We start from the raw sequence: 69,821 nt of genomic DNA on the forward strand, positions 1-69,821 counted from the left end.
TGAGAAATTTCATTTTTGGGTGAACTAAACCTTAAGACTAATGAAACTTGATCAATAGTGAACATTTGCAGACCATTATATAAACCAATACAATACATATAATAGTTTCATGTTTGAAGATGTAATAGAATATATGAAACTGAAAAAAATGTATTTCTATATTAAAAATATGATCAAAGTGCAAATGATTAATATATATAGTAAATATTTAGTAAATGTCTAATGTTCTGTGACTTATTTGTGTCCACAGATACGGTAAATCAAAGTTTACTCTTTATGACCCGTGTCATCATCAAACCAAAGTCCATACTGGCGCAAACACAGAAGTCCATAGGTTACATTAATTTCAGAAAGTGAATGATTTAAATTTAAAGTTAACTTCAAAGCGATTATGCTGTGATCTGTTGCATGAATTCTTAATTTTTTTAAGCTGACCTTGTAGGAGTTTTCTAAAACAATTTGGTGTATGAATGAAGCTCGATCTCTCAGTCCCTCAGGTAAGAAAACAGTGACCTGTTTGATTTTATAACTTGAAAGCCAGTGATATTGGTGATATGAGAGAGAGGGACAAGAGAGATTATCAAAGCATAATTCACAGCAATTCTGTCATTATTTTCTAACCGTCATGCATTCCAAACCTTCATTTCTTCTGTGGAATACCAAAGGAAAAGTTATATAGCAAAATGTGCTCTTCTCATTTAGTGGAAATAAATGCAGACCAAGGGATGTCAAGTTCCAAAAAGAAACAAGCACCATAAAAGCAATATAAAACAAGTCAATTTGACTTATATGCTATATTCCGAGAATTATATGATAGTGTTACATGAGAAGCAAACAGAATTTTAATTTTTGGGTGACCTATTCCTTAAAAACTGTATAAGATCCACATGACATGCTTGTCCCTAATTTATCATAAAGCAATTTTCATAATCATGTTGTTGGCTAATCTGCTTTTATATACTAAAAAAAAAAAAGCTTTTTGATTTCACTCATTTTTTAAGTGGTTTACGTTTTAAGTGGTTACAACTGATCATAATTTTAAACATGCATTTTAGTTGCACTTAATCAATATGTTTTAGTTATATCAGCTAGGTTATATTGAGTAGATCTGATATATTCAGGTCTGTGCTTAAAATAAATGGAAATGACATTCATGATGTACATTTAAAAGACTTTCCACAGACATTCACTTATAGTAAGTTACTGGCCATAGACCTTAGTCGGGTTAGACTCCATGTTTAATTTAATGCTGATGAAAACGAGGCAATGAGGGATAGACTTTTTGTCTCTACAATGGCATGCACTGTCTAAAGGTCCTAGATCACACCATTTTCACAACTTAAAACTGTTTTATGGAGATTTTGTTTACTGAAAGTTTTTTATATATCAGATTGTTAAACAACAAACGCCCAATCCATAAGTACAATCCAATCAGTTTTCATTCCTGTTGAAAATTAAGTATGGAGCTACATTACTAAGGTCTATTGCACTGACATTAGCACGGTTATTGCACATTAATAAAAGCACTTATTATAATATTCATGTAGCCACCTTCAGCTTCAGTATTCAGACACAAAAAAACAAAATATAAATATAAAATAACTACTCTTCTGATCCAGCCATATACTAAGCATCCTGGGAACTATCAATCCTCCAGGGTTGCCAGGTTTTCACAACAAAACCTGCCAAATTAATACTCAAAACTAGCCTAATTGCATTTCAAGTAAAAATCGCCTACCACAGGGTTAAATCTGCTTTTTGGCAAGGTTCCCCCTGGTAAAATTCGCATTCCAGGTGCTAAATGTCATGTTATTTGATGTCGCTTCAACACGCGGACATGAAAATCAACCTGCAGCAACAGTGTTAAAGTAGACCAATTAAGCAGAAAAACCACACTCTTGGCAACAGTGCAAACCGCCCAGTTTTAGTTAATTCAGTTCATGTAGTCCCATCAAAAATGGATTAAGTAAACTTCAGTTTTATATATTTAAGTGTATTGAACAATGAAATTAAGTTAAACAAGCAGCAAAAATAATATTTTTCAGTGTAAAAGCTTTTCTTTACCAAGTTGAAAATAACTGACTTTTTTTCCCCCAAGTTCCTGTGCACAGCTAGAATGACCTCATGGCTAAGAAGCTCCTGATTACATATGCCTTGTGGGCCATGGGTGGCCCACTTGGCCTTCATCACATTTACCTGGGCAGAGACAGCCATGCCCTTCTTTGGATACTGACCTTTGGTGGTTTTGGCATCGGCTGGGCAAGAGAGTTCTTCCGTATCCCATCATATGTGAGCGAGGCCAACCATGAAGCAGAGAGAGCCCAAGTTAGACATCCACGTGCCACTCCACCACCACCAGTAGGCCTGATTCGGTTTGCTGGTCAGATTTGTGTTGGTATTTACTTTGGCTCGGTGGCTTTAATAAGCCTCAGTTCTCTTAGCTTCTTCTACTTCCTAGTGCTGCCACTGAGCGTAGGTGCTGGTGTGCATCTGGTGTCCTCTGTGGGCCAGCAGACTTCTGACCTTCAAAAGACCCTCATAACGTGTATCATCACGTCATCCATCTTCTACGGCAGCAATCTCTCTCCTCTGCCCATCAGCATAGCTGCTAGTGTTACTGCTGCGCAGCACAACACGTTCAAACCTCTGAGGCCAGAGCCACTAGGTGAGATACACTATTATGCACATTTTGGTAACAAAGTCTCATTTGTTAGCATTAGTTAATGCATTAACTAACATTTACCTCTCAATTCTTGTTTATCGAATATTCCAATATGTATTATAAATGATTTGCAATGACATCTCTTCTCTGATGATGTTTACTGGAAAGAGGGCAGGACAACCTGTCATTCACGTGAGATCACAGCAATAGCAAACCACAATGATCCAACCATCAATTCCCGATGGCAAAATAAAGTCCCACCCTGCATTTTTCTTGTTCGAGAAGCCATTTCAGCCCTTTGATTTACACTTATTAGCTGATAATTCCGATTATGTTTAAAATGGACACATTTCTATAGTAGTTCTTGTCTCTGAGAAAACCTCAGAAAGAAATCTACATTGATCTACTGGAAAAACAAGCGATCGGGTGTTTTCAATCTCATCTGAAATGAGCAGTGTTGGGGGTAATGCATTACAAGTAGCATGCATAACGTAATTAGATTACTTTTCGATGTAACAAATAAAGTAGCGCTTTACAGGTAACGTGCATTACATAATCAGGTTACTTTTTTGATGTAACGAGTAAAGCATTAGAAGTAACATGCATTACATAATCAGATTACTTTTTGATCTATCAAGTAAAGTAGCACATTACATATAATGTGCATTACATAATCAGATTACTTTTTGATGTAACGAGTAAAGCATTAGAAGTAACATGCATTACATAATCAGATTACTTTTTGATCTATCAAGTAAAGTAGCACATTACATATAATGTGTATTACATAATCAGATTACTTTTTGATCTATCAAGTAAAGTAGCACATTACATATAATGTGCATTACATAATCAGATTACTTTTTGATCTATCAAGTAAAGTAGCACATTACATATAATGTGTATTACATAATCAGATTACTTTTTGACATAACGATTAAAGCATTAGAAGTAACATGCATTACATGATCAGATTACTTTTTGATGTAGAGAATAAAGTAGCGCATTACAGATAACGTGTATTACATAATCAGATTACTTTTTTGATGTAACGAGTAATGCATTACAAGTATCATGCAGTACGTAATCAGATTACTTTTTTGATGTAACGAGTAATGCATTACAGGTAACGTGCAGTACGTAATCAGATTACTTTTTTGATGTAACGAGTAATGCATTACAGGTAACGTGCAGTACGTAATCAGATTACTTTTTTGATGTAACGAGTAATGCATTACAGGTAACGTGCAGTACGTAATCAGATTACTTTTTTGATGTAACGAGTAATGCATTACAGGTAACGTGCAGTACGTAATCAGATTACTTTTTTGATGTAACGAGTAATGCATTACAGGTAACGTGCATTACATAATCAGATTACTTTTGATGTAACGGGTAATACATTACAAGTAACATGCAGTACGTAATCAGATTACTTTTTTGATGTAACGAGTAATGCATTACAGGTAACGTGCATTACATAATCAGATTACTTTTTTGATGTAACGAGTAATGCATTACAAGTATCATGCAGTACATAACCAGATTACTTTTTGATGTAACGAGTAATGCATTACAGGTAACGTGCATTACATAATCAGATTACTTTTTTGATGTAACGGGTAATGCATTACAAGTAACATGCAGTACGTAATCAGATTACTTTTTTGATGTAACGAGTAACGCATTACAAGTAACATGCATCACGTAATCAGATTACTTTTTGATGTAACTGCAAATTGCATTCAAGTAACACAAATACATTTATTTACAACCAAAAACGTTACCACAGATGAAATATTTAAAAAAAATAGTATGAATTGTAGCTGAAATATAGCTAGTGATGCATGATGTCCAATTTAGTGGACAGGTGATTGATCAAAATTTCCTCCCAATCTAAAATTAATACTTGGAAAATTTAATAATGAGATGACTCCTTACATGTTACTTGATGCTACAAGATTTTTTTTACCTGCAAGAGTCTCCTATGATAGAAGGAATGGATTGATATTCTGGAGCAACTTTGCATTTTATGCATCTTGGTTTGGAGGGGCGAAAATTCCACATACAACGGCTTCCTATTTGGTGGCAATGTATAGGATGATGCACTAGTGTCCACTGTAGAGGGTGATGTGTAACTATGCCATCAAAACCCATGTATACGCAAGAAAAAGATGTCCACTGTAGTGACCTCTATGTGTGAAAGGGTTAATAAAAATGTTCATATTCATGTTAATGAATAATGTTAATTTTAGCTAATTAACATTACCTAAAATCAATAAATGCTTTAGAAGTATTGTTCATTGTTAGTCCATGTTAACTAATGTATATAACTGATGTAAACAAATGAAACCTTATTATAAAGTGTTACCCACATTTTATATGTGTCAATCTTACCTTTGAGTTGCATCATGTGCAATTAATGTACTTAATGAACCCGGTTCGTGTCAATCTTCCCAAGGGCCTCGTCTGTATCGTCTAAGTTTAGGTGTGCTGGCTTTCTCCGCTCCGCTGGGATACTGTGTTTTCCACAACACCACTGCCACATTGTACTACATATCGGACTGTATAGCGGCCCTGCTTGATTTCTTCTGGTTCCTTCCATGGCTCAAAGGACTCCTGGAATATTTTCTGCTGTTGCCATATCGTCTGTTATGTGTCCTGACAGGAGGGGGTTTCTACGAGGAAAGCTGGAGGAAGATGCTGGAAATAATTCTTAATGAGTATAGTAAAAAAGAAATGGAGGCGCTGAAGGTGAGTTCAGTACAGTTTTAATTGGTAAAAACAGCATTTATAGTTTTCACTTTGCAGTGTTTTACATATAAACAGATGATAATGATATTTGTGCCGTTATAATATTTTCTTACAATCAGATACTATCATTGCCAGAAGAGGCTTCTCTGGAGGAGGTCACTCGCAGCTACAGGGAACTGGCTAAAGTGTGGCATCCAGATCACAACCCCAAGCGGCAAGCAGAGGCACAGCAGATGTTTATTCAGATCCAGGAGGCATATGAGATACTTCTCGACAGGCATAAGACAAGACGGAAAAAATGATCTTCTGAGGAAGAGGTCATATACATTTTAGAAGGCTCCGATTTTTTCATAAAGTCAATCTGGTGTAATAAACGTGAAACTTTCTAAACTAAAGAGTTTTACATTTTTGTTCAATGAAATTCTCCTCCGAGGATGACAATTTAGGATTCTCTGCCATCTTGTGGTAACATTAGGTGATTAACAGAGTTATTTTTTTAGGGGTCTTCAATAGTGAGTTGGCGACCTCTAAAGGGTCTGTGGTGGTACTGCAGGGGGTCGGACAATGATTGTTTTTGCAGAATTTAAAAAATATATATATTAAACAAAAAATATACATTATTTAATCATCCCTCCTAGATTAAAATAAATAAAATTATAATAATAAATTAAATGTAAAGCATTACAAGTAATGTATTATGTAATCAGATTAATTTTTGATCTATCAAGTAAAGTAACACATTACAGGTAACGTGCATTATGTAATCAGATTACTTTATGATGTAACGAGTAAAGTAGCGCATTACATGTAATGTGCATTACATAATCAGTTTACTTTTTCATGTAACGAGTAAAGCATTACAAGTAACGTATTATGTAATCAGATTACTTTTTTGATGTAAGATGTAAAGCATTACAAGTATCATGCGTTACGTAATCAGATTACTTTTTGATGTAACAAGTAAAGCATTACAAGTATCATGCATTACATAATCAGATTATTTTTTGATGTAACAAGTAAAGTAGCGCATTACAGGTTATGTGCATTATGTAATCAGATTACTTTTTGATGTAACGAGTAAAGCATTAGAAGTAACATGCATTACATAATCAGATTACTTTTTGATGTAACGAGTAATGCATTACAAGTGTAATGCATTACGTAATCAGATTACTTTTTGATGTAACTGCAAATTACATTCTAGTAACACAAATACATTTATTTACAACCAAAAAACGTTACCACAGATGAAATATTTTCAAAAACAAAACAAAAGTCACAGTAATAGTATGAATTGTAGCTGAAATATAGCTAGTGACGCATGATGTCCAATTTAGTGGACAAATAATTAATCAAAATGTCCTCCCAATCTAAAATTAATACTTGGAAAATTTAATAATAAGATGACTCCTTACATGTTACTTGATGCTACATGTAATCTGATTATTTAATGCACATTACATGTAATGCGCTACTTTACTCGTTACATCAAAAAATAATCTGATTACGTCATGCACGTTACCTGTAATGTGATACAATATTAAATTTAATCATCCCTCCTAGATTAAAATAATTAAAATTATAATAATAAAATTATTGTATAGGACAAAATATATACGTATACGAGTAAATAGAAATTATAAGTAAGAGTCTCAGTAAGTATATGAAAACAGAGTATTTTGCAATGAACATTAACATGGTATTATATGCATGTTACTACAGGCCAGGCTTAAAATGCAACACTCTTATGTAAAACTCAGCCAGCCACTTTGGAGTGGATCTAAAAATATAATATGAATAATGTAGGCCAACTATATAACTATAATAAAAATAATTACACTAATTATATTATTAATGGTTTTAAAAAGTAGAATATCATTTATGTAGTTTTTCTTAATTCATGGAAAATTAAGTCAATAAAATTCCCACAAATATTTCTTGTTTGAAAAAGAGAAATAATTAAATTGCTTAAAATATTAATTTGGAAGTTTTATGATAAATCTTAGTAAAAACACCAGTCACTTTTACTGATACTATCATCGAAATAATAATAATAAATAATAATAATATGTGGCGCTGTACGTTAGCTTTTGCGTTTCTTTTTATTTCCTAACCTGTAGCACGAGGATCGATGCATTCGATACTCCCTCCCAATCATGGATTTGAGAGGCAGTTTTTCGGTTATAGGTTATTCGGGCCTGTATCCCGGCATGGGCCCGGAAGTTGTTTGGGGTTTCAGGTAAAAGATCCCGGAGATGCTGCCTTCGCTAGAGAAAACAAACGGCGCTTCTGCTGTATAAATATTGCAATCACAGTCGATCGTCAGGTAAGAAAAAATACTCACCGTGCAAAATCAAGAGCAGTTATTAAAGGAAAGTGACATTAGGTCAGGTAACTATGCTCGGATTGGGAGGGTTTACACGGCTAGACGCATCTGTCGATTGCTGGGTGCCATAGCAACGCCAGCGGGCTCTCAGGAAACATAATTCCGCTTTAGTTTGTCACGTCTAAAGATCGACTGTATTTCACGACCGGAGGCTGCCGATCGGATTGCGTTGTCAGCAACGCTTGTTCTTTCGTTTGTGAGTTAGTTTAGCGATGTCTTTGCCTTATTGTGAGCTGTCACGTCTCGTTAGCTGGTTAGCAGCGGTGGCTAGCTAGTGTTGCTCCAGACACACAGGATTGACATGATTCTGCGTGCTGTCAGTCCTCCTCTGCAGCACGACGGTGTATGTAAAGTTACTAAACATACGAGGGATTGGGCGCGATAATCTTATTCTCGTCGTCGGGCATTGTTTTCTGGTGTGACTGCAGACAGACAGGGCTGTTTCTATTATTGCGTTAATTAGACTCATTGACAGCTCTGTGAATTCATGAGATTTGCCTGTTGCAGCTGTGAATGTTTCTGTCTCCTACGACACAATGAGCTCTTACATTTCTGAAGGCCTGTTTGTTATTAGGTCATATATTATTATGTATACCATAAAGCGGATATAAAATGATAACAAGACTCTGTAAGAGTCTATATTATTTATTAAATGAGTCCATATTTATTCAGGGTTTGAAAGAATGTAAAAGAAAGCAGTATGTTGTTTGTCACCTCACAGTATAATATCATAAGCACCTGCTATTTATGATATCTGAATGTGTTTAAACTGCAGACATTTGTGATCCTTCGGTCAATTTCGGGCCATTTTAACCATGAAAAATTCATAAATAATTAAATTAGGATACCAGAAGTCCTTCAGAAGGAGTTTTTGTCTGGTCTCAAAGTGTATTATAATGCAAAAACAAAATATTATTAATTTAAATAGTTTTGAATTAACACAATCTGTGTAAAAAGAAATATTGAAGACTTGGCGTTGGCATTTTTTTAATATCTTGCCTGTTTTAAAACAATGTATGATGTATATTTCTCTAATTTTAGTTTAGGTGTATTTCATAATTATCTGTTGTGAATGGAGCAGGTAATATTTGTCAACTTTTCAAATCCATTAAAAAAATTAATTTATTCCCATTTATGTTATGCACTGCATATGTTTAAGAAAGTGCCATGGTGGGTATTGTTGTCATTTAATGTTTTATGAAAAAATTCCATCTAAAGGACATTGTACCACAACCATACCACATCATATAGAACAGTATGTATGAGGGGGTAAATCTTAAACAATATCAAAGATTTTGGGGGTAAATTTGATTTATAGTTAAAAAAAAAAAATGTAAAGCTGCACAACATGATGAAAGGATCAATTTAAAAAGTTTTGAAACTGGTTCATCAAACGCATGTCAGATTTGGCCGCAATATGTGTTGTGCTGCATTTAAAGCCTATTTCCAATTCCGACGCAATAATATGTGGAAATTTCTGAGTAATAGCAAATCATAACAACCCCTACATTTGGCTTTGTATCATCATTGCTTTAGATGACAGCCTGTGTTCTGATAGGTCACAGGATAAAGGGAGGGAAGTTTCTTGCAGACGACGCTCTTCATTTAAGACAAGAATTCTATAGAATGGACACTCAATTCAGCTGTTGAGTTAGAAATGAGATCTTGACCAGTGTGCATATCAATTATTCAGCTAGTCAAACCGTGCAACCACACAGGAAAGGGAGAAATAACAACTGCAGTGAACCAGCAAGTTCATTTTTTATTTTTTCAGTTGAAATCAGATGAGCCAAATATATATGTTTTAGCATTCTTTGAGTGCTTTGAGCATTCTTTATTATTGTAAAAATAACAATATGTTTCTTAAAAAAACTTGCTTTTCTATTTGTTGAAATTGTAAGTTAGTTTTATGCTTCGTAATCAAATGATTTCTCTGTACAGGCAGCTGGTGTGATGATGAATGCTGACGATTGCAATGGCCGTTCGTATATGTCAGGTACCTTTTTAAGTTGTTATTTTCATAGTCAAGCATGTAGCTAAATATAGTTAAATGTACATGACCACACTGAAAATCTGGGACTTTTATTTGATGTATCCACTGCCAGAGCTGGGTAGTAACGGATTACATGTAATCTGGATTACGTAATCAGATTCCAAAAATCAAGTACTTGTAATTAGAGTAAACTACTTTTTAAAGTAATTAGACTACAATTTTTTATGGATTACATGTTATTTACACAAAGGCAGTAAATTGTTCACAATTCATTGATTCTCCTAATTTTTCATTTATTTTTTTTAACGTTTATATTTTTTCATAATCAACCTGTCGCTTATATACGTTAATGATTCTTCGAGTTTTTCCGGTTGTGAGGGGGAAATATAGATGAATATATATGAAATAATAATAATATATGAAATAAAGATTAAATATTTGATGTAGCAGTGATATTGTTGTGAATTTCATGTTTTTCAATATTTGTTTTTAGTAATGTTGTTTTCTAAATTTACTTAATTTTAAGTAAATAAGTTTTAAAATCATAAGATGTAATTTTGTTTTATTCAGTGTTACTCTCAGAAAACACTAACAGGTGCTTTAGTGTTTGTATTTTGAAGTATTAACTGTCCATACATTGCACTTTAAAAAGAATCTGTTGAGGCTCTTGTTGGTGAATAGAATATATTTTTTCTTTGTATATGTCAAAATAGTACAGGATTATCCTACAATATATGTGACATCAAATAAGGGTTGGCACTAATGTAATCTAAATGTAATCCAAAAGTAGTCAGTGATGGGAGAAAAATTATAGATTGTATTACTGATTACAAATTTTGTCATGTAATTTGTATTCAGTAACTTATTATAATTCATAAGTAATCTAACCAGCTCTGTCCATTGCTTTATTCCTCATGCCAGAGTCCAGTATCTCAAACATATTTTATTGAATTGTGCTGGTGTAAGTTCTCTTAGGAAATTATATTACACAGCAAACTCCTTTTGAATAAATTTTTGAGTCCATTTTAGAGGTTTTTTTTCAAAGCAAAGTTTAAAAACCTTATATAGGTTTTTAAATTGCTCTTTTGTAGTATTTAAATGTGTTACTCACCATGAAAATAGCCAAGGAAGTTGGCATTTATTTTATTTTATTTTCCACACATTGATTAAAAATACTTAAATTTCCAGTGAAACTTTTCACTGAAATTGTTATGCAGATAATATAATTTCTAGTGGAAACTTTGCATGAAATAAGAAAAATACCAAAAAACACTCTGATTGTACGTGTTCATGTTTTCAGGTAGTGGAGATTCTTCAACAGAGCGGGAGTTTTTTGCAGGGCTGAGAGGACCCTCCGTGAGCACACCAAACAGTCAACAGTCCTCACCCAGCCGCTCACTCAGTGGTCAGTGTCTGTCCATTAAACACACTTTAACATCTTAGTTTTAACATCTTGTCACATTTTGTTGAATGTGTTAGAAAATTAATTTTCTATGAATTAGGAAAAACTACATAAAACATCTTAGTTTTTTTTTTTTTTTTTGGGGACAAGTTCTGCATCTGCCAAGTGAATAAATGTACAACTTTCTCTCCATGCCCAGCTAACTCCATCAAGGTGGAGCTCTACAGTGACGAGGAGGCAGGTGGTGCTCCACTGGCGGAAAGGAGAGTCGGGGAGAAGAATGAAGGATGGAAAGATGAAAAGGGCGAGTTGGCAGAAGATGGTGGAGTGGAGATGGTCGGAGGTACACAAGGGCAGGCTGGGAGCGGCTGTGGAGAGATGGCCAGCTCTGAGCCCGCATCTCCCGGTCCCATTCGGCTGCCCAATGGGAAACTTAAATGTGATATATGTGGGATGATTTGCATTGGACCCAATGTTCTAATGGTGCACAAACGCAGCCATACAGGTAAGTGTTTCTTGACTGACACTTGACAAAAACGATCAAGCATATTTAAAAAATGTCAGTTTGAAGATATGTGCTGCTGTTTTTTTGGGCCGGTGGGAAAACTGGTAGTCTTGGTCTCGGTAGGTGAGCGGCCATTCCAATGTAACCAGTGTGGGGCCTCCTTCACTCAGAAGGGCAACTTGCTGCGTCATATCAAGCTCCACTCTGGAGAAAAGCCCTTCAAATGTCCCTTTTGTAACTACGCTTGTCGCCGCCGTGACGCCCTGACAGGACACCTCCGCACCCACTCCGGTGAGCCTTTGTGGTTTGAGAGAGGCCATTTGCGAGAAATAAAGAGAAGGAAGGAGAGAGAACTTTGTGGCTGGAAAATAAATGGATGGAAAAGTGTGTGGGATGGAAAAAGCCATTTTGATTTGCCACAGAGCATAAATGAATGTAGTCAAGGTCATGTAAGCTATTTCTCTTTTAATGCAAGTGCTGATTATTTTTGCTGCCTAGAACTTCTTTTTAAACCTGTTGCTCTACTAGAGCTTGTGTAAGCAGACTAATAAGTTCGAATAAGACATCATTGATCGGTTATATAATCTTTTTTTTTTTTAGTCAAACGAAATGCAGTGGTCTAGTATGACATTTAGAGTATTATGAAAACAGGATATCCTGCTTGTGTTTTTGAATGATGAAGAACATTCACCTGTAGTTGCTAAGGTCCTTTGAATTAGAATGTAGATATTCAGAGAAATGACTTGAATTTCTCTGAAATGACGCACATCTCTAAAGCTAAATGGACAGATGCGGTCTGTAGTTTTTTCCTCTTCTATTAACGTCATAGATGAGCAGCTTGTCATTTCGTTTTTGGGAAATTGTGACAAGGGAAATTCTGTGGTCTGCTAAATCCTATACCAGTAATTTGAGTATTCTTATGAAATTATATTGGAAATACTGTAATTATATTGATTTATTATATATTTATATATTATCTGTTATATATAATATATTATATAATAACTTTACCTGGTAACCCCTTATATTAACCACATCATCAATACTGTATTAGTAATGTTTATGTTTACATAACACACAAGCTGTGTGAAATGCATTCATATTCTCCCTTCGCGTTATTTCAGTGTCCTCCCCTACAGTAGGGAAGCCCTACAAGTGCAGTTACTGTGGCCGCAGCTACAAGCAGCAGAGCACCCTGGAGGAGCACCGTGAGCGCTGCCACAGCTACCTACAGAGTCTGGACCACCAGCCTGCTCATAACACCCAGCCTGCACATGGTAATGCCATATTTACTAACACAAATGCTAGGGAGATCAAAACTAGCTGTATTGTGGTACCTAGCTGACACTAAAATAGATGGTATTGGTCTTTCTGCAGTATCAGTAGTACCAATTTAATTCATTACCCAAGTGCTGCCTGACAGGCGTCTGCTTTTGAAAGCGTACCGGTGTTATTGCGTTCATGCCCTGTGAAGATCACAGCTGGTGGTGTAGCTACACACTTGAACGGTCCAAAGCACTTCTTGATTAAAATACATGCCTTGGAGAGGTGTTATTGTAAACACAGAGAATCTAAACAGGTGGTTATGTGTAAAAATATTACTGTGCTGTAGGCTTTGCAGTATGAGCTAAAATGTAGCCTAACATAACTGCTGCAGTCTCTTATGGTGTTAATATGCTGAATTTTATTCTTATTTTAAATACAGACATGCTGTTCAGTCAAACTCTGACAGCATTGGATCAATGTTAATGTATATAACTAATAATCATACATTTAAAACTCTGCAAAACTCTGACTTTTTTTTCTTTACTTTTTTTCGTTCATTTTTTTTATTTTTATTTTTTACCGAAAATAATTTTTACTGAGCAAAAACACATTCAACTGATCAAAAGAGACAGTAAAGACCTTTTATATTGTTTCAAAAAATTCAAATAAATGCTGTTTTTTTTTTTTCAACTTTTTATTTGTCAAAGAATCCTGAAAATAATAATAAAAAAAGAAATGTTACTTGAGCAACAAATCAGCATATTGGAATGATTTTTGAAGGATCATGTGACACTGAAGACAGCTTTATCATCACAGGAATAAATTGCATATTAAAATATATAAAAATTGATCAGTTACTTTAAATTGTAAAGGTATTTCACAATACTGATTTTTACTATATTTTTGATCAAGTAAATGCAGCCTTGGTGAGAGATTTCTTTCAAAAACCGACCACAAAACATTTGAAAGGTAATTAATATAGTTTCAATACCATATGCATTATTGCTGTGGTATCAAAATTCATTGCTATTTTAATACTATGACAGCTCAAACAGACAATATTCTATATTAATCATGCTTTTGTATGTGGATTGTCTTCAGGTGAAGAGTCCCATAATGTGGAGATGATGTCTGAACCCCTGATCCAGTCCTCCTCAGAGAAGATGTCCTTCATTGATCGACTGGCCAATAGCATCACCAAGAGGAAGAGATCTACACCCCAGAAGTTTCTGGGTAGGCCTATTTCTTGAAATACCTATGCAGAACAGTGCTTCCTGAGTTGTGAGCTTGTGAACTGTATGCAGCGAGAAAGACTGGACATTTTTTTAAAGTGATAAACATGAAAATTGTAAGGTTTGTGAAACTTAAATCAGTCTGTTTACTGATTAGTTGTCATTATCACAATGTATAGTAAAATATATATATACACTACCGTTCAAAAGTTTGGGGTCTGTAATTTTTTTCATGCTTTTGAAATAAGTCTCTTATGCTCACCAAGGCTGCATTTATTTGAAATATTATTACAATTTATAATAAATGTTTTCTATTTTAAAATAGTTTAAAATGCAATTCATTCCTGTGATGGCAAAGCTGAATTTTCAGCATCATTTCTCCAGTCTTCAGAGTCACATGATCCTTCAGAAATCATTCTAATAAGCTGATTTGCTGCTCAAGAAACCTTTATTATTATTTTATCAATGTTGAAAACAATTGTGTTGCTTTTTTTGTGGAATCTGTGAAGTCAGGATTCTTTTATGAATAGAAAACTCAAAACAACAGCATTTATTTGAAATAGAAATGTAAATAAAAGTCTTTATTGTCACTTTTGATCAATATAATGTATAAAAGTATTAATTTCTTTTAATATAATCTTACTGACCCCCTGAACCTTTGAATAGTAGTGTATATATTTTTATTACTTATGACTAAAATTATTTATATATTTTTTCCTCAATTTTCAATTTGTTTTGTTGCATTAAATTAGATGTAGAAAAGAATGTTTAAAAATAGTACTGGTTATTGCGTAGCCGTAAAAACAAAATAATTTCAGTGCAACCTAGTGATTACTAAATATCAATGATACTGATGATCCCTGGCTTTCTAGGTGAAAAGCACATGCGACTGAATATATCCGAAGCACCTTATGAACTCGACCCCAATCCTGATAAAGAAGGGGACATGTTGCTCTCGCACCCCGATGGTGACCCCGCTGCTTTAGCGGGCATGGGAGGGCGTTTCCTACGGGGGCCGAGAGGAGCCAGCAACGATGTGGATCCTTCCCGCTCCCTGCGGATGCCCCCCCACTCCGCCTGCATCTCAGAATTCACTCCCGTCATCAGCTCCGTTTACCCTCATATAACCCCTCTAGGGCAGCGTCTAAACTGTGCAGGGGGCATCTCCATGGGCCTGGCCGGGAGGGAGGCCGGCGAGGGTCACGAAGATGCGCCCTCCACCCGCAGCCGCGCCGCCTCGCCCAGCAACGGTTACCAAGATTCAACAGACACTGAGAGCATGGCGGAGGAGCAGTGCGTCATCACCTCGGTGCCACCGGGAAACTTGAACCACCGCGGGCGCGAGCGGCACAGTCCTAGTCACGCCAAAGAAATGGACATGGAGGGGGACAGGGAGAAAGGGATCCCTGGGGGTTTACCGACAAAGGCGAGCCCGCGCTCGCCGCTGACGAGGGAAACCATGCAGGTGGTGGACGGGGAAGGTCGGCCAGTGCGCTCCTTCCGCTGCGAGCACTGTCGCATTTTCTTCCTGGACCATGTCATGTTTACCATCCACATGGGCTGCCACGGCTTCCGCCAGCCCTTTGAGTGCAACATCTGCGGCCACCGCAGCCAGGACCGCTACGAGTTCTCCTCGCACATTGTCCGCGGGGAGCACCAGGTGGGCTGAGGTGGGCTTGTGGATGGCGGAGGTCGAGACTGGGGGAAGATGTACAGAGAGTTTGTATGCTGCTTTGAGATGGCGTCATGGCATCTAGTTCGGTCTGCACCAGATTGGGGCACATTAGCACTTGCTTTTAAATTTAGCAGACATCAGATTTTCCGTCGAAGGCTAATCGCTTAGGTACGAGCATAAAACGTGCAATTACATTCCATGTTAGAGGATGTCAGGAGCATTCACACAGGGGACAAGTCATATCCTCCGATTGCACTCCCACACCAAGTCATTCATCGCAAGACGCAGCTGTTTTGCTTTAGAAGTGCCTTCCTTCGGTGGGGTTTATTTTTATCAGTTGGGAAAAGAAAATCGAAATGAGTGATTAGGTCTATACCCATCTGTTTGGTGGCGTTTACATAGAGTCTGCCTCTTGAGGAGAGAAAGACATTGAATTGCTTAGACGTCCAAAGTCTGGACTGTTTTATCCAGAGTGGTTTTCCAAAGTTTCTGAGCCTGTTAAACAAGAAATCTATGCCTAGGAGTATTCACACAAACTTTGTGCTCTTTTAGGATACCTCGGTGGGACTGTTGAAATTAGGCGACTCAGGGAGGACACTGCTGAGAGAGGGAATGGAGAGCAAGCAGGGTGAATTGCAAAACTGAGGCTGGAGTATTGGTATGTTAGCCATATAAGGAGCACAGACACATATTGCCTTAATCGTTGCTTTATATGAACCCTGTACGAGCTAGTTTTCGAATTGCACATGGTTTTTAATGCTGGACGATTCCGTAGGTACAATGCAGCCTGAATTCGGGTAACTTCGAAACAAAGATATGGCACTCTTGGGTCAAATCGGATCGGGGTTAGGCTAAGGCTCGGATAATTTTATTTCTTTCTAAAATGTATGTTAATGTTTTATTTAAGAAAGGAAATGAACTTGAAACATTTGCCTTAGTTTTTGAATCTACAACCTCTGTCCTGAAGAAGAAAAAAAAAAAACGGTTGGTTTCCTTGTGCCTCAGATCTTGATTGTCGTTTCAAACTTTATCTCGACCTCACCTAAGTGGCGATAAAGATTTTGCCTATCAAATCTATTGAGGTTTTTTTTAAAATAGTTTTTGTAGTACTAATTCCCGCCATCCATTCTCTGCCATGCTGCGAACACAGTGAGCCACATTATGTTTTTTTAGATGCGGTAAGACATGCGGAGGGTGGAAAAGGAGCCTTAATGTTCTGGTGCAGACCAAACACAGACCCATGTTGCATTCCGTGAATTTGACGAGGAGTGAAGGGGAAGGGTTGTTACCTCAAAAGGAGGATTGCACTTTTTCTAATTCTGCTTAAATGTGAGTGTTTTTGCTGGGGCTGTTGGGAGGGTTTCGGACAGGCGGGGCGGCACGGGGTGGGAGGGGGATTTTATTCAAAGGCTTTAGGGGAGCAGACACAGTAATGACTGGTAACTGAGCTTTGAAACATATTCTTTTGTTTTCTGAAATTGCTCTATTGCACTGATTTCTGATAAAAATGCTATTTAGAGAAAACAAGAAACAATTTGATACGAGAACACATTGGTTATAAAGACCAGATGAACAGTGTGGTGTTTTTAAAAACAATTCTATAAAGGCTATTTTCCTAATAATAAAAGGGGTCGCAGTCATTTAAGGATTCAGAACTGAACATTTTCTCCTTGTGTTGTAAAATTTGGTGCTTGGATGTTTGTGTGACTTCTGCCCTTGATATTGGACTTGTATCCTGTACGCTTGTCCTGTGTGGTCATGTCCCATGTGAGTTCATGCATACGGTACTCTCGATCCCCGCTGAGTACAAACTGCTGCTTGATTTTGAAGGAAAGGACTGAAATATTGTTGTAGAGTTACGTACCGTCCTGCCAAGATATATCGTGGCCTGTTTTATCAGCAGATCTCACTTGCACAAACTGAAATGAAACTAAAGCACCAATGAGAGAAGAATTTTGAAGAATCTCAAAGAGTTGTTTTGTTTGATTGCTTGTACATCTTTACGTGACGTGGGCTGTGGTTAAGGGTACTTGGATGTTGTAGCATGTGTGTATCACTTGACATTGGAGGTGGTCAGCTGTTTCCAAAACTTGCTTACGTGTAATCCACTGACCCTACATCTTTTCGGTTACTTTTACAACATTTGTAGGCCTCTTAATACGTATGCTTGGATTCACTCCAGTGCAAGCCTACGGAGTACAGTATGAATGGATCGAAGAAGTAAGACCAAATCCAGTATTTACAAAGGTTAGTCAGTGACTTTGCACCCTTCATAGACTTTTAATCTTTTTTTTTTTCTGCAGACATAAATTTATTTACTTGAAATTATGGCAAAAACCATATATGACACTTAATGCACTTATCGGTCAAAAAGAAATTATGTAATGAATTCTATCGAGTGTGTGAATGGGAGAGTTTGCATGTGTACTCGTTTGTTTGCTGGGGTTCTGCAACTGTTCTGCTTGTGAAATACTAGCTGCAATTTTCCCTATTTCCTCTAAACCAAACCCAGCTCTTTTCTGCACCATTTCATACTTCTTATCCCCAAGGTGTGATTAACTCAATATTTTTAAACGAACTGTGAAGCAACGAGCAGCAACTGAGAAAGAGAGACCTAGCATTTTTGGGGAGGCAGGGATCAAACTCTCTGTCATTCTTGGGCTTTATCCCTGGGTTCAATGTTTTTAAATATTTTGTGAGAAAAAAAAATGTATATGACAAAGAAAAACTCTTTACCTCAAATTTGTTAAAATATAAAAAACTGCCTCATGTTCTATAAAAGGTGTGTTGGTTTCAAGAGGTATTGTTTATTTGATCTTGTTTTTAAGGAGTGTAACCCAACTTTAAGTTGAAGTAATTTTTCATGTCCAATAAAGTAATATTTGTTGTAACTTCTGTCTGTTTACAACTCTAAACACTTTTTCTCTAGTTTCCCTAATTCATGTCCAGTCTTCATCAAATGGCCTTAATGTTGATAATGATGTTAGTCAACAAATAATACAAACCCGATTCCAAAAAAGTTGCGACACTGTACAAATTGTGAATAAAAAAGGAATGCATTAATTTACAAATGTCATAAACTTATATTTTATTCACAATAGAATATAGATAACATATCAAATGTTGAAAGTGAGACATTTTGAAATGTCAAATATTGGCTCATTTTGGATTTCATGAGAGCTACACATTACAAAAAAATAGGTAGCAATAAGAGGCCGGAAAAGTTAAATGTACATATAAGGAACAGCTGGAGGACTTGCAAAGAGTTTGAAGTTATCATCATCTACAGTGCATAATATCATGCAAAGATTCAGAGAATCTGGAACAATCTCTGTGAGTAAGGGTCAAGGCCGGAAAACCATACTGGATGCCCGTGATCTTCGGGCCCTTAGACGGCATTGCATCACATACAGGAATGCTACTGTAATGGAAATCACAAAACGGGCTCAGGGATACTTCCAGAAAACATTATTGTGAACACAATCCACCGTCCCATTCGCCGTTGCCGGCTAAAACTCTATAGGTCAAAAAAGCAGCCATATCTAAACATGATCCAGAAGCACAGGCGTTTTCACTGGGCCAAGGCTCATTTAAAATGGACTGTGGCAAAGTGGAAAACTGTTCTGTGGTCAGACAAATCAAAGTTTGAAGTTCTTCTTGGAAAACTGGGACGCCATGTCATCTGGACTAAAGAGGACAAGGGAAACCCAAGTTGTTATCAGAGCTCAGTTCAGAAGCCTGCATCTCTGATGGTATGGGGTTGCATGAGTGCGTGTGGCATGGGCAGCTTACACATCTGGAAAGGCACCATCAATGCTGAAAGGTATATCCAAGTTCTAGAACAACATATGCTCCCATCCAGACGTCGTCTCTTTCAGGGAAGATATTGCATTTTCCAACATGACAATGCCAGACCACATACTGCATCAATTAAAACATCATGGCTGCATAGAAGAAGGATCCGGGTGCTGAAATGGCCAGCCTGCAGTCCAAATCTTTCACCCATAGAAAACATTTGGCACATCATAAAGAGGAAGATGCAACAAAGAAGACCTAAGACAGTTGAGCAACTAGAAGCCTGTATTAGACAAGAATGGGACAACATTCCTATTCCTAAACTTGAGCAACTTGTCTCCTCAGTCCCCAGACGTTTGCAGACTCTTACAAAAAGAAGAGGGGATGCCACACAGTGGTAAACATGGCCTTGTCCACTTTTTTTTAGATGTGTTGATGCCATGAAATTTAAAATCAACTTATTTTTCCCTCAGTTTAAACATTTGATATGTCATCTATGTTGTATTCTGAATAAAATATTGAAATTTTAAACTTCCACATCATTACATTCTGTTTTTATTCACAATTTGTACAGTGTCCCAACTTTTTTGGAATCGGGGTTTGTAGGTCCATGAATTGTTTCTCTACTACAGGTTCAATGTTTAAGTGGACATTTAAAGTGACTGCTCAACCATCTTTAACCACAATTTTTTGTTTTTGTAGTGCACCTTAATAGTGCATTGTTACAGATGAGTTTTAAAAAGTACAAATATTCCATGTAATCAAGTAATAAGGACAAAACAATATGAAATGGAAACAATTTTAGAAATGAGAACATTTAAGTACAGCATGCCATGTACTATAAACTATTTTCTCATTTCAGCCAACTTGTTTCAGTGTAGTGTTATTTTTAGTATTATTAATATACAATTATATTATTTATTAATATTTTGAATTTTTATATCCCAAGTTTTTACTTTTTTTATATTATTTGTTTTTGTATTTTTCTCAAGTGTTGTAGTAATTAAACTTTTCAGTTATTTTCTCATCAAATATTTAAATGTTCAGTTTTAAATAAAAATGTTTTTTTATAGTTCAGTATATAGTTTTATAGTTTATAGTTCAGTATATAGTATAGTTTTTTATAGTACTTTCATTACTGTTGTTAAAAAAACATACTAAAGACTTTTAATTTGCAAAAGAATATGGTAACATTGCTTACACATTTTTACAGCATTTATTAATCTTTAATAATGCTCTGATTATTAATCAGAGCATTAATTAATGTTAAGGTACGTTTGATTTTAAAATTGTTTAGTAAATGTTAAAATTACCATTTAGATTAATAAATTCTGTAAAAGTATTGCTAACTACTGAACAAGTGTTTTCCAATTGAAAATGCATTTCAGTAAACTTGAGACCACTCATGATTCACACCTTTTTGCCTTAAAATGTAGAAAATTAAGTTTAAGGTCTATTGCAAATGACTAACATTAAGCTGCTTTATTTTTTCCCCATATAACCTTTCTCAGAATGCATCAAACCTCAAGAAAAATCTTAAAGTGCACAACAAAATTTTTAATTTTTGATTAAACGAGAACATATTTTAGTTTTAGTCACCTTTATTTCTTTACATAAAAATGTATGCAACTATCTCCAGATCACATTGGTTTTGGAGGGGCTCGTTGGGGACCACCCTGAAAGGAAAAAAAAAATACATTTGATATTGTATTGATCCATATACTTATTATTGACAAAAATAGTCAAAAGTAAGAAAATTCAATGATTGTAATTGCTATCAAGCACAATAAGTGTGCTTATGCCCTAATTTAAAATGGATATGGATGCATCACTTACAGCGGGCCTGAAGCGTGGAGGAGGGGTACGGTCCTTCCTGGCCTCACGAGAGCGGTTCCTCACCACTTTGCTGTGGATGGCACAGCTGACACAGTAGTGCAGCTTCACATACAGTTTGGGCAAAACGTAGGCTGTAGAAGGACAGAAACAGGTTCACTAAATATTTTAACAAATCCCTGTTTGTTCCCTTCCCTAAGAAGCCCAGTATCTTACTCACAGTCAAACACACTGGCTTCAGAGATGTCCCTTACAGCTGCAGCCTCCACAATATTTCTGATGACAAACTTCTTGATGGCTTTGTCCTTGGGCACACACCGGGCACAGTTTGTGCATCGGATAGGCTGGACATGCCCACGTCCCTTCTTGGCACGACCGTTATTCCTCCTCTTCTTAGTCTAGGAGATGGAGAAATACAGTTAGCACTGGTTTACAAATAACAACCTTGAAATTGTGATCGGTTCATGTACATTTACTTTTATTAGTTAATATATAATTGTAATTGGATACTTTGTGCGTTACTTTGTACAATATAACAATTTTGATGTGTTTTGTAATATGTATTTGATTTTTATAACGTATGTACACCTAGAGTGTATAAACGAACAGGCACAGAATATAAAATAGACTGCTGTATCTGAGGAGAATAGGTAAATCATGAATCCAAGTTAAGTAACAACTGTTGTAAATACATGGTTGTTAACAGGGGTAAAACCTTAACTCATCGGTTTAAGACAAGATATAACTTTAAGGCTGTTATAAAATAAGACTTGTAAAAGCGTCTGTTGCTTGTTTAGTGTTCATATATGACACTTCAGAGGTAGTATCGCTTTAATAAATTCATATGATAAAAAAAACTGAGTGGGGTTTGGTTGTATACGGAGAGACATTACTCCGAAATGTGGAACCGGTGAGAAAACACACTAAAGTCGTCGCGATAATAACAGAATAAAAGACAGTCCTCTGTCTCAACGATTGGTAAACTCACCATCTTGATTTAGAGAGGCATGAGAGAGGACCGGAAATACTTTTACGTCAATTATGTAGTGCGCGCAGCAGCCGGACGTCTCTGGGTAATATAATAAAAGCCCTTATTTATTAAACAATATTTACTTTATTATCTATTTCTTTATTATTATATTAAGCTTTAGTAGAAAAAAAAGATTTGAAAGACTAAATGTTTTACATTGTGTTTTGAAAATTTGAAGTGTTACATAGTGTGTTTTACCTGTGATACATATATAAACATACGGTCTTAATTTACCATTTAGTGGTTTACAGCAGAAAAATAATATGCCTGAAAGAACCTCGCAGTTGATTTATTTTCATCTTGGTAAGTCTAAACAATGCAAAGTATGAATTCGGCCTATTAAGATGCCTATTAAGATTTCCACTAGATGTCAGTAAAGGCTTTGTTATAGCACAGAGAACTAAGTATCTCACCTAAATGCTTTTGCCAATGCTCAGAATTAGTCAGTGCAGATAGCTAAACTAATAGACAAGCACCAAAGATTGAAAGATCACAAATGTAGAAGTCAATGAAACACTTATTTTGATTGACCACCAATCTGGTGTTGACTGGTCCTTCTCAGTGTCTATGCTGGTTAGGGCTCTGCTCAGTGCACAGAGGATTTCTTCATGAACATGTTTGTTGTCTAAACCACACCTCTGTATGTATCAGTGTTGTCATTTAAGTGGATTTCTGAGATTATGGACAATGATTGACATTTGGCTGATGACATTCCGAAATGTCCTCTGGTTTGCTTCTGGAAGTGATTACAGAGTTGGGTTTTGGAGTGGTGAAGGGTGGGGGCAAAAGAGGGAGGTGTTCTTATGCAAGCAGCTCTCAGCATGCATGTGCAATCTGGAAGAGTGAATGTGTAGCTCCTGCAGTTGACTGTCCCATGTGTCACTGCACTTTGGGAGCTGTTGCCAAGCTTCTTTACAGGGTCGCTGATGGGAACCAAAAGGATAAAACAAGGGCCCACTGACACAAAGATGCATGCAATCAAATATACTCCCACTCATATTGTATTTTTGTTTGACCTTGTAATATGGCATTTAAGATATTTATTTCAGTGCTGGGACTTATTCATACTTGTGGGGAAAGATTGCTGTGACTATAATATTAGCATTGGTAAATTGAATTTGAGAACGGAAAGTGCCAGTCAGGGTGTGTACAGAAGCTGAATAGTGTTTTAAGCTACCATGAGACAGAGAAAACGGGAGAGATGGTGACACAGGAATGTGTCAGTGTTCCTGTAACCACTATGCCCCTAAACTGCAGCAAATAAACATTCCTCCATTCATGTGTCAGAGCTGAACACTTGCCCACTGTTGCTGTAAAAACATAGGCAATAATTAAAACCAAAAACCCAATACTTTTTCCTTTGTCTTAAATAACATTTTTCTTCCAGTCGACTGCATTTAGACAATGTACCATTCATATCTTTTTTCCCCCAAGACTGCATAGTATGGAAGTGTGCGAGACACTGCAGATTACAATATATCATTTGCAGCCACACAGGCAAATTTTGTGATGGCCATGCTGGAGAATTGTTAGGTATGTAGAATCCAGTCAAAATGTATTATGCGGCTATTCAGGGTACTTGATTCTGATTGGTCAGTTGTGCCATCCAGTGGTCAGATATTTCAGAATATTTGCCAACGCTGTATATCAAACTACTTATCAGGTAACTGACACCGCCATTACTTTTATGTCTTGTGTAATACACCATGTATTCATTTTGTCTTGTTTTGCAAAAATGCATCTGTTACCGATTTTTGTGAAAAAGACCTCAGAGGACTTCAGTATTAATATTGCTTTAATATTGATCCAGTGTTTGTCTTGTTGCTAGGCAATTGTTTTGTAATGTGCTACAGTATTTTTTTAATTAACAGAAGTTTTAAGATAGCATACAGGTAAAATGATAAAATATTTTATGTCCACATATTTGCAACAAAACTGCAAACGTGGACTCCAATGACTTTCATTATATGGACAAAAAAATTATTTTTTATTCTGAAAAGAAAAGTTATTCAAGTTTGGAATGACATCAGAGTGCATAAATGATGGCAGAATCTTCATTTTTGGGTGAACTGTCCCTTTAAGACATTTTATTTCTGAGCCAATAGTAACAATTCACTTTTTACAGCTATCAAAAAAAATATGGCACCATTATTTGAGCTTTATCTCTGTCATCATGTGGTTGCAGAAAGTGATTTAGCCTGGCTGAAAAACAGGCCTACTGAGAACCGCCCGTCGCCTCAATAGACTAAATCAAGAGGTCATGGTCCATTAGAGAGGGGGGTCGATATTGCCACCTAAATCATTACTGCATCAGGCCCGTTCGCCCACACACACGCCGATGTACACCCTTACGCAAAGACATGCAGATATTATTTCACACAGACTTGCTCCGCAGACATTGCTCAGTAAAAGCCACAGACATCAGTCTTATAGATTATACTACCCACCCTCATTCCACAGACACATCCTCAGGAAATAAGTGGGTTTAAGATTGTCACAGCTCCTATTTCTGTGGATGTAGACTACTCATTCATTAAATAATGTAATACTCTCTCTCTTTGGCTTTTCCTGTCAATCTCATACCCTCTTCTCTGTTAAAAGCAATGTTATATGTCTCAAAACCTCTTGATTAGTGCATTTTCTTCTGTATGTTTAAATATTTTGAATTGAAAAAGGAGGTTTGGACAGACAGGCAAAATCTTAATTACGTCACAGCCGTCAGCCATGATTTGCTATTGCTAATGCATTCAGAAGCAGGTGATGTTTAGGGATGGAAAATTTGCATGTGACCCAGAGTGCAAGATGCACAGTAAAATCTCCAGAGTTAAATCAACTGTGCTCAGAGTACATATAGTCCCTCTCTAAATAGTGTTAAAGTAACACTGAAGCAGAGTTAGAGTTAATGAGATAATTAAGCAATTAATAAGACTGTGACTGAAGTCAGTTGTAGTTTATGTGTTTCTCTTTTCTTCAGTGATTCTGCTTGTTAACAGCAGGTGTTCATCACTAATTTACAGTCATCACTTAATTATCTCATTAACTTTAACTCTGCTTCAGTGTTATTTTAATGCTGTTTAGAGAGGGACCATATGTACTCTGAGCAGAGTTGATTTAACTCTGGAGATTTTGTTGTGTGAGTCATCATTGTCTTCATTTGTTTTTTCCAGAAGAGCAGGAATGTAAATTTTAAATGTGTATATGCATTCATTTGGTTGATTTTTATGAGTGCACTAGCACAGAAATGGCGCCTTGCTAACAGATATAAATGGAAAAATGCAAGGAAAAAAGCGAATTAAGAATTTGTTCGCACTTATTTTTGGTAGATCTCGATTCATTCCCTCATCTTACATTAAATTCTTGAATTCTGAATTCCTAATCATCTCCACCAGTGTTTGGGAAAGTTACTTTTAAAAGTAATGTATTACAATATTGCATTACTCCCTAAAAAAAAGTAACTAATTGCATTTTGAAACTTTTTTTGAAAAGTAATGTGTTACATTACTTTTGTGTTACTTTTTCTCTCCTGGGCTGGGCTTGCTTGCAACAAATAAAGTTATATTTTTGGAAAATGTAAAGGCCCTTTCACACCAAAAGTGAAATGAATAACCCTCAGGCTGAAGGAAATGCATATTTATGCCTATCTTTGCCATTTTAGATTAAAAAAGAATAGGATACAGTAGAAGGAAGTTCAACACTCTTATTTCTAAATCTAATCTAAAGTCATTTTTGCTTATTAGTATGGTTAAATTGGATCATTGAAAGTCAGCAGCAAAGACATTGGTTAATAAAGTGAGATTAAATACATGAAGTATATTTGTGTAATAGTTAATTATTACAGGTTTGCATAAAATTCTGAGATGTAATTTCGCTGTTTTTATTCATTTTGAGGACTAGTAAATGTTTTCGTGCAAGTGAGATAAGTAAATGCCTGCAGACATTTTGTCTAGAACTACAACAACCAGCATGTTCACACAGCGCACACAACACCTCTGTGCTTTATTTCTCTCAACATGATGACAGGAGAGCTGTCGGTCTACAAATGTGAAAAAGTAACTTGTGTTACTTATTTGAAAAAGTAACATATATTTTATTGTAAATTGAAAACGTAATGCGTTACTTTACTAGTTACTTGAAAAAGTAATCGGATTACATTACTCAAGTTACTTGTAATGCGTTACCCCCAACACTGGTGGCCATGATGTCTATTTTAGGTATGGACTAAAAGCCACAAAACTCTTTGTAGATGTTTTTGTCCATACTATGAAAGTCCACAGGGGTTTTGAATCCCTTGGCCCCTATTTTTCAAAATATCTTATTTTGTGTTCCATACAGGTTTGGTACGACATGAAGGCGAGTAAATAATGACACAATTTTCATTTTGTAGCGAACTATTCTTTTAAAATAAAGTAGTGCTCTTATGAATTAAATCAAATGATCTAGTAAGTCAGTGATCATACATCTAATTGCGTTATGATTTCTGAACAATGTTGCCAACTAATGCCCTGTCATCTTTAACATTTCTCCTTCTCGAGGAGCAGTTGCAAGGCAGAGTACAAGCTTATGATGGAGATGTTACAAGACTAGAGCCTTTGTGATGTGAGATGGCAGTTTCTCTGGAGCCACCATCTGCTGAGAGGGTCAGGCAGCATGTAGGGTTCAAATCTCCTGGATTCTGCCTGCTTCCCAGCTGCCATGCCCAGGCACTCCGAAATCCACACACAACCACACTTACACACCTCGCAATTATCACACACACTCGTAGACACGCATAATCCCAGGCATGCTGCGCTGCCGAAACCATTCTCATCAGGGCTGACACTAAAGAATGTTGGGATTCTTGTCTTGAGGTACCAGTGTTTTTTCCTCCCTCTTTGGGTTTGCGCAAAATCCACACATTCTGTTGAACCCATGCGCCCACACTGCATCAGCCCTGCATGTGACCACTGCTCCACTGTGCTCTATTCAGCACGGTGACTCGAACTTTGCTCACATTCCATATACTTTCTTTGGTCCATTTTGCCCGTCAGCCTGTTCCTCAACCCTTTGAATAGGCATCAAGCTTAGAGGGAAAACAATCTCCCAGAATTTTTTGGAAGAAGCTGCTTGTCACGGCTTTTTGTGGTCCATATAACATGTACCTGTTTGCTGAACGGTTCCTGAACGGAGTTTAAAGTGACTCTTTTTTTCTTTTCTCAACTGGAAAGTAGCCATTCTACAACAACATCGCTCAGCCAAACTCTTACTCAGTCCAACCCAGTGAGGTTTTGTTTTGGATTTTTGTCAAGTGATTTAATTTTTTGCCATTATTCTATTATAGCTTCAAACCACGACTGGAAGGTTAAGTTTCTCGAAGCTCTTCAGAGACCCTCAAGGGCACTTATTGAATTAAAACTTTATTGCTCAGTTTTGGAAAAAGAGCAGAGCGCTCCAATTAAGAAAAACGGCAGTTCATAAACACTCTCGACCATGTTACTACATAGAGATGTACATGACTTTTCAGCTTGTGGTTTTGCATCTATCGCAATCTGCAACTCAGAATTTGTGCTTTTTTGACTCGTCCTTTGCATATGTCCATCACTCTCCTTATTGGCATTGAAAGCGACATGAATTTATTTTTTTAAGAGCTCTTGTGTTTCGAGATGCCTCCCTTTCCCAGCCTCCCTCCCTGCTTGCCGCCTGGCAGGCCCGTGTGTCAAAGGTGGCTGCTGCAGAACAGACTGTGGGAACAGCCGGTCAGCCTCCCCTGTCCCCTATTCCCTAACCAGAGGGGCAGCCATCAATCCAAGCCTGCTCGAACCCCTCCCGGTGCACACATCTCCGCAACCCACACACTCGCTCCCCAATAATCCGCGGAAGCAATTTCATCTCGACTCGGGTGGCGGCCCATTGTCGCCAACTCCTTCAATCTTTCCTAATTAACTCTCGCTTTGTCCCGCATCCGAGCTTCTGGACTCATCTCTACGACATTCCGATCGGGGCCGGTCTTCACACTCCCGGGCAACCCTCGGACCCTAATCCCACTGCACCCCTCCCTCCCGAGTAACTCTTTCCATTTTTTTCTTTCCCCCAACCTGCCGATCACCTACTTGCAGAGTTAGGTAGGGGCATTAACTCCTTGGGTTTTTTGAAAGAAGAGGACGAAGGAGGGGGCGAGGAGGAGATGGCCAGAAAGCGACTCCAACCCAGACAATTAGAACAATGGGCCGGGCCTGTAGGGGGCTAACTCGCAGCGTCACGCCTGGACGGTGGGGTATTTTGTCGGTTTAATGAATTGTCCGTCAGTCCCTGGCTGCATCACAGGCCGTGTAGAGAGTGGACAGCAGGGACCCAGACACTAAGTCGGTATTTATTACACTGCCTTTGTCACTAATTGAGCTAATTATCAGTGACTCTTCAGCACTCCCACAATGACAGTAGCCCTCCACCCTCCGCCTCCCTCATCCCACCAGTGCCTGGGAATGCAGCCTGACTTTGCTTCTTTATCCCTCTTTTTTATCCTTCTCTCCTTATTCTCACTTATTTCTTTCCCCTTTTTTATTAATGCTTAGTATTGTTTCACTGTTTTGCCTTATAATGCACAAGCATGTATACAGAAACTTCCTGGAAGGTCAAAGATCGATTTCATTTCATTTTATTTTTATTTTATTCATTATTATTTACCATTCAAGTAGGAAAGCTTTTAAGTTATATTTTTGGGGCATGTTTTGGTTTATTAAGACAGTTGAATTAGGACAGGAAGTTAAAGGACGGTGATTGGACCTCGAGCTGAGACTCAAACTCGGGTCGTGAATATGTGAAGCCCACAAGGTTACGGCTTTCAAAAAAGTTTTTTAGTGTATAATGCGCATTGTTTTTGTCTCAAATAACTATACTACCAGTCAAAAATTTGGAGTAATGATTTTTTTATGTTTTATTTGAAAGAAGTCTTTTATGCTCAAGGCTGCATTTATTTGATACAAAATACAGTAAAAATAGTAATATTGTGAAATGTTATTGCAATTTGAAATGTCCATTTTCTGTTTGAATATATATATAATATATATATATATATATATATATATATATATATATATATATATATATATATATATATATATATATATATATATATATATATATATATATATTGTGTGTGTGTGTGTGTGTGTGTGCGTGTGTGTGTGTGTGTTTGTTTAAATGTAATTTATTCTTGTGATGTCAAAGCTGAATTTTCAGCATCATTACTCCAGTCTTCAGTGTCACATGATCCTTCATAAATCATTCTAATATGCTGATTTTTTTTTTGCTGCTCAATTATTTATATTGGTTCTTATTATTATTCACGTTGAGAACAGTTTTTGCTGCTTAATATTTTTGTGGAAAACATGGTTAATTTTTGTCAGGAATCTTTGAAGAATAGAAAGTTTTAAAGAAAACAGCATTTATTTGAAATAGAAATCTTTTGTAAAATTATAAATGTCTTTACTCTCACTTTTGATCGATTCAATGCATCGTTTTTGAATAAAAGTATAAGTTTATTACCTCAAACTTTCGAGTGGTAGTGTATCACAGTTTCCTCGAAAATATTAAGCAGCACAACTGTTTTCAACATTGATAATAAGAAATGTTTCTTGAGCAGCAAATCGGCATATTAGAATGATTTTTGAAGGATCATGTGACACTGAAGACTGGAGTAATGATGCTGAAAAATCAGCTTTTCAATCATAGGAATAATTTACATTTTAAAAATTGAATAAGATTTCACAATACTACTGTATTTGTCATCAAATAAATACAGTCTTGATGAGCATAAAAGACTTCAAAAACCAAAAATATATAGCCTATTTTATGTAGAAGTTAAACATTTGAGTTTAAGCTCTATTTTAATCTATATCTTTGTTTTTCTTTTCTTTCTATCAATTAACTGTGAGCTCTCTCTTTTATCCTGTGAGCATTCTAGATCCTATTTCTCCAGTCATCCTCTCCCATCGCTGTGTGTTCTGTTCTGGGATGCGGATGTGACGACTGCGGCGGTGCAGCGCTCCATCTGGCTGACCTTCAGTGGCCCTGCGATATGTTGCGGTGGATGAGAGAAAGAATCGTCTGCCTTCATCCAAACTCTTGTGGTCGCGCTGGCCTCGGTAGCAGGGTGGGGGCAACACAACCTGTCATTATTTCTAATACCATTTCTTTATTTTGTTTCTGATATTAAGTAAGTGAAGCAAAACCGCTAGTGTCGTGAAAACACACAGATTTAACGCTGTGTTACACCACTGCCTAAATTCCCTCAGCGGTTACTGTGGATTTAGGGTGCATGACTGTTCGAAGAAGAGGCCTGGTCTTGCGTTTCGATGGTGGGAATGATGTTTAGACGAACTGATATACTTGCACACTCACATTGTTGATTTTAGGTTAAGTGCTTTAGACATACCCTGTCATACCAGGTTGTGGTTCTGAGAAATGATTGATGGATCATAAACGAATATGAAAACCCATATGGAAAGACGAACCTGTTATTGTGAGCATAGTTAGGAAATGAGCGGTTCTCTGAAAACACAGATAATGAAAATATAAACTTTATTGTGCTATTACTCTATATGAAAACAACTTTTCTAAACTGAGCTAAAATATTTCCTTTATCAGCATTTTCTCTAACAAAAAAAGCCATCATACAATAATAAATACTTTTCATTCACAATATTAAAAGATGGTGTTCAGTGCATGTAAAACACAAGAGACAAGTAAATCAGGCATTTGACAAAGTAATCTTGTCTCTGAGATGTATGTGGCCTCATTTTCGATCATCCATTTGTGACCATCTGTATAAGTTAGCACACAAGTGGCTGGAATTACTCATAAAATTGTAAATAATAATAGTGTATTCACCCCACTTTCAGACTAAGTCATTTTCTCACATTGCAAGTTGCAGCATAAATATATAGATCATATCTATTTATAATATTTACAACATTTTGGTTATGTTAGCTGATATACAAAATACAGTTTCCATAATTGTGGCTCTTTCAAAACATAAATGTGAACTGTTTGTCCACTGTAAACTAGGTAGTAGGGCATTTACAGGATTATCTTTACACACTTTTTTAAAACTAGTATGTACTTGTGCGTAATCGATGTAGTCTCTTTGACAGAAGGCTTCTTCTCTCCCAAAAGAGTTTCTGTAATAGTAAACATGCTGATCTGAGTCAATCTCAGGTCAATCTTAATTTTCTCTTCCCAATACTTTTCCATCAGTACAATAACATGGTATACCACATAATAATAAATGGTATTAAAAAATGGCAGGAGACTCAAAGCAGTGACGGGAAGTATGGCAGGTCCGAATGGGAAATCACGAGAGGTTGGGCCGAGTTCGGGATTCCGCTACATAGTAATCGGAAAAGGAAGCCCCATCCCTTGAGAAGCACTTCACACAGTTTTATGTGAGACGAGTAGAACTGCAGCTAAAGAAAACAAAACGCTAAAATATTTTAAAGAACCGCCCTCTTGTTAGAGTTTTGCACTGGTTTATGAGAGAGCATGCTTGTGGTTCGCTAACCACAGGAACATCTGTCAAACTGTGTCCAGTTACTACTTTCTAGCTTCTATGTTCCCCAGAGTACCAGAGATGGAAATCAGGAGAGGAGAAGACATACTAGAACCTCAGAACTGGCGGTTCAGTACCCTAAATTTCAAGTGGTGCCTACATGAACCGTTTTTCCTGCTCAAAGTTGCTCAGTGCGTAGTGGTTCTCGACCCATTTCTTACGATTTGAAGTCCTGTGCTGCAGTAACATCACCAAAATATTGTGTAGACCTACCATCAGCTAAGTGTTCTGCTCATGAACTTTTGAACTTTTCTCAGTAGTTAATACATTGAATATACTTGCCTATTCAACCAACAGATTGTGTTTAGTCCCTTTTTACCTTGCTATCCTGTCTCTTTTCTCCAGTATTTAAATTTAACATGTTTATTCACTCCTATATAACCTCCAGATACCCCAATTTTCTCAGTTTTTTGCATTTGTTCATCATAGACATTGATGGACAGTCTGTGTACTGGTGCAGTTGAGGCAGCTCACGTGACAACACCAGTGGAAAGTACAGTGGCATCTTTCTGTGACCTGCTCCATTCGAGTCTTGTATCCCCTTCCACAGCACAGAAGCTCGCACCCATCCAGCGCCGGCGATGAACTGTTGCAGGTACGTCCCGATGTGCCATGCGTGCCTGTTTTGCCATTGTAGGAACAGAAGTTGGGCGACTTTTCAAAGTAGACAAGGTCCCGAGCCGAAGGGAGTTTATGTGCTGGATTCTCCGGTTCCAGGTGGCGGGGGTCGGCTCGATGGGATGCACGATTGCTGCCTTTGTTGCCGTACACGACTCTGGATGCGCCATCAAAACGGTCCTTCAGAAAGTCTCCAACTACACGGAAGCTGGGCAGTCTCATCCAGCATGTCCGCACAGTACAGGACCCAGACATCCCATGGCACTTGCACTCTTGTTGCATTTCCGATGCGACTGTCTGTAAGAAGAAGAGAGAAAATTAATGAAGCAGCAAAAATGGTAATTTATACATTTATATTGAAATTCTGACCATTTTGAACTAATGAAACTGTTATTTTTATTTCTTTCCATCTGTACTTTGGGAAAATCCATGTATTGATAAATCTGTTTCTAAAATACTGGTATTTTGATTAGACAAATGGCTTCAGAGAGTTGAGTAAGGGGTCTCTTACCATTCTTCCTGCCTCATTGTTGTGCAGGTTGGTCAAATATCGTAGATCTCTGCCCCTCTCACTGGAATCCACAAACTCTCGTCCGAACATCCTGCCAAATTCCACATTGTCGCTGCAGCCTCCCCAGTGCCAGTCTGGCCCTCCAGGACCTCGGCGCCGGTAGTCGCAGGTGCAGGACTCAATGGCCCCCTCAGAACAGGACCGAGCCACGGCGTGAGTAACACCAGCACTTGTGATGGCAAACACAAATGCAGTCTCACGGCAACCTAACAAAACAATAATCACAACTTACAATTTCTCTCCTGCTGTGTCTCCATCCAGATAATATTAATGTGTAATTCTATGTTCTCCTGTGAATAGTGTATGAATAGTGTTCAGCACATTGTTTAAAGCTTTCATACTGCCACTCTGAGAAGCCACGCTCACCTCGGTTGACAATTTTGCCAAAGACGTTGGGGCTGTGGGTGGTCGGACAGTTCCAGCGGCGGTTACGAAACTGCCATTTGCATTCCTTGATGGCTGTATGCAGGCCTGCTGCAATGGCGTGCAAAATGCCAGGGTTTTGCCGGATCAGTTTTCTCTGACGGCGACTTAACAATGCCAAGCTGGGGTCCAGCACCAACTGCACATTCTTAGAGTTGGTGAGGAGATTGCCTGAGGATGCCACATTCACAATACCCCTGGTGGAGAAAACGAAAAACTGACGTTGGTAAGTTGGAAAAAGGCCATTTCTCATTTGAATGGACTGAAAAATTTAAACAAATAGGCCTTTGTTTAGATGTTTAGACCATTTTCCTATGATATTCTCATTTTATATAATATGTATATATAAAAAATTTTAATACATATAATTATATGTATTTATATATTAAAATTCAGTCACACTTATGTTATGTTTAGGTATTGGGTTGGATTAAGGGATGTAGAATATGCTCATGCAGAATAAGGCATTAATATGTACTTTATAAGTACTAATAAACAGCCAATATCCTATGCTAATAAGCAATAGTGAGAATTGGACCCAAACCTAAAGTGTTTCCTAAAATTCCATATAATACAAAGAAAGAAAAAAGAATAACTTCGTAGGGTATCAGCGTGTATCGTTTTAATTCTTCTTTTACCGCTGTTATGACATATACGTACAGCTTTAAGGCTTTGGCTCATATGTCGTGTCTAGTTTTAACCTACTCCGGAACGCTCAGCACATTACACGAATTCGACCCTGAAAACGACCTGGAAAGGAACTGCTCCCAGCCATAAAATAAATCCGCATTTAATTTATCCCACATTGGATTGAAAAATCTTGTCCCGTGTTCAAGCCACACTGTCAAAATGACAGAGAGAAACCGAGTGAGGGAGAGAGAGAGAGCGCGCGCGCAAGCAGTGGCTCTGAGTAAACAGACTAACTGAAATTCATTTATTTGGGAAATTAGTTTGACCCATCTCGTTTGCTACTTTATAATATTAATAATATGTTTTATAAAGCCTATATAAAATAAAAAAGAATAAATAACAATGCAGCTCCGCATATTCCCTTCGCTTGGCTACTAATACAATGACAGTGTCTCTACAAACAACCGAATGACATTATAAATCTTTAGCTTGTCTAATATCTTTGATCGTTTAATTTAGGCCTACTGAAGCCTATGCACTAAGGATCTAAAAGACTGATATTTATCATAGATATTGTTCACCAGCCAGTAAAAAAGAGCACGAATTATTCACAACTATATCTTATATACATTCTAAATCTACATGTCATATATATTAAAGGCCTGCTGTATCTTACCACCACCGGCCGCTGTTGTTCACCGCCCCTGTGCCAGTGAGAGAGGAGACCAGGAGGACACATGCCGCTTTGACTGCGAGAAGCAACGCGAGGACCCGCATGATATCTGAAAGGGCAAAGTTAACCAATTAACCTCAAATGAGATTCCTGCAATAATAAACAGTGTCAGTCTATGGTATTCCTTTCTATATTAGCAGAACTAGTGAGCATGTTAACAATTATTAAATTAATAAAAACAGCAAAATAATTAGTGTAGTGCAATGAAATTACGCATGTTATTTGTAGCTTTTTAATGCATGGCAAAGTGTAGCTATTATATAAAAAACTAATGTCAGGATTCTGTATGTGGCTCAACTAAAATATCAAATAGTCTACACTTTAAAAAAAAAAAAAACATATAAAGGTTTAAATTATAGAGCTAACATGCCATAAATAACTTTTTTTAAAATGATTCTCTAGTTCTTTCGAACACCATCTTATGTGATATGCATATCTAAAGAACCCAACATCAATAACTTTTTAGTCTCCAAAGAACCAGACAGCTACTCATGAAACCCTATACTGTCCAAAATGCTTCTTTGGTGCTATTATTTTTCTAAAAATTAAATAAAAAATAACATGCAAACATATTAAGCAATTTGTTTGCATTACGCATCCACTTACCACTCCACATTCCAGTGCGACTGACAGCGTGGGTCAATGTTTATTCATAAAATCAGTGTAGAAGTCACAGAAAGGGTTCTGGATGGGATGCCAGTGCAACTGCTGCTGCTGCTGCTGCTCTTACAGTCTGTGTGTTAGTGATGCTCTGCTCACAGCACTGAGCGCGTGGGACAGTCCCGAAGACCTGATCCCCTCGGTGACTGATAGGCGACACATTGTTCACTTATTGAACGCTACAAGATGAATAAAAAAGGGATTTGCTGCTCTCATCTCCCTCTGTTTTTTTTTTCCTCCCTCCTTTTGAGTGGAACTGAATGGACGGATAGCTTAATTCTTCTCATTGCCCACAATGAATACAGGAGGCAAACCCCGACATAAAGGAGAGGAGATGAAGAAAAGATCCGTTATAGGCGCTTTAAATTACATATCATTTTGTAATCCTCGTCCAGAGATTCCTCGGATACATTCAAGCGAAATCATATAAAATACAGTTCCCTCAGGCGTCTTCAATATATGCAGAGCTGATTTATTTCTTCTCATTGCAGTGAGTGAGTGTGCGCGCGCGCGCCACTTGTGTCTTCAGTTCCTTCTGCGTGGAAGGTGTCGCGCCACGGTTACTGTAAGAGCGGAATATAAAACATCTAAACTGGCCTTTTTACCCGGGGTGCATGCATTACTCCCTTAACTGCGTCTCCTCCCTCTTGCGCGTAAAAAAAAATGTTTTTATAGATGTCCGTGCTTGCGCTCTGCACTCACCCGTTTGTACTGTTTAGCCTAAATAAAGCACATCAAGTGGAAACGTCATGCTATAATTATGGTGGAAAAAAAGGGCTAAATGAAAAGGAGAGTATTAAAGACAGGGGACAGTGCTAATGCTGCGTCAGTTTCTCATTTTAAATGAGGACTTACCGGAGAGTGTAACACATTTTTGTTTCAAATAGCCTAAGTCTAACTTTTTTTGTGTTGTCTCAAATTTATATATATATATATATATTGGTTAGCTAGATGTCTACAATTTATCCCTAAACTGTGTAAATTAATGTCAACTTCAATGAGGGATGTTGGGTTGTAACGACACGTTGAATGGGATGTAACACTGATAGAAAACTTGGTCATTTTAAATTGTGCAAAATAATTTATTATGGAAATCAAATGTAGTTGTTCGAAATAATTATTTCATCACCACCCCATCGTCATTTAATTTTAAACATTTGATTCAAAGGTAAATAAATGGCAAATATTTTATAAAATAGGCTATAAAACTTATGGTAACAACTACAGACGGTGTTACATCTACCTTTTAACCTCAAAATTACTTCTATAAATCTTTAGAAATAAGAAATATATATATATATATATATATATATATATATATATATATATATATATATATATATATATATATATATATATATATATATATATATCAGACTTCAACTTCTAATAGTAATTTGACCATTGTAGCTCATTTCTAATTAGTTACACTTGATGCTGTTACCACTCGTCCCGTGTTACAACACTTCCGGTTATCTCTAATAGGCTATTCTTCGTCATTTGCGCCAACGAATAAAATAAGAAATTGTTGCAGATAAACATAACTAGTGTGACACCACAGTAGAAAAGAAAAGTCGAGATAAAACTGTTCACCATCTGGACCGCAGACCTCCCTTGATCGCATATGGTCACTAAAGGCACGAATCAAATAGTATTTTCCTGTCAGTTTTTTTTGACTCCATACATTTATGGTATCGTCTGCACAAAGAATTATGATCAATTGGCAAATATTAAATCAACGTGTCGTGTTTTAAGCACATATATGTGTTTGATGTCGCCATGAAAGAATCTGAGAGAAAGAGAGAGCACTTTTTTTTTCTGAGGGATTGAAGTAAATGGCTAACTGAAGGAAGTGCGCTTTTGTTAGTGGTATTTAATGAGGGCTGCTTTTCTGGGCTTAGCCTGCTCTTATACTCTTGAAGGATCTTAAACAGGTTTTCCTGAAACACTCATGCGATGCGGCGCAGATTAGCGGCAATCCGGTTAAAGGGACGCCTTTTATATACAAATCAACTTCAAATCACTTTTTAAGCCACTTAGATATACACGCCATGGCAAAATGCTAATGCACTTTTCATTGCCAGAGCTTAAGAAGAGGAATAGAGGTGATTAGCTCCAATACAAGAATTGATCTTCCAGAATAGGAGGTGATTAGCCCAAAACCAAGAACTGTTGTCAGGATTCTGTGTTAAGAATGGTTAAGGCTGGATTTAACTCAATTTCATGACATTAATCCTAGTTCTACTACTGTTAATAGTAATATTAATAAAGATAAGACGCAAGATGCTCCTTCTAGGGTCAGTTAAAGAGTTTTTTCACCTGCTGCGCATAGTGCATAGCTGACCACCAACACGATAATCCCTTAATCTTGTAAACTGCTAATGCCTCAAAAATTCTGCTTTATTCATACATTCATCAGTATATGTTCAAGTCGTATCATGTCATCAACTAGCCTAGAAAAAAAAATAAAAACACTGACAGCTTGTCTATTGAACAAACTTATTATGTGCATTATGCATAATTTGTTGGCCCACTATGTAATTGTGTATCACTTTCAATAAGCCTTGACAAAAACCTCTCCATCATGGTCAGTTATGGGACTAATTATACGCACAAACTCAGACGTGTAGACAAACAAACGAAATAAGTCTATTTTCCAGTAGTGCTCTAGGCTATCTCCAGCAACAGTCAGCAAAGCCTTCTCATTAAGAGTGTCGGGGAAAATGATGAATGTGGGCCTAATTAAAGTGAAACGTCACTAGGGCTGCACGGTGAACTGTTGAACTGATTCGGAGTGGGAGGATGGGCGGACACATGAACGCGCACACGCACCTCGCATTGTTCAAGAAGAGCCGCACGCCTGCCTGCTGCTGCCCTGCTTATTGTAGCCTGTATGAATGACTTTTAGTTTAGTTGAGCTTATAGTTGACATACATGTTTACGGGGGAGAAAAATGTCTTTTCACAAGTTCTGCAGTAATGCAGGTCAATACACTGTAAACAAACACAGCAGACAATACAGCGGATAAAAAATTAACAGCCCTAACACTTAACAAATGACAAGTTCTACAGTGTAACAGCGATTATACATCAATAGATGCGTTGTACACTTACAATAGCTTGTTTTCATTCCATCAATTTATGTAATTTTATGAGTCTGCATAGTCTGAATTCATCATTGCAGAATGTCTTTTGGCACCAATTTAATGTTTAAACCAGTTAAAATTGCATTTAAATGTCTAAGTTATATTTGCAATAACTGGTTTGACTATTAGCCTATACTTTTCTATTTAATCAGTTATATCGATAAATATCATAATTTAGGGGTTCTTCAAAACGGCACCCCAGAATGTCATTACACTTTAACACAGCAAACTGCATATTATATATGTCGTTGGCTTAAATTACTCACATACACTGTAAAAAGGAATTGTAAGTTTAACTTAAAAAGGTAAGTTACCTGGTTGCCTTAAAATTTTGAGTTCATTGAAATTAAAAATTTGAGTTAATACAATGAAGGCGATTGGTTTAATCAACAGAAACTCAAAATATTATGTTATCTCAACCACATTTAGTTGATTTGACGCAAGAAAAATTTTTGTGAAAATTATTTTTTTTACAGTGTAGCAGCCTTTTCAAGTGATCAGCAAGGAACGTGTTTAGCTTATTGCCCAAAACAAAGATAAAAAAAAAATTAATTCGCAGTTTACATCGTAAAACAATTTTGCATAAATGTAATGGCATTAGTAGGCTTGTAATCATAAATAAATACAAATGTAAAATGCATTTGTTTTTGTTGTGTAAAAATTAATACAATCACTTACAAAAATTAATGTGTGGTAATGCAATAGCATGGGTTGTAAAAAAAGACAATAAAAACCTGAGAACTGATGTAAATTGTTAGTCACGTGTCAAATAGATTTAAATATTGTCATCAATATTGCTTCCCTTATTGAGCCAGTGTTGGTTTACTAGCCCTACTGAAAATAACCAATAATTGATTTATTCATATGCTCATTCCGCATAAATAATATTATTAGACGTCACGACTATCACATACAGTTTCAGAAATATGTAAAGTTTGCCAGGCCTCGCTACTTTTTCATCGTGTTTAAACGCAAGCGCCTCAGGCGGTGTTTGCCCACCCTGACGGCGCCCCCTCCTCCTCAGTGACATACACGCTCCAGTCCCAAGCTTCATCAAATGCTGCTTGCTCAACTCCCCGCTCCTCACACAAACAATTGAAGTCATTTCCAGTTCGTCTTTAAAACGATCCCACAGGTGTTTTAATGTCCCGTCGAGAAAAGCTTTCAGCGCTATGGAGTTACCCGACAGACAGTGTTTGGGAAGAGTCCTGATCGTGACTGCTGCGCTCCTGTCACCTGCGTTCACGTAAGTAGAAAGGTAGAAGCGCGTTCATGGTGACCTGCTGGAGTAAATCAGCTGTTTGTTTTGGAAAGCCTGGGATTCAATTGCATGATACAATAGCCTCAAATTGTCATTTGTATGATTATCAGCTAAGCCTATTATTAAAAAAAAAACTTTTAATTTAAAAAAAAAAATTCAGGTCACGTGCCACAGCTGCTAGTAGGCTAGTAACCCTTAGTAAACTACTTGTATTTAAAACGAACTAGTATCTATTTTAATGTAACTAGTATTTGATTTTAATAGACATACTTAAATATTCAAGCTACTTATTCATTACATACTAGTCTTACTCCTTTGCTACTAGACAAGTGACTCCTCCATTGTTACTGGTAACAAATTGCACATGTTTGGCATTGAATATATGGGAATCTGTTGAGATACTAACTAGCATTTATTCCAACTGTTGATAGTACCTGTGTCAGTAGTTGTATTAGTAACAATTCCTACTAATTACATATCCACTATTTTGGTAATAGCTGCCTGAAAGAGTTTTAATCTTGCTGTATTTGTGAAACTGTGTGGTTATGGATGTTCTCTCACTTTTCTCAAAACTGTCAGTGGGCATAATGTATTTATTAACATCAGTGTGTTATGATTTGGATATAATACTTCCCACAAATCTTTTCCATATAGTCATTTTCTCATCAGATTATCCTCGGGCATGCCAAGACACTGATAGAAACCAGGGCGTTTGAATATTCATAGATGTTTTATGTATGCCTCTTGCAAGGTCACAGCCTTGTTTGAGTGTCAGGGCACTTAATCACACAAGTGTTTCCAACTGCTGAAACACTAGAATTTGTCACTTTTTTTCTTTGCCATATTTAAAAAGTTCCAGTAAGCATGTATTGATCATATTATTTGAAATGAATATGGCACCATAAAAACATCCATTCCTTTTACAATATTTTTCTGCGTCTCGTTAATGACTGAATTCATTGTCATAATTTCTTCACATATGTGAGTCATTTAAAAAAGACCACATGTGATGCTAAGTAACACCAGCCTTCTGCGATATTTACTGCATGCGGTGTTACTTCATAATGATATCACTGCTATAAAATTAATTTTCTCCTTTCTCAGGGTACTGGGCAATGACATCCTTGGCCTGAAGGTGGCAGGAGAGCCAGTGCTTACCCCCAACGCAGTGTGTTTACGACTGGCAGGCCTGACCAAAAAACAGATGCGTCTGTGTGTGCGCAGCCCTGATGTCACAGCCTCTGCTCTGCAGGGCATTCAGGTTGCTATTCACGAATGCCAACACCAGCTCAGAGACCAGCGCTGGAACTGCTCCTCCTTGGAGAACCATGGCAAGTTGCCCCATCAGAGTGCCATTCTCAACAGGGGTGAGTGGATGGCAAAAGGGGCATGGGAAGTGCTGAAGCTGAAGTCTAAGAGAGCCAATACAGTCATAATCCGGGCACTGAAATGCTACAAATGCCAAAGAGGGAAATATCAGCGTTGAGTCATTGTTTAACGCATTTGCGCCATGGAAAACATATTTTATGAGATTTTAGATAAAGATCGTTACAGATAATTATATCACCAGTTGGCTCGTGCGCACTTCACTTTCTGAGGGCTCTGTTGACTCTCTTGGCAGCTTTATTTGCTATGTAAAGGCCCATTCACACTAAGGACGATAACTATAAAGATAAAGTTTTAAAAATCGTTTTAAATTTAAAAGAATAGTGAGAACATGGTAGGAGGAACGATATAATTGGAATCACTTTCAGAATGATGAAAAAACTGCCAATCAGAATCCATCCAGCTTTAAAAGTATTAAACATTTAAGAGACAAAACTGCAGCACATGCCTTAGTCAGGTTAGACGCCATATTGAATTTAGCGAGGGTGAAAACGAGGCTGTGAGGGATAGACTGACAGTCTTTTCAGCGGTCCTAGATCACGTAATTTTCTCAATTCACAACTTTTAAAACTCTTTTTGTCTACTTAAAGGGTTAGTTCACCCAAATTTATTATTTATTCATTTATTACTCACCCTCATGCCGTTCCACACCCGTAAGACCTTCGTTAATCTTCGGAACACAAATTAAGATATTTTTGTTGAAATCCAATGGCTCCGTGAGACCTTCATAGGGAGCAATGACACTTCCTCTCTCAAGATCCATAAAGGTACTAAAAAGATATTTAAATCAGTTCATGTGAGTACAGTGGTTCAATATTAATATTATAAAGTGACGAGAATATGTTTGGTGCGCAAAAAAAAAAAAAAACTACTTATATAGTAGCTGATTGATTATGCTCCGAAGCTTCCTGAAGCAGTGTTTTGAAATCGGCCATCACTAAATAAGTCGTTATTTTGTTTTTTTGGCGCACCAAAAATATTCTTGTCGCTTTATAATATTAATATTGAACCACTGTACTCACATGAACTGATTTAGATATGTTTTTAGCACATTAATGGATCTTGAGAGAGGAAATGTCATTGCTCCCTATGTGGGCCTCACTGAGCCATCGAATTTCAACAAAAATATCTTAAAGGTGCCATCGAACGTTTTTTCGCAAGATGTAATATAAGTCTAAGATGTCCCCTGAATGTGTCTGTGAAGTTGCAGCTCAAAATATCCCATAGATTTTTTTAAATACATTTTTTTAACTGCCTATTTTGAGGCATCATTAGAAATGCGCCGATTCATGCTGCGGCCCCTTTAAATCGCGCGCTCTCCGCCCCCTCCCGAGCTCTCGACTCTATCATTGCATAAACAAAGTTCACACAGCTAATATAACCCTCAAAATGGATCTTTACAAAGTGTTTGTGATGCAGCATGTCTAATCGCGTAAGTACAGTGTTTATTTTGATGTTTACATTTGATTCTGAATGAGTTTGATAGTGATCCGTGGCTAAAGCTAACATTACACACTGTTGGAGAGATTTATAAAGAATGAAGTTGTGTTTATGAATTATACAGACTGCAAGTATTTAAAAATGAAAATAGCGACGGCTCTCTTGTCTCCATGAATACAGTAAGAAACGATGGTAACTTTAACCACATTTAACAGTACATTAGCAACATGCTAACGAAACATTTAGAAAGACAATCTACAAATATCACAAAAAATATCATGATATCATGGATCATGTCAGTTATTATCGCTCCATCTGCCATTTTTCACTATTGCCTTGCTTTATTACCTAGTCCTAGTCTGATGATTCAGCTGTGCACAGATCCAGACATTAATACTGGCTCCCCTTGTCTAATGCCTTGATCATGAGCTGGCATAGGCAAATATTGGGGTCATACATATTAATGATCCCGACTGTTACGTAACAGTGTGTTATGTTGAGGTTCTTTGGAGGTCTTTTAAGCAAATGAGATTTATATAAGAAGGAGGAAACAATGGAGTTTGAGACTCACTGTATGTAATTTCCATGTACTGAACTCTTGTTATTCAACTATGTCGGGGTAAATAAAATTTTCAATTCGATGGCACCTTTAAGAAGAGTGAATTATATCGTCTATACATCGTCTACAAGTCGATGTATCAGAATGGTAATACGTTTTATGTATCGCTCTCTACAGCTAATAATGTGTTGCTAATGTTACACAAACCATATTCTCAGTCTCAGACAGCTGCCTTCTGAAAATCAACATCATTAGAAACGCTTGGAACAGCTTAGAACGGAGAAAGGCCTATAGTTCATTATAACATCGTAATATACATAATTCACCTGCTATATTGCTAAATGTACCCGATTTTTCGTATCAACAGAAAAATATACAGGGATAACCTGGATTCTCTTGAGACCCACCTGCTTCACAGAATAGTTACGTTGATGGCATTGGTTACAACATGTTTGTGATGTAGACTAGAGAACAGGGGAGATTTCAAACCATGTTTTTGGTAAACTGCAGTTTTAAGGAGAAAAGGTTTTTCTTAAAGCAAATTAAAAATACCACATAGACATATAAACAATATTAAAAACTTTAAACGACAGTACAATTCATTGAACTCACTGGAATTCTATCCCTCATAGCCTCATTTTATTTCCTGTCAAAAATGACAGACTAAGTCTATAAACAGAATGTTATCATCCTAAAATAGCTGTCTTATGGTTACAGATATCATCCTTAAAAGTGCTGTCTTTCATCCCAGGTTTCCGAGAGAGTGCCTTCTCGCTGTCGCTGCTGGCTGCAGGTGTGGTGCACTCAGTGGCTTCGGCCTGCAGCCTCGGTAAGTTGCGCGGGTGTGGCTGCGAGGCTAAACGTCACCTGGATGATGACAAAATCCGTCTCAAGTTAACCCAGCTCCAGCTTCAGACTTTTCAGAGGAGTGGAGTATCCATAGCAGGTGCAGGAGAGAACACACCTGAGTTTGGTTCACTCAACGGCGGCCTACCGGCCGATCTGCGCTCATCCCACCCCGTCAGTCTCCTCAAACCCTTACCGGATGAGGTCACGACGTTACAGGACACCTGGGAGTGGGGAGGCTGTAGTCACGATGTTCGTTTTGGTGTACGGTTCTCTAGGGACTGGTTGGATTCCAGAGGATCTCCTCGTGATATACACGCTCGTATGCGGATTCACAATAATAGAGTTGGCAGACAGGTGTGGTTTTATATTTTCAAATCTAATAACTTGTATTGCATTATATGGTCTTTCAAACAATGACAACCGTGTCCTAAACAGGCGTGATATGATAAATCGCTTTTCTTCCATGTAAATGTTTTGGGTTGGGATTGTGGGTCATTTATCCCTAAACACATGCAAATGTAATTTACACATCCAGTGAATTGAATAGACCTAATACATGCATGTTTTTTAATTGAATTTTTAATTTCATGTTAATTTTTTTGGAGGGACATGAAGTCAAAAATGTTCCTTAAAAACAATAGTTAACAATAATTCATAATATTTGTAAAAAATTCCTTTTTACATTTTGTGAAAATAATGATTAAACTCTGTATACGCATATTCAAGATGTTTTTTGCGGTTACACTAGACATTTAGAGCATTACATTTTTCAATAACAATATGAAACCAACAGGGGTACATTAAGAACTTAGTGCATTTATTTTAAACTAGATTTTTAAAAGGTATTTTCTTTATTTTGGACATTGTTTTGGACCCATATTTCTGTTAGCTACCATACAGATGATAGATCCTATAGATGTAATGTAATAAATGTAATGCTACTTTTGATTTTATTCTCAAGCTGGTTTATTGATTTCTTTCCGCAGTTGAAACATTGGTTGAGAGATGTAAACATACACAGCGATCGTCTCCTCTTGTTCTGTGCTTTTTACTGGTAACAAACACCGTTGCATTACCACATACGCCCCCTTCTGGATTGGATCGCCTATGACTAACTATTCGTCAGGCGACTACATGCACCGTTACTGTGATGTCTGTGCGGTTCAGGACGATTACATGTACCGTTACACCCCTGATTGATTGATTGATCGATCGATTGATTGGTCGATTGATTGATTGATTGATTGATTGATTGATTGATTGATTGATTGATTGATTGATTGATTGATTGATTGATTGATTGATTGATCGATTGATTGATTGATTGATTGATCGATTGATTGATCGATTGATTGAACTTGTTGGATCACTCACTCCCGGTTAGGACACAGTGTTAAGCATTTGATTACTAACCTAAAAACACGTATACTATATTCTTTTCATTGTGTCTTTGACCTTAACAGGTAGTCACTGACAACATGAGAAGAAAGTGCAAGTGCCATGGCACATCAGGCAGCTGCCAGTTCAAGACCTGCTGGTATGTTTCTCCTGAATTCCGGCTGGTGGGATCTCTGCTACGGGAGAAATTCCTGACTGCCATCTTCATAAACTCTCAGAACAAGAACAGCGGAGTGTTCAACTCTCGAATTGGTGGGAGCACCGGCTCAGATCAGCTCAGAGGCCGGCGACGCAGCATCTCGCGTGAGTTAGTGTACTTCGAGAAGTCCCCCGACTTCTGTGACCGCGAGCCCGCGGTGGATTCGCTAGGCACTCAGGGTCGCATCTGCAACAAGAGCAGCTCCAACATGGACGGCTGCGGGTCGCTGTGCTGCGGCCGCGGACACAACATCCTCAAACAGGCACGCAGCGAGCGGTGTAACTGCCGCTTCCACTGGTGCTGCTACGTGCTCTGTGAGGAGTGCAGGGTTTCGGAGTGGGTTAATGTGTGCAAGTGAACGACCCAACTTGGTCCAAATCCCCATTTCCTTGTTTTTGGACCGGGAGACAACAACCTGTACCCTGCCATACCGAATGTGACTGCCTGTGTGTTTTGCTCTCCCACGGTGTGTCTGTTTATCCATTTCTCTCCTTCTTTTAACCTCCATCATCTGGGATCCATTTGCGTTGTGTTGCTGTTGTTATTCCCAAAATGCCAAGTCAGAGATTGAGGAGGAGGTGACTCATGTCATTTGTGTTTTTTTCCTCACTTGGAATCTTCAGCCTCCAGAACCAAGCAAATGGCCCAAACGCCATCTGCACTCCTCCAAATAACAAGGCAAAACAGCAGGAACAAATTATTCCTGCAAAATATAGGCACTGCTACGGTCTACCTTTTTTCAAAAGTGCACTTAATGTACATTCCTTGCTTTGGCAAAACGTTTATGTTGTAATCAATTATGATGGTGAAATACCATCCAAGTTGGGTTGAGGTTTCAAAACACTGTATCTTGCAGCATTATGATCTTTGCCCACATTGATCATGAGGAATCAATGGCTGTGATAATTGAAGGGAACATTTCACTGCCATTTCATAAGATGTTATAGAGAAACTTTCGCTGGAGCAAATCTTGGCCATCGACAGAGAATGTGCCTTGCTTAGGGTTCTTAGGGTTTGGTTGGTTTTTATGAAAACCAGGACAATTGTGAAGTTGATATGCTGTGTAACCTCATCCTAACCTTTATAGAGACAGACAAATCAGAGAATGGAGATGGATAGAGTGAAGGAACGACTGGAGAACACTTGTGCCTCCCGTGGATTTTTTGCAGCTGATTAAAAACAGTCACATCTCATCTCATACTGCTGAACAATATTGGATGCCAGATGCCTTTGATGCATGAATGGAAGACATTCAGACTCTAAAGTCCTGTGTTAAACTGTATTTAAACAGTTGCCATTACAATCTTATTGCAGTGAAATTAATGTATACGATTTTTAAACTTTTCATTTTCGATGCTTAGGAAATCAGATTAATTATATGGATAAATTAACTTTCATATATTGCCGCCTTTTGCATTTTTAAGGAGAGTCTAGAGAATTTATTGTTGTAATATGTTGTACAATGTTTAAAAAAAGCCTCAGTTTTTTTTGTTAAAGGGTTAGTTCGCCCAAAAATGCAAATTCTGTTATCATTTACTCCCCCTAGGAAAGACCCTCTTGAACAGAGGAGAGGTCATAGATTGGCGTATTAGATATAATTCTAGATATTTTTTGACCGAATCTGACCTCTCATAATGGGCAACAGGGATATGCTTTCATAAGAGTTCTATAAGCAGATTAAGGCATGAACCTGTCTTATAGGGATCAGCTGTCCGAAAGTTGTGCCATGTGCTGCTGAGTACTGTTTGTCCTTGTCTGTGAATCTGCATCTGCAGCTGTCAGAGACTGGACCACTGTGTGATTTCCTAACTAAACACAGGCACACTTCTGATGTCTACGCTCTGTCTGAGTTCTTTGAGTGCACAACAATCACAAACATCTTAGGAATAAATGAGTTTTTCTGTATGATTCCATGAGACTCTAATGAGGATGTGCTGTGGCGGCTGTCGATTGAGTGAAGTGACCACCCATGGTCTGCTGGCTTTATCGAACTCACTTCTTGTGGTATTTCCTCTGGCAATAAAAATGGGAGTAAAAGAAAACTAGAGAAAGAGTGGTGTGGAATGATAAAGCGCTAGATATCTGGTTTGCATTTCTTTATTCCTTTATCATTTCACCCTGGAGCTGCTGCAAGAGGGAATTTCCTGTCGCTGTTTCTTCCATGTGTGAGACAGAAAAATTGGACGGCCATAGACGACCCCCCCCCCCAACACCTCCCCCAACAAAATGCAGTGCAGCCAATCACACATACAAAGCAACATACTGACAGCATCAAGAATAATGACAACCAGACTCTGCTACAGTTAAGACAGAAGGGCATAGAACTAATGCTGGGTCATGAAATATTTACCATACATATAGACAGACAGATAGACAGACAGACTGCTCAGTTAGTTATGTCAACATTAAAGGGTTAGTTCACCCAAAAATGAAAATTCTGTCATTAATTATTCACCCTCATGTCGTTCCACACCTATAAGACCTTTGTTCATCTTCAGGACACAAGATATTTTTCATAAAATCTGTTAGGCCTGCATTGCCAGCAAGACAATTAACACTTTCAATGCCCAGAAAGCTATTGAAGACATATTTAAAACAGTTCATGTGACTACAGTGGTTCAACCTTAATGTTATGAAGCGACGAGAATACTTTTTGTGCGGCAAAAAACAAAACAAAATAACGACTTTATTCAACAATATCTAGTGATGGGCGATTTCAAAACAATGCTATGGTTTCGAAGCTTTTCGAATCTTTTGTTTCGAATCAGTGCTTCGGAGTGCGTTTTAAACTGCCAAAATCACGTGATTTCAGAAAACGTGGCTTTGTTACGTCATAAGCGCTTTGAAATTTTAATGGTTCACCACTAGGTGGCGTGACTTTGTCAGTGTCATACATGCTCCGAACCACTGATTCGAAACAAGATTCGTAAAGCTTCGAAGCGATAGCATTGTTTTGAAATCGCTTATCACTAGATATTGTAGAATAAAATCGTTACTTTTTGCGCGCCAAAAAAAAAAAATATATATATTTTGGTCACTTCATAAACATTAAGGTTGAACCACTGTAGTAACATTGGAACTGTTTTAAATATGTCTTTAGAAGCTTTCTGGGCATTGAAAGTGTTAATTATCTCACTGGCAATGCAGGCCGCACTGAGCCATCAGATTTTATGAAAAATACCTTAATTTGTGTTCCAAAGATGAACGAAGGTCTTACAGGTGTGGAACGACATGAGGTTTAGTACCTAATGAGAGAATTATAATTTTTGGATGAACTAACCCTTTAATTTGTGAGTTTACCTCAGCAATGTTGACTGAACAAACACTTATTAAGTAAAGCTGAGAATACTAATATTTAGTAGAAAACAACTCAGTTGAATTAAGTTCAGTTACATGAGTTTTTTAAATAATGTGAACAAGGATGGCTTGAGTGAAACTAACAGTGAAACTTCATTTTTTTTTGAGTGTAGATAGACAAACAGATAAACAACATGAGACTGATGTAAGCGGAAATGGAAATATGTGAATATATAATGCACATACTTATGTACATCAAAAGAGAAGGAAAAGAGAAAAAAACAGCTGGAAACATCTGCTTCTGGGCTCCTTGTCCAGCTACCCCTTCCATTTTTGATGTGGGATAGAGAGAAAAAGAGAAAGGGAAAGAAAAAACAAGGAGCCAGTTACCCAGAACTTCAAAGCCGTTGCCTAAATGTGCAAGCCCTCATTAGTTCTGCAAGCCTAACCAACCCGACTTATGATTGTGTTTGCTGGGGTGCACTTTGGCAAACACTTCAGAGGAGAGGCTCCTTTAAATTATAACTCCCACCCCCCATCCCAGCTCTCCTGCTCCCACCCCTACCCACTGTAGCCTCTTCTGCCCACCCCATAACCCCCAAAACTCCCAGTGCACACAAACACAGCACTCCCCCCCCCATACAGCACTCCACCCTATAATCTGGTGTGCAGCTGCAAGCATCTGCTCCACTCCCTCTCTCTTTTCCTAACCACTGAATTGATAAACACATCGATCATAAACCCACTGACACACGGTCGACCGTGTGAAGCGACACGGGGACCAAGTTTCCTTTTCATCTGGACTAAGACTGTGTGCACAATAACTGTTTACAATAAAATTTTAACAGACGTTTTTAACAAATGTATTGAAGCAGTGGACAAGTCCTGTAATTATTAGACCCATTAAGATTTTTGCATGTCATGAAGCTGCGTGTATTTCTTGTAGTTTAACCATATGATTTTACTCTATGATCTTTGGCTTCACTACTGATAATCTGGCACGCAACTACTAAGTAAGTAACTACTGAGTTGGCAGCCTGAGGAAATCAGATAGTTGCTGCCAAGTTCTGTAATTTGGCAGCATCTAGAAGGTTACTTATTCATTAGGTTCAGTCATAGCTGAATAATTAATCACAATATGGAAATGTGCTTCCAAACATTTGCAGCAACAGATCCTTCAGTTGTAAATTATCACATAATACACATTTCAAAATGTACTAGTTCGCTGATTATGGAGACATGAGACAAAACAACTTTACCTGCCAACTTAACCAGATAAACACTCTGAAATGATTTAGAGATCATCAGAAGGTTCTTTAGCTACTCAAATGCACAATTTAATTTGATTTATTCTAGTTTTTTTAATCAAACTTATGACATTACATTATATTTCTATCTACTAAAAGCACCTGTCCTCAGACCATAACTCAAAGCTTTAGATTAAAATATCTAGCCTATTAAACTTAAGCAAAGTTAAAATATAAAAATTTGAATCTTCCATAGTTTTATTTCCTGATTTAACAAAAACCACTCTTAAATATACCTCTATTTTTATTCATAAAGTTTCACAACTGTGTCCTCTATGTTTATGAAACATTTATACAAATCATAACATTAAAATCTGCTTTCATCCTGCAACGAGTTATTGAGTTTAAAAAAAGTCAAAAAAGACTGAGTGAGTTTTTGTTTGCTTTTTAAATCACATTTTAGTGCTTATATTTTTTCATAAACATTATATGCCAACAAATTGTAAAGACATAGTTTGTAATTTTTAGGTAATTTGAAGTAGCAATGCGTATAGCCTAGGTAAATATTTCTCGTTCATATAGACCACCGCTTGCATGAGCTTCATTCATTGACATTTTGAATGCACATACCAGGATGCGCTTCGATGTTATCGCGAGATCTTTAACGCACTCTTGCTCATTCCGCTGATATCGCGAGACTGGAGTGACTTGCGTGAAATTATCCGGTGTCGGTCTCGGAGGTGAGTAGGGATGCTGCAAAACGTGAAAATAAAATAGGCTATAATTTCTTCTAAAATAGATTAGACGTTGCTGGCGAAATGGTAGGCTATTTGTTAGATTTTGTTTACACGGAATATCTGAGTAATTCATGATTTATCAATACTCAGGCCGGCGCTTGCTGCTATAGTATTTCTACGTCGTGACAAAAATAAAAGGTGTTAGACGTTTAAACCTGATGCGACCGGTTTACCATTCTGTTTTATAAATCATACAACCTAATGTGAACATCTCTTGTGTATTCATTAGCAGCCCACATATGTGTAGGCTGACATCAAAAATCAATTCTCATGTCAAGGTTTTTCAGATTTTAAACGATTGTTTCCATTTGCCATTGTGTTAAAACCATCTGATTCTAAAACCTGAATGTGATCAGATCTGGGCTTTCGTAGGTCTTTTGGATTTAAATTGTGATACAAATCAACAGTTTCAGATTTTCAGGCATTTAAATGATCCACTCGTGATGTTGATGTCATCACCATTTTATGGAGGGTGAGAAACCTCTCTTCCTTACAAACACTTTAAAAGAGTCACATCTCATAACTCTGTCCATGGTGCATCTCAATCTGTCAAAATAAAGCAGTACTATATTACTTATTCTAATATAGGTGTTTCGAATTGCATATTTAAAAAGCAACGACACATCAGACTGGACTAGGGACATAGTCTTGTCATTTTTACAGATTTTTTTATGTATAGCCTATACATTGTCCTTGACTTAATGTTCAATACACATTTATTTAATCAGTGCATGATGACCTTAGTTCAAGATGACCTTACACTAACATGACATCACTGATATGTTCACGTGCTCTGAATCTGTTTTTAAGGTTTACAGGCTCCAGTAACTGCTATTTTTTTCCAAATGCAAAGCAAACTTAATAAAGCGTACATATTTTACGTATTGCAAAGCTAAAGGATTCACTCAAACATGGAAATTGTCAATATTTGGTGTGTGCGCTCTGTGAAAAAAATATGATATTTTATGATTTGTCCAGCCATAGTTAAAGATCATGGATGTAGTAATCATTGCAGAGGGGTTTCTAGAAGAGTCTATAAGAGCAACATTGTGATATTTGTAAGGGTGAACGTGTACTAATGTTAGTATTTGAATTAGATGAAGTTAGGAGAAAACAGTAGCAAGTGTTCTTTTTGAAAGGGTCAATGCCTTTAACTGGTAAGACAGTTGTCATTTAAGAAAACTGACGCAAGATTTTGTCTTTTTATATTGGTAAAGACTAACCAGCTACCATGGGGAACATTTTTGGCAACCTTTTGAAGAGCCTCATTGGGAAAAAGGAGATGCGGATTTTGATGGTCGGGCTGGATGCAGCTGGGAAAACCACAATCCTGTACAAACTGAAGCTGGGAGAGATAGTGACTACCATTCCTACTATTGGTGAAGCACATTTTCAGACTTAAAATGTTTAATCGCTTTATTATTATTGTATTATTTTCCTCTTACATAGAGACAAAGTCTATGTGAAGTTCTAGACTAAGTCTGCTATACTTGTAAAGCATAAAGTCATGTTTACCAGTCTTGCCAGCGTGTAATTTGTGTCCCTTTGTGCTGTTTTGTTACTAGGTTTTAACGTAGAGACTGTCGAGTACAAAAATATCAGTTTTACAGTATGGGATGTTGGTGGCCAGGACAAAATCCGACCTCTGTGGCGTCACTACTTCCAGAACACACAAGGTGAGAAGAGGACTCATATACATACATACTCACACACACACTAAACACACAAATAGGGTGTTAAATAAACAGCCAAACACCTTGCAAATCATAAATGATGATGTTTTTACAAGATGTAATATAAGGGTGCTTTCACACTTGGTTCGATTGCCTGGACCGAACCCGAGTTCGATTGCTCCCCCCTCCCCCTGCGCCCACTGGACTGTGTTCACATTATATCATTTGGGTCCGACCCGCGGTTCGTTTGCGTCATCAAACCAGCAGCTGTTTACTACGTTGCTTAGTAACGATGGCACAGGAGAAGGGGGCAAAATGCATAACGTTGCTCTCCTCACTTTTAGATTTTTGTTTTTGAACCGTTGGTTTTGTTCATAACGGCTCTTGCGTCTATCTGCCGCGAATGTACAATGCTGAAGGCGAGCAATAATGAGAAAAGCTACGCTACAGCTCTCTCTTTGCAGCACGTGACTCACGCTCATCGGGAAAGTGAGTGAAACACACACAAACTCACATTTTTATCAAATAATACGGCATTAATAGCGGTTCACTTCCGCAATTTGGTACGTTTGCATTCATATCACAAGCGAACCGTACCGGAGTTCACTTGAACCGCACCCCAGACCACCCTTTTTAAGCGGACTCGGGTACGGTTCGTGGGTGCGCACCCGAGTTCAGAAGACCGTGTTCACATCATCCAAACGTACCGAACTCTGACGTCAATCGAACCCGGGTGCGCACCAAAAGTGCTAATGTGAAAGCACCCTAAGTCTAAGGCGTCCCCTGAATGTGTCTGTGAAGTTTCAGTTCAAAATACCCCATAGATTTTTTTAAATTAATTTTTTTACTGCCTATTTTGGGGCATCATTAACTATGCAACGGTTCAGGCTGCGGCCCCTTTAAATCGCGCATGCGCAAATATCACTAAAAATATAATGTAATCATGGATCATGTCAGTTATTATCGCTCCATCTGCCATTTTCCTGACGTTAATACTGCCTGCCCTTGTGTAATGCCTTGAACATGGGCTGGCATATGCAAATATTGGGGTCATACATAATAATGATCCCGACTGTTACGTAACAGTCGGTGTTATGTTGCGATTCGCCTGTTTTTCTGAGGTCTTTTAAACAAATGAGATTTACATAAGGAGGAGGAAACAATGGAGTTTGAAACTCATTGTATGTCATTTCCATGTACTGAACTCTTGTTATTCAACTATGCCAAGGTAAATTCAATTTTTGATTCTAGGGCACCTTTAAACTAAAGCCTGAAAAGTCTATGGTCAGTAAGACAGCAAGTTTCTAATACTCACCAATGCTGCATTTATTTGATCAAAAATACAGTAAAATGATCCTTCAGAAATCATTCTATGCTGAATTTCTGCTCAAGTAACATTTATTATTATCAATGTTGAAAACAGTTGTGCTGCTCAATATTTTTGTGGGAACTGTGATGCATTTTTTCAGGATTATTGAAATGATGAATAGAACTTTCAAAAGAGCAGCATTTATGTGAAATAGGAATAATTTGTAACATTATAAATGTCACTTTTGATCAATTTAATGCATCATAGCTGATTTAAAGTATTAATTTGTTTAAATTTGAAGTTGTACATACATCAATAGAGGAAAGAAACAATGCTTGTCAAGTTTTAATGTCCCCGTTAATAATTACTGCCTCTCCATAACCACATTTCTACATAATTTCCCATGTATTTTGAAGGTCTGATCTTCGTGGTGGACAGCAATGACCGTGAGCGAGTGAATGAAGCCAGAGAAGAGCTGATGAGGATGCTGGCTGAGGATGAACTGAGAGACGCTGTACTCCTCGTCTTTGCCAACAAGCAGGCAAGAGCTTCCTTATGCTTCTGCTGCGTTCTTCAAATCAGAAACAATTTATTGACGTTAGCATTGCATTTGCCATCTACCAATATAACTTTCAAAGCAGCCTTAGTATGTGCATCAGTTTCTGTAACCTATGTGTTGATTTTTTGACGATGGAATCATATTGAATTATTGGTGATGTCCCTGTAGGTAGTTCATTAGTGGACTGGGTAGTTAGGAATTATTGTAGAAAATGTCATATAATGGTGAGCAGTGATCAGAGTTCAGCAAGGCAAGGTTTGTACGATAGAAAATGTTCCTCAGTCTGCTTCCTCAGCGTGCCTCTGTGTGTTTGCCTCAATCTTCCAGATGGCAGAGGTGAAAGCAGACTATTTTTGGGCTGGATGAGCTCTCTGATGATTTGCAGAACTCATTGCCGGCAGTGGTTGTTGAGGTCTGCCGCTGATGTGTTGAGCAGTTTTGACCACCCGCTGTAGGTCTCTTTGATCTGAAGATGTGCAGCTGCCGTATCATAGTGTGATGCAGTAGGCCATGATGCTCCCAACATTGAATCTGTTAAAGTTCTCAAGAGAAATGTAGACTTTTCGGAAAATCAGCCTCCAGGAAAATCAGCTGAGGAACCATGGGAAATCCTCTTTGATATGGATGCTGAGGAACTTAAAGCTGCTGTCCTATATGCTTGTCTGTATCAGCCCTTAATGTTTTATATAATGGGGTTAACAACTCAAGCCGGGTCCACACTGTATGATTTTGGCTATGATTTGGACTTCTGAGACAAATTTTGCGAATCCTAAAAGATTCCTTGGATCCTAGTCTAAAATCTGAAGTCTTCGATCATTAGTTTGACATGTTCGCCGACAGCCGATTAATGACCATTGCAATCAAATTTTACCTCTAATGAAATTCTGGCAGTGACAGAAGTTTTGAGGCACAGTCCTGCAGTGTGGCTTCTCCTACAACGACCGTCAAATCAAAAACCAATATGAGAGCAGAACCTGATGACACAATTAGTGATACAACAACAAACCAGAAGCCGTGATCAAAAATAATGCTAGAGATTGTGCACCCAGGCCAAGAGAGATAGTTAGACTGTCTGAGGTTGGATGTCCCTGATATTACATTGTTGAGGGCATTTATTATGATTGTATATACTGTATAATTGCACATGCTTTTTTCTCTATTGTCAAATTCAGGTTACTTTTGCCATCACCTAATGCTCACAAAATGTGCTCACATGTTAATATTTAAAAACGAATTGTTTAAAGGGATAGTTCACCCAAAAAAAATAAAATAAAATAAAAATTCTTCCACCCGAACTTGACTCGTGTACGGCCATTCCTGGAAGCCAGTGATTATAGTTTATAAAGTATTAAATATGGATATTTTTCTTACAAAAACCCTTTGCTTCACTTCTGACAGCATTTATTAACCCACTGGAGTCTGATGGATTATGGTAATGATGGATGGATGCGCTTTTTGGAACTTCAAAAACTTGGGTGCCATTCAATCCCATTACAAAGCTGGGAAAAGCCAGGATGTTTTTTTAATATAACTCTGATTTGTTCAGCTGAAAGAAGAAAGTCATATACACCTAGATGGCTTGAGGATGAGTAAATTACGGGATAATTTTCATTTTTGGGTGAACTATTCCTTTAAATGGAATCTTTAACGAATCTAAAAAAATAATATCTATTTTTCATACTGCACACTAAATTGTAGTGATGCCTAAAATCAAAGCAATTTAAACAACTGAAATTAGTGTTTTAATTTATTTTTTTATTTTATATTTAAAATGTATTATCAATTTATTTTAAATTATAAATGTATAATTTTTTGTATAATTTTTTTATTTAGACAAAATAGTATAGAATTTTGATTTCCACCATAATTTGAAAATAATTATCGGCCGTGTTGGCCAGAATTTTAATAGCAGTGCATCCCTAGTTCCTTTGTAATTTATAATTAATTTAATTTATTTTTAATATTAACTGAGTAAAGTTTTTAGAGAAACTAGTATAAAATTTTAAAGTCGGCATGAAATGAAAAATGATCTATTTTGTAAATGCATGTTATTGATCTTACTGTGAATGATTCATCCATTTATATTTCATTTTTCATTTTTAAAAAAACATTGTTTATTGGATTTTTAATTTTCTTGTAATGTTTAGTTAAAATGCCATAACTCGATCTAGCAATGAAAATGACAGACTCCCCTCTGGTGGCATACTCTGGACTTCTCCAATTATTTAGATTGCTTAAACCCCGCCCCTTTCTTACAATCGACTGCAAGCTAACATTCGACTCCAAGCTAACAATTTGATTGAACCAAGTGTTTGTAACTATGAAGGCTGTATACATAGTAAGATTTGTAGTTGTGTATGTTTCTTTCTCACTCTACAGGATCTGCCAAATGCAATGAATGCTGCAGAAATCACAGATAAGCTGGGTCTCCACTCCCTGCGCCATCGTAACTGGTACATCCAGGCCACTTGTGCCACCAGCGGAGACGGCCTATATGAGGGTTTGGACTGGCTGGCCAACCAGCTCAAGAACAAGAAATGAGGCAGACTGGATCCAAGTGGAACCGGTGGGAGAGGAGTCACCTGAGTGGCAGCTCGTCATGGAGCACCAGTGGTTTCCAAGTTTCTTTTATTCAGTTTACAAGTTGAGACCAACGGGAGTCGGGTCATCTCAGACAGTGTAACCCCTCTCTACGCCCCACATAACAGATCTGTGAGATGATTGGGGTAGCGCTAGCGCCCATGATTCATATTCATATTTACTAGTGAAGATAGACATGTTTTACTGTTCTTATGTGTTTTAAACATCTCAGTTTCTTGCGTCTGTACACTTTAAATGTATAAAAGACAGGAAGTGAATGAAAACCTTTTACTTATATTACTACTATGGAATATGGAGGTATCGCTTAAATGCAGGTCATTTAAACTATATTAACTGCACTGATATAGATGAGAAACCTGTTGATTCAGTTTCCCGAAATATTTAAATAAAATCATGTGAAATAATATTCAGAAAATAACGGAGAAACATGTTGCGGTTTTTGCTATAGTGTCGTTGTTTTGCTACTGAAAATGAAATAGAAATGCATTGTGATTTATCAGCAGCATATCAGCCAGACTTCATGACTGTCAGTGTTACAGAGTGGTGATGATGCTCTTATTGCATGTATCCACACAATAACCAGTGTCTCTGCACAGGTTGCTGAGCAAGCTTTGGTTAGTACTGTTTGTAAATAGATACAGGAGCCGACTGTGGATCTCTTGTCTTGGCATGCGTACTTCGCAACAACTAAATAGCACAGTGTTTGTGTACAAGAACTATTTCTTTTGTGTAGTTGTTTCATTCTGTTCTGTTGTGTAGCTAAAAGTATTTGTTTCACCGACTATATCCGCTGCTCTTGCATGCTGTTTGTCGTCCCGTATATGTATAGACATGCTCATTGAATGTGTCAGTACTTGTGTTACATTTATGTTATAGTGACTTTTTGCTAGTGTTGCATGGGCAGAGAAGAACAAGGGTAGATCTCTATAGCCATGTGACTGGTGTAGCTGATTAAAAAGCATTTGGTTCACACAAATGCTGAAAAGAGTGTCAAAGTGACTTTACAGTTGACATGGGTACTAATAGACTCAAATATGGTTGTGTGTACGCTCATGAATGACTAAGTGTGTTTATATATTTTGCACGCTTAATAAAGTATGCACTTATATAATTTATTTTGAATATCTATTATTGTAAAATGTGTCCAGTGTCCATACATTTTTTTGTTCCTTGCATTGAGAAACTATGAAAAAAAGTTAATTCTGCAAGCATTAATATCCTTTTTAGTTATCCATACTTGCATTTATCCAAATATGCATCTCTTTAGCTCTTCAACTCGTCTGAGACAGCAGAGATTAGCAATGAGGTTTCTTCTTTCCTTCTAACAAAGAACGGTCTTTGCTTCTAATAAACCAGATGACTCATTCTACTACTACTTGTGTGTATTCAACGTAGTGACAATGCAAGCTGCCTCTAAAAACAAGAACGATTTAGAAGAAGAACAACATAGTGATGAAACGCGCTCTGTTTGTCCGTTTAGGGCTGCTGTAGAAACATGTCGGCGCAAAATGATGACTTGACATGAAGGGGGGACCCGCGGTGTATGAGATATAAATGGCTTATTCTAAGGTAATAAAAACATAATGGTTCATTATGTAAGGTCTATATACACCACTGAAAATATAGTTATGTATATTATATTGCATTTCTGTCAATAGATCCTTCCAAAATTTACACATTGCACCTTTAAAAATCATTTTCATTCATTTTCAATAAAGCTCAAATAAGATAAAATATAAATAATAAATGAAAAAAAAAAGTTAAATGTCTTGGCAATGAATTGAAATAAGTTTAAGTTAAAGTACTAACATAACAATGTAATATAACACTTTTGACAACTTTTTTCTCTAGTTATTACACTCCAAAATGAATCATTTTAAAATATGTAAATTAAAAAAAAAATTATATATATATATATATATATATATATATATATATATATATATATATATATATATATATACACAGAGTATCTGTGAGAACCCTCACATTTTTTAAAAAATATTTTATTATATTATATCAAAAGTAAGTACACCCCTAAGTGAAAATGTCCAAATTGGGCCCAAAGTGTCAATATTTTCACCATTATTTTCCAGCACTGCCTTAACCCTCATGGGCATGGAGTTCACCAGAGCTTCATCAGTTGCCACTGGAGTCCTCTTTCACTCCTCCATGACGACATCACAGAGCTGGCGGATGTTAGAGACCTTGCGCTCCTCCACCTTCTGTTTGAGGATGCCCCACAGATGCTCAATAGGGTTAAGGTCTGGAGACATGCTTGGCCAGTCCATCACCTTTACCCTTAGCTTCTATAGCAAGGCAGTGGACATCTTGGAGGTGTGTTTGGGGTCATTATCATGTTGGAATACTGCCCTGCGGCAGGGGATCATGCTCTGCTCATTCATAGTTCCCTCAATGAACTGTAGCTCCCCAGTGCCAGCAGCACTCATGCAGCCCCAGACCATGACACTCCCACCACCATGCTTGACTGTAGGCAAGACACGCTTGTCTTTGTACTCCTCACCTGGTTGCCACCACACATGACACCATCTGAACCAAATAAGTCTATCTCAGTCTCATCAGACAACAGGACATGGTTCCAGTAATCCATGTCCTTTGTCTGCTTGTCTTCAGCAAACTGTTTGGGGGCTTTCTTGTGCATCTTTAGAAGAGGCTTCCTTCTGGGATGACAGCCATGCAGACCAGTTTGATGCAGTGTACGGCGTATGGTCTGAGTACTGACAAGCTGACCCCCCACCACTTCAACCTCTGCAGCAATGCTGGCAGCATCTATTTCCCAAACACAACCTCTGGATATGACGCTGAGCACGTCCACTCAACTGTTCTGAGGCCTGTTCTGAGTGGAACCTGTCCTGTTAAACCACTGTATGGTCTTGGCCACCGTGCTGCAGCTCAGTTTCAGGGTCTTGCCAATCTTCTTATAGCCTATGCCATCTTTATGTAGAGCAACAATTCCTTTTTTTCAGATCCTCAAAGAGTTCTTTGCCATGAGGTGCCATGTTGAACTTGACCAGTGACCAGTATGAGAGAGTAGAGCAATAACACCAAATTTAACACACCTGCTTCCCATTCACACCTGAGACCCTGTAACACTAACAAGTCACATGACACCGGGGAGAGAAAATGGCTAATTGGGCCCAATTTGGACATTTTCACTTAGGGGTGTACTCACTTTTGTGGCCAGCGGTTTAGTCATTAATGGCTGTGTGTTGAGTTATTTTGAGGGGACAGCAAATTTACACCGTTAAACAAGCTGTACACTCGCTACTTTACATTGTATATATACACACACACACACACAAATTATAAACATTATATTTATTTATTTAACACTATCAGATAGATAGTGATTATATCCATCTACATATATTACTTTTTAAACAATATTAGATAAATATTTAATCAAATATTTCCTTCAGTTTGTGAACACATCCCAGCAATTTCATTCAGTATCGTTTTAGTATTGTCTGTATACTATTGTAGTATTTATTTAAAAAAAAAATTGTTTTTATTTTCATATTTTTAGTTTTCAATTTAATTTTAAATTAAGTTTAGTAATTTTGTTATGTGCTTTTGTCATTTGTATTAGTTTTTGCTTTTTTAGAATCTAAACTTTTTATTTTTTTATTTAACGATAACAACACTGATCCCATTTAATTAAACAAAGTCAGAAGTGTTAATATGACAGGTGCTTGTGTACAAATGATAGCCTGCAAGAAAAACATATTAAATAATACAACACTCAAAGTATTTATAACCAAAATGAACCCACATGTCTGACAAAGTTAATCTACTATAATTGCTTCCATTCTGGGATCTTTTTTCTTCCAGAATTCAGTTTACAGACAGTCATTCAGTGGTTTAGTATACAATTATAAAATTTGTTTCTGCACTTTGATAACTTTATCTGACACCACAAAATGTGATAAATCTTATCTCTGTGTGGTTTTGATGTTGTGGAAATTTCATAGAGCGTATTGAAAGCGCTTCATCTGCTCTGTGTGAACACTTATGGCTCTTAGGCTCAAAAAAGCCTAGAAATAATAAGAAGGGAAGTCTGTTTGTTTAGCAAGATGCCCAGTACCTCACCCCCTTATTCTGTGGCAAATCCCACACACCTCCCCGCCTGCCCTCACAGTGTGTGTCTCCAGGGGCGTGACAGCAGTATGTGGGTCAGGGCTGCTCCCTGGGTTGCTAGCCCCAATGGCCCCCTGCAGGCCGTTGATAATAGCGGCACCATGGCGGGTGCCATAGCTGGAATTCCCTCCCGTAACCGGGGCGCCCTCGCCCAGGGCACAGACTCACTGGCAGCAATGCTGCAATCAATTCATCAATCTGTGATGGGAGCTGCAACCACTGAAGCCAGGCCAGCCCACCCCTCATCCAGACCATGGCCACCAGCAATGAGGCTGAGAGGCAGGACTGGAGAAATCAGGAGCTGGATGGCGTACAGATGATTATTTAGGGGGCTGCTGAGTGGGGGTGGTATTCAGTCATAGCAGACGGGCATAATGAGAGTTGTTTCACTTTGGGCAGGTCCTGAAACAGGTGAAATTAAGACATTGAGTGGCAAGCCTTAAAGGGATAGTTCACCCAAAAATGAAAATTTTGTCATCATTTACTCACCCTCATGTCGTTCCAAACCCGTATGAATTTCAGTTTTCTCTGAACACAAAATAAGACATTATGAAGAACGTCGGAAACCAAGAAGCAGAATGAACAGTCCATCAACTGTTTGGTTACCCATATTCTTCAAAATATCTTCTTTTGTATGTATTGTGTATTATATAGATATTACACATAAATGTAAGTGTTTTATGGACATGGGGTGTGCAGTAGGTTATCATTACTGTCAGTTTAAATCTTTCTCTGTAGTCCCTCAAACAACCACTATAACTTCAAAATCATCTCGAACTGGTGAAGATGTTTCAGCAACATCCTTCAACATTTAGCTGATGTCTCCATCTGCTGGACTACAGACTCTAGTATAGCCTTCATTCAATTGGTTCTGGACATTTACTCATTTTCATTTATGGATTGCTCTACAATTTGGAAAAATATATAGTAGTTTGCTTCACTGCAGACAGGATATTACAGCCCACACTATACTTAACACACAGTAATAGTAATAAAACTAAAACTATAAAACAGTAGTAAAAGTTTTGGGAGTAACATTTTAGATTTCTGATTAAATAAATAAAACCCTGGGAGATGTATAGTTTCCACATTTGTGTAGACTATTCGTTTTCAAAACAACAAAAATAAATTGACACACAAACCATTTGGTTATTTAATAAAATAAGTTAATTAATTAATTCATACATACATAAATAAGTGAATGAGTATAGTGATTATTAAATACTAAGTTTTGGGAGGTTTTCTTTTCTTTTCTGTTTTATTTTGGGTAGGGGCTCATCTGAAAACTCTACCGTCCGAAGGAAGACCGACATGCGAAGCAACTTTATTGTTCCATCTCCCGCAGACAGTGGTCGCTGCACGGGCGGATTGGGATGGATTTATAGCACGGGAAATCGCTGCGTTATGAATTTCATAAAATCTTTGCTTCTCGGTTGTGGACTGTATTCTTTCGAGATCTTGCCTGATTTGTTTATTCACTCTCCTCTGTTAAATACGTAAGAACGCAGGAAGTGTACGGTTTTTGAAAGCATCTTGTTGTTTGTAAAGCAGGCCGCGCAGGCCTCGGATTTTCCTAAGATTTTGTCCGGCATGGTGCGCTCGGCCCACGGGAAACTCGCGGCATTTCACACCCGGTAAGACCCAATACAGCGCGCGCTGCAACAAGTCCTTTTGTTCTGCTATGGATCGTGTAATCTCAACTCCATATTTCATATTTTGGCTACATTTGAGGTTAGATTAGTGAGTTTGCTCAGTAACGTATCGTTGTTGTATTGTAAACACAAAGATTCACGTAGTTAGACGTTGACGAGCATGCTATGTTATTAGCAGCTAAGCTAGCTACCAGCTCTTATGTTTCAACGAACTGTTTTCTGCTATCACAGACCGTGTTTCTAAATTAAAAACATTTATTTTTTCACTTACAAATCCAGTGGACCAAATTAAATTATTTGCGCATTGTAAATTATAGCTTTTATAGTTATCATTCGCATCGTTCTAGTGTAAGTCAGCTTTATCTCTGCAGATCTAAACAATGTGAATTAACAAGTAACGTTAATACAAAGATGAATAGTTAGTGTTTATTACTTTGCTATTTATTTGCTTATTAATTATTTTAAGTGTCGCTTTCATAAATGTGCAGTTTTTACAACTATAATGCATATAATGTTTAATGTGTATTAAAGTGTTATAACTCTAATCCCAAATACTTCTATATCTGTAACCCTCTGTAAATAAACAACAGGACCATATAGGCTAGGGACAGGTGTTTTAGGGATAATATTTCAAATTCTGCACAATTTGAACATACAGTATGTAGTTATAACGTCTTTTGTGCTGTCTTTTGTGCCTTTATTGTATAGCATAAGACTTGTTTGAGACTGAATAGGAAGCTTACTTAGTCTGTTAACCGTAATAAAGGCAGCAGGTGGATTGATGTAATATTTTAGCCAACCAGATGATTGAAACAAAATTTTCAGAGTTTATTATTTAATGTAGAGTGCACTTAATTTTTGGGTACAAGAATGATGTTTCTACATTTTTCTCAAAAAATTCTCCTTTACTCTCTCAACAGGTGCCGAACCATGGTATGCAACTAGCACCCAGTTTGACTGCCAGCATACTTCATATACAACACACTACTGCGAATACAACGGCCTTTACAGCGCTGCAAGCTAATTGCTGAACCACTCTGAAGTGAAGTTGACTCTCCACAGAGACAACTAAGTGAACTGTGGTACCAAAACAGAAGCAATATCATATTATTTAAGACCCTTTTTATACTGACATTTGGCTAGGGACTTTAGAATGGCATCTGTTCCTGTTTACTGCTTGTGTCGTCTCCCTTACGATGTCACCCGATTCATGATTGAGTGTGATGTTTGTCAGGACTGGTTTCATGGCAGGTGAGGTTGCATTTTGTAAATTACAATTTAAAACGAAATCACCATTTTTTTTGTAATTTATATGACGTAATTTGTTTGCCATTGTAATATATTATCTGTTCTAATGTAGTTGTGTTGGAGTGGAAGAGGACAAAGCGGCAGAAATTGACCTGTATCACTGTCCTAACTGTCAGGTGACACATGGACCCTCTGTCAGTAAGTGTGGCAAACATCATAAAATCACCATAAACATTGGCTATAGCCAAAGTCTGCATTAAAATGAAGTTTTCTTTCGTATTGTGATGTATATCCATGTAAAGTGGCTTACTGAACAAAGAAATATAAAGGGCGGGATTTGTTTTTGTCCACTGGGAATTGATTGGATGGTCGCTTGCGATTGCTTTGATCTGCGTGACGGGTTGTCCCGCCCTCATGCCTTTTTAAATAAAGATTTTTTTTTTTTTTGTGACAATTAATCAGGCACAGCTAGTAATAAAAATAGATAGCAGGACCATTTACATCCTCATTGTGGAACACAAACACATTAAATATTAGCAAACCTATAAGCTTGCATGATTAGTAACTATGATATCTGCTTCTCTCTCAGTGCGCAAACGACGGGGGGCTCTTAAGCACGTTGATATTGGTGTGGGTAGAGACTCAGGACGACCTGTGAAGACGGGCAGTGCTCAGTTTGTCAGGGAGCTACGCAGCCGCACTTTTCCCAGGTATGGTTTATTCATGTGTTATTTCTTACTGAGTTACAGGACACTTATTGCCAGGTTAAAATTAGGCCACTAGGTGACTCTGCTTTCTTAACCCAGATTCATTTAGCTCTGATCAGACTTGAAGCGATGATTCATACTGCTTGCGTTAGCAGTCTGTGGTGTTATTGGATTAAATAAAATTTTTTTGAAAATGCACAGTGATGAGTATGCTAATGTTTGTATTTAAGTGCTGATGAAGTCCTGCTGAAGCCAACCGGGGCCCAGCTCACTGTTGAGTTTCTAGAGGAGCGCTCTTTCAGCGTCCCAGTCCTGGTCCTCAGGAAAGATGGCCTGGGCATGAATCTGCCCCCGTCATCCTTCTCTGTATCGGATGTAGAGCATTATATTGGTAACAACTTTAATCACATCTGCAGTGCCATTCTACGTTTTCAGTCATATGTTTGTGAAAAGTCATGTTTAGATAGGAATGTAATGTCTTACAATTGTGTCATAGGGGCTGACAAAGAAATTGACGTGATTGATGTCAACCGCCAAGCAGACCTGAAGATGAAACTGGGAGAGTTTGTGGAGTACTATAACAGTCCAAACAGAGACCGAGTTCTCAATGTGATCAGCTTGGAGTTCTCAGACACCAGGTAGTTTTTTGGGATGTGTTAATTTACATTCACAAATGTCCATCTGAATGTGTACGGCTGTAGCTGGGGTGCATTGAAGTCTGCGTGAAATGAAAATTCACCCTATGTGTTTTCTAAGAAAGAAAAGATTAGTTACTGTCTCTGCTAAATCTTTAAAGGGGTTGAATTTAAAGGGGTTAAATTCACTTTTATCAGGTGTTTGAACACCAATTTGTGTCTGCAGTGTGTGAGAACAACCAACCAATAATGGTAAAAATTCACTCACTAATTTTTTTTAAATAATTCCCATAAATTAAAAGCATACTCTTCAAAAGAGCTGATTCAGATTCCCCACATGATGACATCACTGTAGGGGGAAACCCCGCCCACAGCCAGTGACAATCTGCCAAGTCAAGTCATCCTCATTTATATATTTCTTTTCACATTACATATTGTTTCAAAGCAGCTTCACAGTGACAATAGGAAAATTATTATCGAGCTAAAGTTGGTTTTTGATTGAATCACTTCCATTGTAAAAATTGTTAATTATATGCCCTATTAGCATAGACACAGCCATGAGTGAGAAGCACAGAGCCGGCCATTTCTGTATCCTCGCTGTAGCAGCTGGAATTTTATAACGTCTGCACCAAATAGGCATTACAAGTGTTGTGTTTTGGGATGTACCAATGAACATAAGTCACTGAGGACATTTTGGTTAAATTTCATTTTCAAAGGAAATGTCCCAGAAAAAAACGGTAAATTAAATTGTTGTGTTTTTGTGTCGGACTGCTTCGCAAATGAGGCTCTTTTCAATGCTGGATTTTCACAAAGGTTGATTCTGAAACATATAAGGCTGAACACCACTGCTGACAGTTTCTGACATTTTCATTGCATAAGATTGTCCTGTTTTGTTGTTGTCGGTATGTTGGAGCATAAGCTTAAAGCCCCACCCTCTTCTCGAAAAGGGTCCGGGAGCATCAGCTTATTCGCTTTTAAAGCGACACACAAAAATGGCGTTTTTGCTCATGCTGTAAGAAATTAACTGTGGGGTAATTTGAGCAAAATCTTCACATACACACTCTGGGGATGCTCAAGACTTATTTTATATCTCGTCCCCCTTTGAAGAATTTAAAGGCAACTTTTCCAGGCGCATTTATCTGTGCAAACTGTCTAACCATTTTTGTGTCTTTTCTTAGGTTGTCAAATCTGGTGGAGACACCAAAGATCGTGAGGAAGCTGTCATGGGTGGAGAATCTTTGGCCTGAGGAGTCTGTCTTTGAGAGGCCTAATGTGCAGAAATACTGCCTGATGGGAGTGAAGGACAGTTACACGGACTTTCACATTGACTTTGGAGGAACCTCTGTGTGGTACCACGTACTCCGGGTCAGTTATTCTCTTTAAAAATGTAGTATATTATCTGTGGAGAAAGCTGGAAATGTCTCTGTGTTCATTTGAGAGGAGTAACTGCATTTCATTTCTCCAGAAAGCAACATGCTTTGTCTTCTAGACCAAAGAGGTCTTATGTATTTGTTTTTATACATATCAGGGTGAGAAGATCTTTTACCTCATTCGTCCCACTGCTGCTAACCTGTCCCTTTTTGAGCGCTGGAGTTCGTCCTCCAATCAGAATGAGCTGTTTTTTGGGGACCAGGTAGACATGTGCTACAAGTGTTCACTTAAGCAAGGAAACACCCTCTTCATCCCAACAGGTACAATGTCTATTTCTGCCAGTAGTAAGATGCGCTGGGATTTATTTCAAAACTACATTTAATGTTGATTCTTTCTTTGTGCCTAAATTTCTTGCTGTCAGGGTGGATTCATGCTGTCCTGACCCCTGTGGACTGTTTGGCATTTGGGGGAAATTTTCTACACAGCCTCAACATTGACATGCAGCTTCGGTGAGATGATGCTTCTGTTGATCTTCTTACGCTAAGCAGTAGTGCACTGGGCTTTTTCATTGGTCAGTTTTCTATTTCTTTTCTTCAGAGCATATGAGATAGAAAAGCGTCTGAGCACGGCAGACTTATTCAGGTTTCCAAACTTTGAGACGGTGTGCTGGTATGTTGGCAAGCATCTGCTTGACACCTTCAGAGGTGAGGCTTCTCCTCATAAAGCAAATGGCTGCTTTCTTTACTGCCTTTTTTTCTTTTTCTTTTTAAACAACAGTCTTTCATGTACTTTCATTTTTCTGTTTTTCTAATCAACTTCAGGTCTGAGAGAGAATCGACGGCATCCTGCCACTTATTTGGTCCACGGAGCCAAAGCTCTCAATAATGCTTTCCGTACCTGGACACGGAAGGAAGTAAGTTTAATTATATGACATGTAGGACTTACGATTAGTATGGTATTCATTATATACTCATGATATATTCATATATTTAAAGTCAAGTAGAAAAAGCAATGAATCAGTTCAAACTGTTTCAGTTAGTTGATTCAAATCTAATTAATTTGCATCATCACTTTTAAATGTTCACTAAAGACCCTGTTTTAATATATGTTGGTAAATATTGCTGATAATTGGAGCCTATAAATGAGAATAATTAAATACCTTGTTCATTGAGTGAAAAAGCAATTGGAAAACCAGATTTTACTATATTTTACTTGTAATTTTTAATACATTTTCCCAGTGTAATTCGATTGGGTGTTTGGCTGAAATTGTTTATTTTTACTGGGGGGAAAAGACCTCTCTTACTAATATTGGATGGATGTACATTGAATTTTGTCAAAAGGCTCAAAAATATATAGAATCATATCACAAAGAATATTATATCTGTCATGTAGGCCTGAATAGCATACTAAAATTACGTAAAATTTCAAATATCTGTGGTACCATTGTTTTCTGCTATCGTAAACCATTTCATTGGAATTCTGTGCAATGACACAAAGCTTATATTGGTTGTTTTTTTGATATTTAGTCCCTGGCTGAGCATGAACATGAGATACCAGAGACTATAAAGATCCAGCAGCTAGTGAAGGACCTGGCTAAGGAGATACGCCTGGTTGAGGTGAGAGTAGCTTTGGCCTAGATTTTCAATGAAAAAGGCAATTAGTGATTTATGTCCAGCATCTGATTTTTGTGTCTCTTTTGCAGGATATCTTCCAGCAGAACATTGGCAGGAGTGGGACACCCTTTGGTGGCTCTCAGGGTCTTCCCTCTCCTCACCCTAAAGCTCCATTGAACACATCCCTCGCTTTTGCCCAGCACCTAGGTAAAAAGAGAGGTCCCAAGCTGAAGGACGGATTTGGAGGAATGGGCATAGGCCCTCCAGGAGCTAAGAAAAAGAGCCAAAAAGGCAAAGAGATAAAGACAGAAGCCGGAGAGCTGGACCTACTCGAGATTCATACTAAACACACCCTCAAGAAGTTCCAGCCAGGGTGCAAAGTCAAAAAGAGCAAGGTGGAATTTATAATACGTTCATTAATCATTGTTATGTTTATTACATTTCTGTTCAAAAATATGTGGTCAGTTAGAATTTTTTTTTCCGATTAAGAAAATTATTTTTAAATCTTTATGTTGGAAATAAAGCTGAAAAATTAAATTTTGTACTTATTAAATATCATCATTGTAAAGAACATAATTTGGCTTTTCAGCTTGAGCTGCCTGATGACTGTCTAGATGACTTCGAAGAGAAGATCAACAAGAGCAAGCTCAAACTTGTGCTGACTAATGGAAAGATACAAGGGTAAAATGTTTATCTTCACCCATTTCCCTGACATGAGTATTTTTAAATCTAAGCAATGACACACTTATTTTTCATACCTCCTCTTCTTCTTGTTTTAGGAAGAAAGGTCGTGCTGGCAGTGCAAATGGAGCCGGGAGTTCACTTCAACAGTTCCAGCCCCACATGGCTACTTTATCCGACTTTGATTCAGAAGATGAGCTTCAGATCGATGAAACCCCACCACCTCGCCGTAGACCATCTCTACCGAGCAAGAAGAAGTTAGCTGGTAAAAGATTTCTCCCATTT

General features: G+C 37.6%; 7 protein-coding genes across 20 annotated transcripts in view; 5 read left to right on the forward strand and 2 right to left on the reverse strand.

Annotated features, from left to right (window-relative positions):
- The first annotated feature begins 321 nt into the window (after positions 1-321).
- dnajc22 (DnaJ (Hsp40) homolog, subfamily C, member 22) lies at positions 322-5,785 on the forward strand. Of its 4 annotated transcripts, none has more exons than XM_067371525.1 (4): positions 322-497; positions 2,099-2,665; positions 5,124-5,416; positions 5,552-5,785. In XM_067371525.1, the coding sequence occupies exons 2-4, from the start codon at positions 2,125-2,127 to the stop codon at positions 5,747-5,749; spliced, it is 1,032 nt and encodes a 343-aa protein (XP_067227626.1). In that variant the 5' UTR covers positions 322-497; positions 2,099-2,124; the 3' UTR covers positions 5,750-5,785. The 4 variants fall into 4 exon arrangements, with proteins under 4 accessions (XP_067227626.1, XP_067227628.1, XP_067227629.1 ...); XM_067371527.1 differs by having other exon boundaries at positions 5,331-5,416; XM_067371528.1 differs by having other exon boundaries at positions 5,331-5,416; positions 5,536-5,781.
- Positions 5,786-7,586: 1,801 nt separating this feature from the next.
- On the forward strand, positions 7,587-20,696 carry ikzf4 (IKAROS family zinc finger 4). Of its 8 annotated transcripts, none has more exons than XM_067370636.1 (9): positions 7,587-7,742; positions 9,744-9,798; positions 11,096-11,200; positions 11,397-11,702; positions 11,811-11,993; positions 12,827-12,979; positions 13,881-13,937; positions 14,070-14,201; positions 15,073-20,695. In XM_067370636.1, the coding sequence occupies exons 2-9, from the start codon at positions 9,756-9,758 to the stop codon at positions 15,867-15,869; spliced, it is 1,776 nt and encodes a 591-aa protein (XP_067226737.1). In that variant the 5' UTR covers positions 7,587-7,742; positions 9,744-9,755; the 3' UTR covers positions 15,870-20,695. The 8 variants fall into 8 exon arrangements, with proteins under 8 accessions (XP_067226737.1, XP_067226741.1, XP_067226745.1 ...); XM_067370640.1 differs by having other exon boundaries at positions 11,826-11,993; XM_067370638.1 differs by lacking the exon at positions 7,587-7,742 and adding an exon at positions 7,859-7,998.
- Positions 20,697-21,192: 496 nt separating this feature from the next.
- On the reverse strand, positions 21,193-22,555 carry rps26 (ribosomal protein S26). The gene is made up of 4 exons (XM_067370645.1): positions 22,492-22,555; positions 21,724-21,901; positions 21,507-21,637; positions 21,193-21,346 (listed from the first exon to the last, which is right to left on the reverse strand). The coding sequence occupies exons 1-4, from the start codon at positions 22,492-22,494 to the stop codon at positions 21,311-21,313; spliced, it is 348 nt and encodes a 115-aa protein (XP_067226746.1). The 5' UTR covers positions 22,495-22,555; the 3' UTR covers positions 21,193-21,310.
- A 7,698-nt stretch (positions 22,556-30,253) lies between these two features.
- On the reverse strand, positions 30,254-36,944 carry wnt1 (wingless-type MMTV integration site family, member 1). Its single transcript, XM_067370683.1, has 4 exons — positions 35,035-36,944; positions 33,672-33,925; positions 33,246-33,511; positions 30,254-33,031 (listed from the first exon to the last, which is right to left on the reverse strand). Exons 1-4 carry the CDS (start codon positions 35,133-35,135, stop codon positions 32,540-32,542), a joined length of 1,113 nt encoding a protein of 370 aa, XP_067226784.1. The 5' UTR covers positions 35,136-36,944; the 3' UTR covers positions 30,254-32,539.
- wnt10b (wingless-type MMTV integration site family, member 10b) lies at positions 32,603-48,009 on the forward strand. 4 transcript variants are annotated; one of them, XM_067370682.1, is made up of 7 exons: positions 32,603-32,711; positions 32,834-33,072; positions 33,273-33,458; positions 33,775-33,954; positions 41,262-41,524; positions 44,294-44,745; positions 45,855-48,009. In XM_067370682.1, the coding sequence occupies exons 5-7, from the start codon at positions 41,362-41,364 to the stop codon at positions 46,344-46,346; spliced, it is 1,107 nt and encodes a 368-aa protein (XP_067226783.1). In that variant the 5' UTR covers positions 32,603-32,711; positions 32,834-33,072; positions 33,273-33,458; positions 33,775-33,954; positions 41,262-41,361; the 3' UTR covers positions 46,347-48,009. The 4 variants fall into 4 exon arrangements, with proteins under 4 accessions (XP_067226783.1, XP_067226782.1, XP_067226781.1 ...); XM_067370681.1 differs by lacking the exons at positions 32,603-32,711; positions 32,834-33,072; positions 33,775-33,954 and having other exon boundaries at positions 33,368-33,458; XM_067370680.1 differs by lacking the exons at positions 32,603-32,711; positions 32,834-33,072; positions 33,273-33,458; positions 33,775-33,954 and adding an exon at positions 39,176-40,142.
- A 3,687-nt stretch (positions 48,010-51,696) lies between these two features.
- On the forward strand, positions 51,697-57,524 carry arf3a (ADP-ribosylation factor 3a). Its single transcript, XM_067370678.1, has 5 exons — positions 51,697-51,801; positions 52,547-52,708; positions 52,895-53,005; positions 54,728-54,852; positions 57,250-57,524. The coding sequence occupies exons 2-5, from the start codon at positions 52,561-52,563 to the stop codon at positions 57,409-57,411; spliced, it is 546 nt and encodes a 181-aa protein (XP_067226779.1). The 5' UTR covers positions 51,697-51,801; positions 52,547-52,560; the 3' UTR covers positions 57,412-57,524.
- Positions 57,525-62,986: 5,462 nt separating this feature from the next.
- phf8 (PHD finger protein 8) overlaps positions 62,987-69,821 on the forward strand; it is a 12,135-nt gene continuing 5,300 nt past the window's right edge. Inside the window, exons 1-15 of the mRNA XM_067370854.1 lie at positions 62,987-63,263; positions 64,202-64,532; positions 64,642-64,727; positions 65,119-65,239; positions 65,467-65,627; positions 65,733-65,874; positions 67,050-67,236; positions 67,400-67,562; positions 67,664-67,751; positions 67,840-67,946; positions 68,064-68,155; positions 68,769-68,858; positions 68,945-69,250; positions 69,445-69,536; positions 69,635-69,801. Coding sequence (XP_067226955.1) covers positions 64,435-64,532; positions 64,642-64,727; positions 65,119-65,239; positions 65,467-65,627; positions 65,733-65,874; positions 67,050-67,236; positions 67,400-67,562; positions 67,664-67,751; positions 67,840-67,946; positions 68,064-68,155; positions 68,769-68,858; positions 68,945-69,250; positions 69,445-69,536; positions 69,635-69,801 — 1,900 coding nt within the window. The 5' untranslated portion in view covers positions 62,987-63,263; positions 64,202-64,434. The remainder of the gene's footprint in view (positions 63,264-64,201; positions 64,533-64,641; positions 64,728-65,118; positions 65,240-65,466; positions 65,628-65,732; positions 65,875-67,049; positions 67,237-67,399; positions 67,563-67,663; positions 67,752-67,839; positions 67,947-68,063; positions 68,156-68,768; positions 68,859-68,944; positions 69,251-69,444; positions 69,537-69,634; positions 69,802-69,821) is intronic.

The sequence above is a fragment of the Chanodichthys erythropterus genome, chromosome 20, assembly GCF_024489055.1.
Source record: "Chanodichthys erythropterus isolate Z2021 chromosome 20, ASM2448905v1, whole genome shotgun sequence".
Taxonomy (NCBI): Eukaryota; Metazoa; Chordata; class Actinopteri; order Cypriniformes; family Xenocyprididae; genus Chanodichthys; species Chanodichthys erythropterus.

Bases quoted from the DNA above. Each gene is read 5' to 3' on its own strand.
- wnt1 (XM_067370683.1), bottom strand. From the start codon at position 35,135: ATGCGGGTCCTCGCGTTGCTTCTCGCAGTCAAAGCGGCATGTGTCCTC. The intron at 33,512-33,671 runs GTGAGCGTGGCT...TTGTTTTGTTAG, and splicing joins TGGCAAAATTGTCAACCGAG to GTTGCCGTGAGACTGCATTT. The intron at 33,032-33,245 runs GTAAGAGACCCC...TTCTTCTTACAG, and splicing joins ACAATGAGGCAGGAAGAATG to ACAGTCGCATCGGAAATGCA.
- wnt10b (XM_067370679.1), top strand. From the start codon at position 41,167: ATGCTAAGTAACACCAGCCTTCTGCGATATTTACTGCATGCGGTGTTA. The intron at 41,525-44,293 runs GTGAGTGGATGG...CTTTCATCCCAG, and splicing joins GAGTGCCATTCTCAACAGGG to GTTTCCGAGAGAGTGCCTTC. The intron at 44,746-45,854 runs GTGTGGTTTTAT...TGACCTTAACAG, and splicing joins ATAATAGAGTTGGCAGACAG to GTAGTCACTGACAACATGAG.
- rps26 (XM_067370645.1), bottom strand. The intron at 21,638-21,723 runs GTGAGTAAGATA...GTCCTTCTACAG, and splicing joins TGAAGCCAGTGTGTTTGACT to CCTACGTTTTGCCCAAACTG. The intron at 21,347-21,506 runs GTAAGTGATGCA...TTTTCCTTTCAG, and splicing joins CTCCACGCTTCAGGCCCGCT to GGTGGTCCCCAACGAGCCCC.
- dnajc22 (XM_067371525.1), top strand. From the start codon at position 2,125: ATGGCTAAGAAGCTCCTGATTACATATGCCTTGTGGGCCATGGGTGGC. The intron at 2,666-5,123 runs GTGAGATACACT...AATCTTCCCAAG, and splicing joins TCTGAGGCCAGAGCCACTAG to GGCCTCGTCTGTATCGTCTA. The intron at 5,417-5,551 runs GTGAGTTCAGTA...TATCATTGCCAG, and splicing joins AAGAAATGGAGGCGCTGAAG to AAGAGGCTTCTCTGGAGGAG.
- ikzf4 (XM_067370636.1), top strand. From the start codon at position 9,756: ATGATGAATGCTGACGATTGCAATGGCCGTTCGTATATGTCAG. The intron at 11,994-12,826 runs GTGAGCCTTTGT...GCGTTATTTCAG, and splicing joins ACACCTCCGCACCCACTCCG to TGTCCTCCCCTACAGTAGGG. The intron at 13,938-14,069 runs GTAATTAATATA...GATTGTCTTCAG, and splicing joins GACCACAAAACATTTGAAAG to GTGAAGAGTCCCATAATGTG.
- arf3a (XM_067370678.1), top strand. From the start codon at position 52,561: ATGGGGAACATTTTTGGCAACCTTTTGAAGAGCCTCATTGGGAAAAAG. The intron at 53,006-54,727 runs GTGAGAAGAGGA...TGTATTTTGAAG, and splicing joins CTACTTCCAGAACACACAAG to GTCTGATCTTCGTGGTGGAC. The intron at 54,853-57,249 runs GCAAGAGCTTCC...CTCACTCTACAG, and splicing joins TCGTCTTTGCCAACAAGCAG to GATCTGCCAAATGCAATGAA.